Source organism: Oncorhynchus masou, chromosome 22 (assembly GCF_036934945.1).
Source record: "Oncorhynchus masou masou isolate Uvic2021 chromosome 22, UVic_Omas_1.1, whole genome shotgun sequence".
NCBI classification, from domain to species: Eukaryota; Metazoa; Chordata; class Actinopteri; order Salmoniformes; family Salmonidae; genus Oncorhynchus; species Oncorhynchus masou.
Window position 1 is genome coordinate 13,943,718 of NC_088233.1, and position 72,089 is coordinate 14,015,806.

At 42.8% G+C, this 72,089-nt stretch overlaps 1 protein-coding gene across 1 annotated transcript; it reads right to left on the minus strand.

Annotated features, from left to right (window-relative positions):
* Positions 1 to 41,817: 41,817 nt before the first annotated feature.
* Positions 41,818 to 46,367, minus strand: dusp6 (dual specificity phosphatase 6). Its single transcript, XM_064929342.1, has 3 exons — positions 45,357 to 46,367; positions 44,712 to 45,146; positions 41,818 to 43,602 (listed from the first exon to the last, which is right to left on the minus strand). Exons 1-3 carry the CDS (start codon positions 45,754 to 45,756, stop codon positions 43,289 to 43,291), a joined length of 1,149 nt encoding a protein of 382 aa, XP_064785414.1. The 5' UTR covers positions 45,757 to 46,367; the 3' UTR covers positions 41,818 to 43,288.
* Between the last annotated feature and the right edge of the window lie 25,722 nt (positions 46,368 to 72,089).

A 72,089-nucleotide genomic window follows, 5' to 3' on the forward strand; every position in this document is an offset into this window, starting at 1 on the left:
TCATACATATATGACATCTGTCAAGGTAAATAAAATGTTGGCATAGACAGATGGACATTAGAGCAAGGCTTTATGATGAAGATCTATAACACAGTGTCAGGTCCTCCTGCCAGGTCCTGATCCCCCAGGAATCTCCTCTGTTTGCACTCACTTTACCGAACAGAATAGGAAGCTGTTCACACAGCCTATGCCTAGCTGTCATATCAGTCAAACCAATGATGTCAGGTTAGACTCAATGGTACATGAATGAGTACATACAATATCTTCCTATTCAATCCCGCTAATCTTCAGCAGGATTGGTTGAATGATCGTTATGCAGGGTGGGTTATGAAGGGGGGGGGTCAGGAAGATGGTCATTTATGAAGGGTAGGTTATGTAGATGATAGTTATGAAGGGTGGGTTATGAAGATGATAGTTATGAAGGGTGGGTTATGTAGATGATAGTTATGAAGGGTGGGTTATGAAGGGTGGGTTATGTAGATGATAATTATGAAGGGTGGGTCATGAAGATTATAGTTATGAAGGGTGGGTTATGAAGGGTGGGTTATGAGGGTGGGTTATGAAGATGGTAGTTATGAAGGGTGGGTTATGTAGATGATGCTTATGAAGGGTGGGTTATGTAGATGATGCTTATGAAGGGTGGGTTATGAAGATTGTAGTTATGAAGGGTGGGTTATGTAGATGATGCTTATGAAGGGTGGGTTATGAAGATTGTAGTTATGAAGGGTGGGTTATGTAGATGATGCTTATGAAGGGTGGGTTATGAAGATTGTAGTTATGAAGGGTGGGTTATGTAGATGATGCTTATGAAGGGTGGGTTATGTAGATGATGCTTATGAAGGGTGGGTTATGAAGATTGTAGTTATGAAGGGTGGGTTATGTAGATGATAATTATGAAGGGTGGGTTATGTAGATGATACTTATGAAGGGTGGGTTATGAAGGGTGGGTTATGTAGATGATGCTTATGAAGGGTGGGTTATGTAGATGATGCTTATGAAGGGTGGGTTATGAAGGGTGGGTTATGTAGATGATAGTTATGAAGGGTGGGTTATGTAGATGATACTTATGAAGGGTGGGTTATGAAGGGTGGGTTATGTAGATGATAATTATGAAGGGTGGGTCATGAAGATTATAGTTATGAAGGGTGGGTTATGAAGGGTGGGTTATGAGGGTGGGTTATGTAGATGATGCTTATGAAGGGTGGGTTATGAAGATTGTAGTTATGAAGGGTGGGTTATGTAGATGATGCTTATGAAGGGTGGGTTATGAAGATTGTAGTTATGAAGGGTGGGTTATGTAGATGATGCTTATGAAGGGTGGGTTATGTAGATGATACTTATTAAGGGTGGGTTATGAAGGGTGGGTTATGTAGATGATAATTATGAAGGGTGGGTCATGAAGATTATAGTTATGAAGGGTGGGTTATGTAGATGATACTTATTAAGGGTGGGTTATGAAGGGTGGGTTATGTAGATGATAATTATGAAGGGTGGGTCATGAAGATGATAGTTATGAAGGGTGGGTTATGAAGGGTGGGTTATGTAGATGATAATTATGAAGGGTGGGTCATGAAGATGATAGTTATGAAGGGTGGGTTATGAAGGGTGGGTTATGTAGATGATGGTTATGAAGGGTGGGTTATGAAGGGTGGGTTATGTAGATGATGGTTATGAAGGGTGGGTTATGAAGGGTGGGTTATGTAGAAAATGGTTATGAAGGGTGGGTTCTGCAGATGATAGTTATGAAGGGTGGGTTATAAAGGGTGGGTTATGTAGATGATAATTCTGAAGGGTGGGTCATGAAGATGATAGTTATGAATGGTGGGTTATGAAGGGTGGGTTATGAGGGTGGGTTATGAAGATGGTAGTTATGAAGGGTAGGTTATGTAGATGATGCTTATGAAGGGTGGGTTATGAAGATTGTAGTTATGAAGGGTGGGTTATGAAGATGATACTTATTAAGGGTGGGTTATGAAGGGTGGGTTATGTAGATGATAATTATGAAGGGTGGGTCATGAAGATGATAGTTATGAAGGGTGGGTTATGAAGGGTGGGTTATGTAGATGATGGTTATGAAGGGTGGGTTATGAAGGGTGGGTTATGTAGATGATGGTTATGAATTGTGTTTTATGAAGGGTGGGTTATGTAGATGATGGTTATGAAGAGTGGGTTATGAAGGGTGGGTTATGTAGATGATGGTTATGAAGGGTGGGTTATGAAGGGTGGGTTATGTAGATAATGGTTATGAAGGGTGGGTTCTGCAGATGATAGTTATGAAGCGTGGGTCATGCAGATGACAGTTACGAAGGGTGGGTTATGAAGGGTGGGTTATGCAGATGACAGTTATGAAGGGTGGGTTATGCAGATGATAGTTATGAAGGGTGGGTTATGAAGGGTTGGTCATGAAGATGATCGTTATGAAGGTTGGGTTATGTAAATGACAGTTATGAAGGGTGGGTTATGAAGGGTTGGTCATGAAGATGATCGTTATGAAGGTTGGGTTATGTAAATGACAGTTATGAAGGGTGGGTTATGAAGGGTCGGTCATGAAGATGATAGTTATGAAGGGTGGGTTATGCAGATCATAGTCATGAAGGGTGGGTTATGCAGATCATAGTCATGAAGGGTGGGTTATGCAGATCATAGTCATGAAGGGTGGGTTATGAAGGGTGGGTTATGCAGATTATAGTCATGAAGGGTGGGTTATGAAGGGGGGTTATGCAGATCATAGTCATGAAGGGTGGGTTATGAAGGGGGGTTATGCAGATCATAGTCATGAAGGGTGGGTTATGAAGGGTGGGTTATGAAGATGCTGGTGACCCAGATAATACAGGGGGTGTCCTGTTCAGTGGGGTGTACATGTTTCAAAACAGGGAACATGTTGTCGTGTCTTTACTATCATTAAATTGAAGACTTTTTATCAAAGATTCGCTGTAATTAGTATTACGTGATCAAACTGATTAATCATGTAATCGTAATTAAGTAGGAAGTCGGGGCACCAAGGAAAATATTCAGATTACACAGTTATAATTTCCCAATATAACCTTTCAGATATTTCATATCTGATCAATAGTCTTCTGATTAATGAATTATTTATTTTACCTCACGTTAGTCTCATTCCAAACGTCATAAATTGTTGGTTATCTGCACGAACCCGGTCTTCACTATGAGTCATCCATACATCACTTGTCTTAAATTATTTATTTATTACTAACTAAGTAATTCACAGAAATGCATAAACAAAACAACAAAGTAGATATGGTTACAAGAAATGATAGGAGAATGTGCCCTAGTGGGATAAACCGGCATGGCGGCTTGTTAGACAAAAGAGAAGTGGGGGTCGACTAAGAAGTCACTACAGAGTTAATAATTATAACAAATGAAATGCTAATCCTTTACACATGAACGCTCACTCATTCGGGAACAATTGCAATCAATATATATATTTACGTTCAGTGTGTCGTCTTGATCGTTGTTGAAAAGTTTGTTTATTTTGTAGAATTGTCCGTCTCTCTCTCTCTGTCGTGGTTATAGATGGATAGTTCAGAGTGACATTCATTCACGTTGTTGTTGAATGGATGTTTCGGCGGTTGTCTTCTTCGCGTTCAATGATACCGAATTCCTAGCTGCAGACTAGTAATTGATATCAAAGACTTGTTCTTATTCTGTCGGTATCGATAGTCTAATAAGAGTTTAACCACGTGGTATGGTTAAAAGATTCAGCAATGGTCTGCAACCTTTGTCCTCCAGTGATTGAGAGAAACATGGTCTCCTGAGGATTTCTCAAAGTTGGGTTTTATTTGGAATTGCAGAAAAGGGGCTGTCCCAGGATGCCTGACCCCAACTGACCCTTTCACTATAACTTTTCTGAGCTGACAACAAGAGGCATCTTAAGTTTAAGCTTTTGAGTGGCTGAGGAAATCCTGCACAATGTTAGAGGGAAACGCCCATGACTAAACTGATATTGGAATCTGAAGTAGTAGCAAAACAACTACAGACGATTAACACCGCACGCATGCACACACACACACACACACACACACACACACACACACACACACACACACACACACACACACAGAGAGAGAGAGAGAGTGAACTTAACTCCGCTAAGTCTTACAACTGAGAACACAGCAGGCAACAGACACACACACAGTATGTTAGCTCATCTCGAAGTCTTACTGCTGACTGCTGAAGCAGCAGAACAACAAGAGATACAGCAGCATCACGTCAGCTCCCGTTCTTTGTGCTCTCTGTTCCCCAAATAAGCACTCCGGAGGAGACACACTCACAGTGAACACACACACACACACACACACACACACACACCTGGACACACACACACACACACACACACACATACACACTACTCAATAAAACATCAAGCTCATTAAGTAACCAGCCCAGCACAGCATGTAGCCACAGCACCTCCGCTCTGAAACAAAGCACCGAATCATTAAAGATCCATGAGAGCTTTTGACGGTAGTTAGAGAATGACTGGCAGACCTTTCCTTCTGTTGGCAACCAGGGTTAATATTGCATGTCGCTGTGGGTGCCTGAAGATGACATGATCCAGGGGAGTCCTTGGGAAGAAGCCCTTGGACATGCTGCTAATGTGTCCATGTACCATACTGGGAGAGTTCTGTCTGTGCTACAATGGTCTTCTACCACTGGTCTATCATTAGTTTAACAACAACAACTAGTTTTACATGAGTCCCCTATTACTCACAATAATATCCAATCTCTGTTTGGCCTACAATCTTCCGTCTATCAAAGTATTGTGACAGTGACACATATATACAGTAACACTCAAAAGTTTGGACACACCTACTCATTAAAGGGTTTTTCTTTATTTTTTACTATTTTCTAAATTGCATAATAATAGTGAAGACATCAAATCTATGAAATAACACATATGGAATCATGTAGTAACCAAAAACGTGTTTAACAAATCAAAATATATTTTATATTTAAAATTCTTCAAAGTAGCCACCATTTGCCTTGATGACAGCTTTGTACACTCTTGGCATTCTCTCAATCAGCTTCAGGAATGCTTTTCCAACAGTCTTGAAGGAGTTCCCACATTTGCTGAGAACATATTGGCTGATTTTCTTTCACTCTGCAGTCCAACTCATCCCAAACCATCTCAATTGGGTTGAGGTTTGGTAATTGTGGAGGCCAGGTCATCTGATGCAGCACTCTAGCACTCTCCTTATTGGTCAAATAGCCCTTACACAGACTGGAGGTGTGTTTTGGGTCATTGTCCTGTTGAAAAACAAATGATAGTCCACAAACCAGATAGGATGGCGTATCGCTGCAGAATGCTGTGGTAGCCATGCTGGTTAAGTGTGCCTTGAATTCTAAAGAAATCACAGACAGTGTCACCAGAAAACACCCCCACACCATAACACCTCCTCCTCCTCCGTGTTTCACGATGGGAACCACACATGCAGAGATCATCTGTTCACCTATTTTGCGTCTCACAAAGACACCAAAAATGGAACCAAAAATCTCAAATTTGGACTCATCAGACCAAAGGACAGATTTACACCAGTCTAATGTCCATTGCTCGTGTTTCTTGGCCCAAGCAAGTATTTTCTTCTTATTGGTGTCCTTTAGTAGTGGTTTCTTTGCAGCAATTTGACCATGAAGGCCTGATTCATGCAGTCTCTTCTGAACAGTTGATGTTGAGATGTGTCTGTTACTTGAACTCTGGGAAGCATTAATTTGGGCTGCAATCTGAGGTGCAGTTAACTCTAATGAACTTGTCCTCTACAGTAGAGGTAACTCTGGGACTTCCTTTCCTGTGGCAGTCCTTATGAGAGCCCGTTTCATAATAGTGCTTTTTTGCAACTGCACTCAAAGTTCTAAACATTTTCTGGATTGACTGACTTTCATGTCTTAAAGTAATGATGGGCTGTTGTTTCTCTTTGCTTATTTGAGCTGTTTTTGCCATAATATGTACTTTACCAAATAGGGTTATCTTCTGTATATCACCCTTTCCTTGTCACGACACAACTGATTGTCTCAAACGTATTAAGAAGGAAAGAAATTCCACAAATTAACGTTTAGATTTTGATTTGTTTAACACTTTTTTGGTTACTACATGATTCAATATGTGTTATTTCATAGTTTTGATGACTTCACTATTATTCTACAATGTAAAAAAAATACAAAAAATAATGAAAAACTGTGAAATGAGTAGGTATGTCCAAACTTTTGACTGGTACTGTATCGTCTTTGGCTCTGTACTCCAGCACTTTGAATTTTAAATGGAGCAATTCAAAATAATAACAATTGAACCTGTTTTTAACTAGGTGTGTCAGTTAAGAACAAATCATTATTTACAATGACGGCCTACCCCAGCCACAATTGTGCACCACCCTATGGGACTCCCAATTACTGCCAGATGTGATACAGCCTGTATTTGAACCAGAGACTGTAGTGATGCTTCTTGTGCTGAGTTGCAGTGCCTTAAGCCACTGCACCACTCGGGAGCCCATGACTATGAGATTAAAGTGCATTTGTCAGCTTTAATTTGAGGGTATTTTCATCCATAACGGGTGAACCGTTTAGTAATTACAGCGCTTTTTGTATTTTTCTTGTACCCCCCAATTTTACGAGACAAATGTCTATTAAAGTAGTCTTTTGCTGTTTGTTTTGTTTGTGTTTCAGAGTATTTTGTGCCCAATAGAAATTAATGGTAAATAATGTATAGTGTCATTTTGGAGTCACTTCTATTGTAAATAATAATATAATATGTTTGTGAACATTTCTACATTAATGTGGATGCTAGCATGATTAAGGATCATTTTGAATGAATTTGTGAATAATGATGAGTGAGAAAGTTACAGACATACCAATATTGTAATGCTGAGAGGTTAGCATTTCTTGGGGGTATAATATGTGTGCTTCTGTAACTTCCTCAATCATCATTATTCACGATTCTTTCCGAATTATCTGTGATCATGCTAGCATCCACATTAATGTAGAAGTGTTGAGAAACATATTCTATATTTATTTATTATAAAAGTGACTGGGATGTACTATAGATTGGCACTATAGACAGAGAGTGGCAAAACTAGGCCAACCTTCTCTGGAGGGGTGTTTGTTGTGGGGTGTTTATTGTGTTTGAGTTAAATGAATGGGGGACAAATGTTTCCTGACAGACAATACCATGATGCTGCCACATGGTGTCATGAATTAGGTGAGAGTTCCTCCGTCCCTTTGGGTGTCGTCCCTCTCTGTCAGGCTATCATCCTCAGTCTGACCCCTGGTCCAACAACATGACCTCCTCACTGTCATGTTCTCCTACTACAGATATCAATGGAAGTATCAAGAGACAAGGCAGGTGAGCATTCTCAACCAAACCCATTAAGGCAGGCTAGTTTGTGTGACTCCACATCTGTCATTGCTTCAATTTTAGTGATTTTAGTGGATATGGTGTCTGGCTAATGAATACCATTTAGTTTATGTAAAACGAATTGGGGTGAATAAAGCTGAACACGCACACATGCTCTCTCTCTCTCTCTCTCTCTCTCTCACACACACACACACACACACACACACACACACACACACACACACACACACACACACACACACACACACACACACACACACACACACACACACACACCCACACACACACACACACACACTGTCTCTCTCTCTCTCTCTTTCCATCTTAAAGAGGTCATGCCTATTTTCAAAGCATCAATATTTAACTCCCTCTCCTTCCTCCTGACTGTGTATGTTCCAGTACTGTACGATGTAGCTTTCGGAGGTGATGTTAGCATACTGTAGCAGTGGGTTGTTCAACTTTATTCTTCATTCTTCATGGGGGAAATAAGGAATACGTTAGCTGTAATGCTCACTCATGCTCAACACAAAACAAATGAGCTCATATGAACTCCAGGAAGTAGCGTTTGATGACACAGCAGTGATAGATTGCATGGTTTTCTTGCTCGTAAAAAGGATTACAGATTAATTCTCCATCCAGGTATATAGAGTGACAAGATATACTGTAAATCCTATGTATGGTGTATTGTCATCACAGAGTCATATCCTTTAGCTTACAGCCCTCATCAAAGTCCACATGGCGAGTGATAATATTACCACATAGAGTGGCCACCATTTTGTTTTCTCCTGCCTCATGAAAGGTTAAAAGGGCATTCAGTATAACCTGCAATACCCCCTGGGGATGAGGCAATGGGGTAATCTACTCCTTATCAGATGTGTGAAAGTGGAGGATTTGACCCTACCCATGGCAACCTTTTGAACTTCCTGTGGGAGAGGGTTGGAAGTACCATAAACACACACACACACACGCACACACATGCACACAAACACACACACATTCCAGTGTTTGTCAGGATGCTCTGGAATCTTTACAACCTGGCAGGTCTGGTCTGTTGGGAGTTTCACAAGTGGTCCTCTTCAAATAGGATGCTGTTCTGCCCTAAAGCGCCAAATAGGTTGCTGACCTCTTGCCCAGGGTTCAAGTAAATAAAGCTTAACGACAGGCACGCAGGACAACAGAGCAACTGCAACCAAAGGAAAGGAATGACCATTGATGATTGTGGCCTTTGACCCCTATTTCAAAGTGCATTTAGTTCAAATTAATTAAGTCTTTCATCATGTTATTTTGGTTTAATCAAATTTGTAGTGACTGAAATGAACCGAAAGAGAATTTAGTGTGGTCACATCAGGTGTATTTAAATAAAGATTAAATCAGGACTAATATCAGAAGACACTAACAAAACAAAAACAAAAAACATGTATTGATTGTATGATGAGGATAAAAACGTGCAGATAATTTTCCTCTTTCATTAACCTTCAAATACAGAGGTGAATGCGCTGAGTCACGGAACAATGCCATGTAAGGGCAAATGGCATAAATGGCCAGATGGGTTGTGACCAAAACACACCAGAGGGGTATAGCCTACTACAAAGCAGGATCAAGGAGTTGGCTAGCTAACTTGCCTAAACATTTAACTCTTTTAGAAAGCTTGGAACGGGCATGGTCTAAATGACTCAACAACTAAAACCACATATGTAAGTTTAGATTTCTTAATGAACCGAAAAAGGAAAATTCATTTCTGGTTGTTTATCAAAGTTAGCTGGCTAAATCATTGAACCTGCTTTTTAGTATATCCCTCTGATGTATCTTCTAGGCTGGAGGTCAACTAGACAGATTCATCTGTTTCCCCACACTTAACCTTTTGTCAAAAAACTTCTGACATTTCAATGAGAAGATTTTAAAAGGTAAGAAGAGACAAGACACGCACACACACGCGCACACACAAATTATGAGTGATACGGTCCGTTATTGCCTTCCGTTTGGGAGTACATGAATGAATGGCGGCGTTTGTTTAGTGGTCATGTGAACTGTAGTGGTTATATTTGTTTTCCTTTTAGCATCCCATGACATCCTTTGAGGGCAGCGATGGGAGGGAGAGGGGGGGAGAGAAGGAGGGCGGGAGGGAGGGATGGATGGAGGAGGCCGAAGGGGGAGAGAAGGAGGGATGGATGGAGGAGGTCGAAGCGGGAGAGAGGGAGGGAGGTAGAAGGGGGAGAGAGGGAAGGAGGTAGAAGGTTGAGAGGGAGGGAGGTAGAAGAGGGGAGAGAGGAAGGGAAGTAGATGGGGGAGAGAAGGAGGGAGGTAGAAGAGGAGAGTGAACGGAAAACTGAAGTGCTACAGGGCAGGCCTGATGACAGCAGGGAGGGAGGTACTGGACATCTGGTTGAGTGCAAATTGCTGCTAGCTTAACCTAGAGAGTATGGGACTAGTTGAGTTGACTGGAGTACAGATATCCTGTTGGAGATCCATATAGACACTCGAACAACATGGACAGGAAATAACTATTCACAACGGACACAAACGAGTCCTCTTCTGACACAAATAAGAAATTGCACACTGCTATCCTTACACAAACATTAACATGCAGACACACACATGATGACAAACGACCACCAGGCCCTACACACACTCGCCCAATCAGAATGCCAAATGCCCTAACGTGCACTCACACATCGCCAAATACACTGATACACACACACATCCCCAAACACACTGATACACACAAATTAATAAAGTTGACAGACAACAAATGAAAATATTTGCACTACCAAAACTACTCTCCCAGCTTCTCTCTATTTTCTCTTTCTCTCTTTCTCTCACTATCTGTCTCTCTCTCTCTATCGCTCTCTCTCTCTCTCTCTCTCTCTGACTTCCTGTGTTTTTGTTCATAGCAGATGACTCAGTGTCATAGGACTGAGGTCATGCTGTTCGTTACCTGTAAAGAAGCCATATGTGCAATGTGCCAGCAGCAGCCGGGGGGGAGTAATGAAAGTACAAAGGTATGTAACAATGGATTAGTAAAATGACATTAGTAGTGTAACTGTAGTGTTATTTAAAGTGTTGTCTAAATATTTTTTTTATTTTTTTATTTAACCTTTATTTAACCAGGTAGGCAAGTTGAGAACAAGTTCTCATTTACAATTGCGACCTGGCCAAGATAAAGCAAAGCAGTTCGACACAAACAACGACACAGTTACACATGGAGTAAAACAAACATACAGTCAATAATATAGTATAAACAAGTCTATATACGATGTGAGCAAATGAGGTGAGATAAGGGAGGTAAAGGCAAAAAAAGGCCATGGTGGCAAAGTAAATACAAAATAGCAAGTAAAACACTGGAATAGTAGATTTGCAGTGGAAGAATGTGCAAAGTATAAATAAAAATAATGGGGTGCAAAGGAGCAAAATTAATTAACAAACAAGAACATTTCCCAGGACATAGACATGTCTTATATGGGCAGAAAGCTTAAATTATTGTTAATCGAACCACACTGTCTAGTTTACAATAGCTTCTATAGTGAAAAAATACCATGCTATTGTTTGAGGAGTGTGCACAACAACAAAAAACCTTTCATGGCAACTGGTTTGATACATTCACCTCCGAAGGTAAATAATGTACTTACATTCAGTAATCTTGCTCTGATTTGTCATCCTGAGGGTCCCAGAGAAAAAATGTAGCATAGTTTTGTTTGATAAAATCAATTTTCATATTAAAATGTAGGAACTGGGTTCTACAGTTTGAACCCCTGCTGTGCCTGAAAAAAAGGGTCCGAGCCTTAAATAGGATAAAGTGTTATCTAAATATTGATGATTCCTTATGAATCAAACTATTGTGTGTCACTTTTAGGCAAATGCAAGAGGTCAATGATCAGATTCAGATTTGGAGCACCTTGACTAAAAGAGACTTTTCAGTTTAACATACCCAACCGTTGTTATTGATACCTAAACTACGTTGCTAAGTTATTTAACCCGTATACATACAGTACCGTGTGTTCCATCCTGTGTGGTTGCGGATGAGTGGTTAGGCTCCCTTGGCCCAGCCCTGGCATTCTCTAGTTACCCAGTCTGCGGGGGTAGTTGATAGGGTAACTGGGCCTTGTCTGGCATATCTCTTACTTTGTGCTGAGGCAGGCAGAGACAGGCAGGAAGTTCCAGTCGACATTAATTAACCTGCCCTTTAATGATGCAGGAGACATGAATGAACCTGCCCTTTAATGATGCAGGAGAGACAAATGGTTCTCTCTCTCTCAATTCGATTCAATTTAATTCAAAGAGGCTTTATTGGCATGGGAAACATGTAAACATTGCCAAAGCAAGTGAAAAAAACAATCACAAATGAACAGTTAGCATTAAACACAAATGTTTCAGAAGAGAAAGAAATGTTAAATTATTAACTATGTACAAAAACAAACACCAAAACAAGTGTATCGGTCCGCACCTGTACAAGTCGTCGGTCAATACATTCTAAATAAAAGATCTTATATAAAATTGCCTATAATAAAATAGCTCACAGACTAATTGAACTAATTGCACCTTACACAACTTGTCTCGCTAAGCAAGCTGGTGTGTGTGTGTGTGTGTGTGTGTGTGTGTGTGTGTGTGTGTGTGTGTGTGTGTGTGTGTGTGTGTGTGTGTGTGTGTGTGTGTGTGTGTGTGTGTGTGTGTGTGTGTGTGTGTGTGTGTGTGTGTGTGTGTGTCTGTGCAAAAAAGCAGAAGTACAAATGGTAAATGGCAAGGGAAATGAAATGAACAAAGGCTTAGGTTTTATTTACTTAGGTGTTCGTTCTCCACTGGTCACCATTTTCGATAGCAAGGCTGTACTCACTGAGTCTGTACAGTGTCAAAATGAAATGTTCCCCCCACCATGTTTGTCTCTCTCTCTCTCTCTCTCTCTCTCTCTCTCTCTCTCTCTCTCTCTCTCTCTCTCTCTCTCTCTCAGCACCTGTCTGTTTAGACTTGTCTGTTGTGCGTGTGAGTGTGTGGATAAATGCCTTTCCTTTTTTCCCTGTAGGGTCTCTTTTTCATGAACCCAAATGCATCCCTGCCACACCAGGCCATTCGAGTTAGTCTTGTAGAACGTATAAGCGCTGAAAAGCCCTCATTACACAGCAGACAACACCTCTGACAGCACCACCCACATTCCAGTTAAGCCATAAAATGAAAATGAAAAAGAAAAAACAAGTTGATTGGGACCACTCTTTGAAGTTCTCTTCCTCCGCAGCTCTCAACCATTATCCACCCTCACACACACACATCTGGCGCAGCCAGGCCCCACCACTTCATTACCCCCACTCCACGCCACGAACATCATATCTGAGGACAGAAAGTGTGTGTGTGTGTGTCTGTTATGGGAGGGGAAAGGGAATGGGGAGGCACACCAACACAGCCTCCCTCGCCTGGATTGGCTGCTGGCTTTTATTGACCTCTCGGCAGGCCTGCGAGACAGCACTGAAAAACACACACACAAACAAATACACCACACACACTAGCCAAACCAACTAGCCAAACCAACTAGCCAAACCAACTAGCCCTACCTCTCCTTCCTCTTTGGTTTTTATACAAGGGGCTGTAAAGAGAAACAGCTCGTTGTTGCCCCGGCTGTACCACTTCTTTACTACCCATCTCTCCCTCCTTCCACCCTCCCTCCCTCTCCCTCTCCCTCCCACCCACCCACCCACCCTCCCTCCCTCCCTCCCTCCCTCCCTCCCTCCTTCCTTCCTTCCTTCCTTCCTTCCTTCCTTCCTTCCCTTCCTTCCTTCCTTCCCTCCCTCCCTCCCTCCCTCCCTCTCCCTCTCCCTCACCCACCCTCCCTCCCTCCCTCCTTCCCTCCCTCCCTCCCTCCCTCTCTCTCTCTCTCTCTCTCTCTCTCTCTCTCTCTCTCTTCTCCTCTCCCTCCCTCTCTCTCTCCCTCTTCCTCTCTCCCTCCCTCCCTTCCTCTTCCCCGCTCTTCCTCTCTCCCTCCCTCCCTTCCTCTCTCCCTCCCTTCCTCTCTCCTTCCCTTGCTCTCTCCCTCCCTCTCCCTCCCTCTCACTCTCTTCCTCTCTGAATGTCTATAAAAAATCACATTTGTTTTATTCCTCCTGTGGTTTATTGACGCTCCAGACTTCAGGTCGTGATGAGGTCAGGTGGCCCCTTTAAGACATGATGGAGGGAAGTATGGAGGGAGAGACAGAGCAGGGACAGGGAAGGGAAAGGAGGGAAGGAAAGAAGGGAGGGAAGGAAGGAAGGAAGGAAGGAAGGAAGGAAGGAAGGAAGGAAGGAAGGAAGGAAGGAAGGAAGGAAGGAAGGAAGGAAGGAAGGAAGGAAGGAAGGAAGGAAGGAAGGAAGGAAGGAAGGAAGGAAGGAAGGAAGGAAGGAAGGAAAAGAAGAAGGTCTATGTGCGCTCTGACAGGACTTCTGAGCTGCATCTGGTGGGAGGAGCTATAGGAGGATAGGCTCATTGTAATGACTAGAATGGAATAAATGGAACTGAGCCAAAAATGTGGTTTCCATATGTTTGATGTATTTGATACGGTTCAATTTATTACATTCATCTTATAGCTCCTCCCAAAAGCCTCCTCTGATCGTGACTGGCTGTATCGCCGCCTGGTATGGCAAGTACAGCAATCCAGGACATTTATACCAGGCGGTGTCTGTGGAAGGGCCGAAAAATTTCATTGATTTCATGCTCTTTTTTTAGATTCTATTCTATTACTTCTTTACTTAATACCTAAGCATCCTTCACTCATGCTGCCAAACATACCCTTGTAAAACTGACCATCCTACCAACCCTCTACTTTGGCGATGTCATTTACAAAATAGCCTCCAATACCCTACTCAACAAATTGGATGCAGTCTATCACAGTGCAATCCGTTTTGTCACCAAAGCCACATATACTACCCACCATTGCGACCTGTACGCTCTTGTTGGCTGGCCCTCGCTTCATACTCGTCGCCAAACCCACTGGCTCCATGTCATCTACAAGACCCTGCTAGGTAAAGTCCCCCCTTATCTCAGCTCGCTGGTCACCATAGCATCTCCTACCTGTAGCACACGCTCCAGCAGGTATATCTCTCTAGTCACCCCCAAAACCAATTCTTTCTTTGGCCGCCTCTCCTTCCAGTTCTCTGCTGCCAATGACTGGAACGAACTACAAAAATCTCTGAAACTGGAAACACTTATCTCCCTCACTAGCTTTAAGCACCAACTGTCAGAGCAGCTCACAGATTACTGCACCTGTACATAGCCCACCTATATTTTAACCCAAACAACTACCTCTTTCCTTACTGTATTTAATTTATTTATTTATTTTGCTCCTTTGCACCCCATTATTTTTATTTATACTTTGCACATTCTTCCATTGCAAATCTACCATTCCAGTGTTTTACTTGCTATATTGTATTTACTTTGCCACCATGGCCTTTTTTTGCCTTTACCTCCCTTATCTCACCTCATTTGCTCACATCATATATAGACTTGTTTATACTGTGTTATTGACTGTATGTTTGTTTTACTCCATGTGTAACTGTGTCGTTGTTTGTGTCGAACTGCTGTACTTTATCTTGGCCAGGTCGCAATTGTAAATGAGAACTTGTTCTCAACTTGCCTACCTGGTTAAATAAAGGTGAAATAAAATAAATAAAATAAAACCTTTGATATTGAATAATTGTTGAGGAAGAGCTTGCAAGTAAGCAATTCACTGTACTGTTAACGCCGGTTGTATCCTGTGCACGTGACAAATCAACATTGATTTGATGTACTCTCTTTGAAATTACTTTGTCACACAAACATATAGAAATGAGTAAGGTGGATTAGGAAGGATTTCACGCACACATCAACTGACTAGCCATTAATTCACATTCAACTTGATTTGACAAGACGTTTTTGGGAAATTATTGCCTTGATTTTTGTTTTTTTACTTATTGTTCTTGTTGGCTTATAAATAAACAAACAAAAATGTATAATTGAAAAATGTGAGCCTCATGCAAAAGACAATTTTCTGTCGGATGTGGTAATCTATTACTGTATGGGTGTCATGTGTGGGTGTCATACAGACCAGCAGAACCCTGACTTCCTAAAGTGGTAATCTATTACCGTATGGGTGTCATGTGTGGGTGTCATACAGACCAGCAGAACCCTGACTTCCTGAAGTGGTAATCTATTACTGCATGGGTGTCATGTATGGGTGTCATACAGACCAGCAGAACCCTGACTTCCTGAAGTGGTAATCTATTACTGTATGGGTGTCATACAGAGCAGAGCCTTGTCCCTCAACTGACCCTTAGGCCCTATTGCTACTACAAGATATGAAGGAGAGTCTGAGGAACAGAGTAGCGAAATAAATTTCTACCTTTCGTTGTGGCCGGCAACGTGACATTCTTGAACCGCAGCTCAAAGTGACCGTAAATATCACAGTAACCCCTAGCCAGTAAGCACAAGCTATTCAACAATGACAAAAATATTTATTCTAAACCATATTGCACAAGGCTATTGAATAATGCAACCAAACCATATTACACTCTTGAATAATGCAACAATTCACAAGCATGTGTGGACAGTTAAAGGAATTATTTTCTCGTCTGTAGTCTACACTTATTATATTTTAGCTTCAAGACAAAAGCACAGCGTTGCTAAAAGCATGTCTTCATCAAGTAATGTTATCCTATCAAACATGTACGATTAACCCGCTCATTTAACCCTCTCATACCAATATATCAAGTACAGTAGGCCTATCTTACAACATTACAGCAAACCAGGCTTCATTTTTATCAACATCATGCAAATCATTACATGTGGTAAAAGAAAATTGCAACTGGAAAGTCACTATAAGTGAATTGACTGCGATGAGCTGTTTTTATATGGAAGCCCATACCCACCACCAAATGTATTTAAATAAAATGCCTCATGATTTGTCAACCTGTACAATTAGTCTGTGCTTCAGTAGACTACTGAAAACAACCACAGCTGCAGGTAGCCTAGAGAAACCTATGCCCTCCGATCCCATCTGGGCCAGGGGAAATGTAACGTCAGGTTTTTATAGCTTCAGCTATGTGGTTATAGCCTAAAATAGGCCCATTTATTTGTGTTCTGAGGAAATGTGAATTTGATCAAATTTGGTTTATATTCAAACTTCGGGTGGTTAGACTACCTCAGACTTTTTAATCACAAATGATTGACTTGAATTAATCAATCAACAAAAGAGATATGACATGCTGTATGAGTATCTTTTGAATTACAGATGTATAGGACTATACGATACAGCGCTACACACTGAGAGCTCAGGCCTGTTCCTTTTATTGGTATATCGCAAATTGTTGTCTCTTTCCTGTGTAAAGGGTTTTCATGTTTTCATCCTCCCTGGGGCCAGGAGGTTTCCAGGAGTTATCTTTTTAAACCATATGACCTGATTAGAAAAATAATGGGGTCCCATCGTAGCCCACATCATAGCCCACAACATAGCCCACATCATAGCCCACAACATAGCCCACAACATAGCCCACATCATAGCTCACATCATAGCTCACATCATAGCCCACATCATAGCCCACATCATAGCCCACATCATAGCTCACATCATAGCCCACATTATAGCACACATTATAGCCTATATCATAGCCCACATCAGAGCCCACATCATAGCTCACATCATAGCCCACATCATTGCCCATATCATAGCCTATATCATAGCTCACATCATAGCTCACATCATAGCTCACATCATAGCCCACATCATAGCCCACATCAAAGCCCACATTATAGCCCACATCATAGCCCACAACATAGCCCACATCATAGCACACATCATAGCCTATATCATAGCCCACATCATAGCTCACATCATAGCTCACATCATAGCCCACATCATAGCCCACATTATAGCTCACATCATAGCTCACATCATAGCCCACATCATAGCTCACATCATAGCCCACATCATAGCAAACATTATAACCTATATCATAGCCCACATTATAGCCTATATCATAGCCCACATCATAGCCCACATCATAGCCCACAACATAGCCCACAACATAGCCCACATCATAGCTCACATCATAGCTCACATCATAGCCCACATCATAGCCCACATCATAGCTCACATCATAGCTCATATCATAGCCCACATCATAGCCCACATCATAGTCCACATCATAGCTCACATCATAGCCCACATTATAGCACACATTATAGCCTATATCATAGCCCACATCAGAGCCCACATCATAGCTCACATCATAGCCCACATTATTGCCCATATCATAGCCTATATCATAGCTCACATCATAGCTCACATCATAGCTCATATCATAGCTCACATCATAGCCCACATCATAGCTCACATCATAGCTCACATCATAGCCCACATCATAGCCCACATCATAGCCCACATCAAAGCCCACATTATAGCCCAAATCATAGCCCACATTATAGCCTTCATCATAGCTCACATCATATCCGACATCATAGCCCACATCATAGCTCACATCATAGCCCACATCATAGCCCACATCATAGCTCACATCATAGCTCACATCATAGCCCACAGCATAGCCCACATCATAGCCCACATCATATCCCACATCATAGCCCACATCATAGCCCACATCATAGCCCATATCATAGCCCATATCATAGCCCACATTATAGCCCATATCATAGCCCATATCATAGCCCACATCATAGCCCATATCATAGCCCATATCATAGCCCATTATAGCCCATATCATAGCATCATAGCTCACATCATAGCCCACATTATAGCCTATATCATAGCCCACATCATAGCCCACATCATATCCCACATCATAACTCACATCATAGCCTACATCATAGCTCACATCATAGCCCACATCATAGCCCACATTATAGCCTATATCATAGCCCACATCATAGCCCACAATCATAGCCCAGTCATTAGAGCATTAACATAGCCCACATCATAGCTCACATCATAGCTCACATCATAGCCCACATCATAGCCCACATCATAGCCCCTGAACATCATAGCCCACATCATAGCCAGTCATTATAGCACACATTATAGCCTATATCATAGCCCACATCAGAGCCCACATCATAGCTCACATCAAAGCCCAAATTATTGCCCATATCATAGCCTATATCATAGTTTATATCATAGCCCACATCATAACTCAAATCATAGCCCACATCATAGCCCACATCGTAGCCAATATCATAGCCTATATCATAGTCCACATAATAGCCCACATCATAACCTATATCATAGCTCATATCATAGCCCACATCATAGCCCCCATCATAGCCTATATCATAGCCCACATCATAGCCCATATCATAGCCCACATTATAGCCTATATCATAGCTCATATCATGTCCGACATCATAGCCCACATCATATCTCACATCATAGCCCATATCATAGCTCACATCATAGCCCACATCATAGCCCATATCATAGCCTATATCATAGTTTATATCATATCCCACATCATAGCCTATATCATAGCCCATATCATAGCCCACATCATAGCCCACATCATAACTCACATCATAGCCCACATCATAACTCACATCATAGCCCACATCATAGCCCACATCATAGCCTATATCATAGTCCACACAATAGCCCACATTATAGCCTATATCATAGCCCACATCATAGCCCACATTATAGCCTATATCATAGCTCATATCATGTCCGACATCATAGCTTACATCATAGCCCACATCATAGCCCATATCATAGCCTATATCATAGCCCACATCATAACTCACATCATAGCCCACATCATAACTCACATCTTAGCCTACATCATAGCTCACATCATAGCCCACATCATAGCCTATATCATAGCCCACATTATAGCCTATATCATAGCCCACATTATAGCCCACATCATAGCCCACATCATAACCTATATCATAGCTCATATCATAGCCCACATTATAGCCTATATCATAGCTCATATCATAGCCCACATCATAGCCCACATCATAACCTATATCATAGCTCATATCATAGCCCACATCATAGGCCATATGTCTTTTTTTTTTTTTACAGCTGATTAATTAATTTGTCATATGCTACAACTAGAGTCCGGAGTTGGTTTGTTTAGCTTACTACCAGATCAGAAAAACAATTTCTCCCCCATCACTCTGGGACTTCTGCTACCTCTGAAATCTCCACACAATATTAGAAAACATATCATATTTGAATGATCTCCTTTTGACGTTTTTGGTGGTGGGGATGGGGATGGACTTCCATAGTTTTATGTGGTTCGGGGCAGCTGGCAGCTATTGAGTCAATTTCAGAATGTAACAGGCTGTTACTGCAATTTCAGGTAAAAACTCTATAAAACGAGCCTCAAATATTACAAAAATGTCTATACATTTCAGCTATTTCAAAAACATTGCTCTACTATTACCACATATACTGTAAGAGTGTTGGCTCAACGAGACAATTCTGTTTACACTGCCCTGCTTCAAGGGGGGTAACTGTTGGGCGAGTCTCGTGCTCAACCAGAGGAGGTAGCGGTGGAGATGTAACAAGTACGCACGTTTACATTTGAGTCATCTGTGTAGCCGAAGTGTGACGAGGCTCTTACAAGAGGAATTGTTGGTTGGCTGCTGCCCTTAACAAACAAACTGTGTGTATGTCTCTGTCATATGGAGGGTGTACTCTCTACTCCACGTCAGAATGGAGTGTCTCCGCATGCATGCCTGTGTGTCAGTCAGGGTGAGAGCCAGGGAGAGGGGGGTGGGGTGGGGTGGGGAGGGTGTACTCTCTACTCCACTCTTCAACACCTATAACCTCTGCCCTAGGAGTGAACTCCAGATGGTGAGATAGGAGTCTTGGCAGCTGGCATACCTTTCAGCAGAACATCAACAACCTGTCGGTCCACCTACGCTCTGAACATTCCTTCTCCTAACCCTCAACCTCCTCTTCACCACTTCTTCATCTTCTCTTCCTCTCTTCCCCCTCCTCCACCTTTCCCCCTCTGTACTCACACAAAACCTGTTTAAGCAGAGAAAGCACAAGTCACACAAACATACTAGCACATTGACATACTATACATTAGCTGACTTCTGACCCCAACGACTGGAGGTGTGATTGTGTGTCCTCTTTCTAACATGTTGTTCTCTTAGAATTATTTTCTCGGCCACCTGGCCACCTTAGCATCCTCATTTGATCTTTATAATTGCGCTCGTCAACTTTATTATCCAGAGACTGAACATTAACGAGTAATATACTCGGAAGCGGTGGTGGCTGGTGTGTTTATGGACATATTCAATCTCTCCCTATCTCAGTCTGCTGTCCCCACATGCTTCAAGATGTCCATCAATGTTCCTGTACCCAAGAAAGCAAAGATAACTGAACTAAATGACTATCGCCCCATAGCTCTCACTTCTGTCATTATGAAGTGCTTTGAGAGACTAGTCAAGGATTATATCACCTCTACCTTACCTGTCACACTAGACCCACTTCAATTTGCTTACTGCCCCAATAGGTCCAGAGACAATGCAATCGGCATTGTGCTGCACCATGTCCTATCCAATCTGGACAAGAGGAATACCTATGTAAGAATGCTGTTCATTGACTATAGCTCAGCATTCAACACCATAGTACCCTTCAAGCTCATCATTAAGCTCGAGGCCCTGGGTCTGAACCCGGCCCTGTGCAACTGGGTCCTGGACTACCTGACGGGCCGCCCCCAGGTGGTGAAGGTAGGAAACAACACCTCCACATTGCTGATCCTCAACCACTGGGGCCCCACAAGGGTGCGTGCTCAGCCCCCTCCTGTAATCCCTGTTCACCCATGACTGCGTGGCCATGCACGCCTCCAACTCAATCATCAGGTTTGCAGACAACACAACAGTAGTAGGCTTGATTACCAACAATGACGAGACAGCTTATAGGGAGGAGGTGAGGGCTCTCGTAATGTGGTGCCAGGAAAATAACCTTGGCACCTAAAACCCTCACAAACTTTTACAGATGCACAATTGAGAGCATCATGTCGGGCTGTATCACCGCCTGGTACTTTAACTGCACCGCCCGTAACCGCAAGGCTCTCCAGAAGGAGGTGCGGTCTGACCAACACAACTCCGGTGGCAAACTACTTTCCCTCCAGGACAGCTACAGCATCCGATATCACAGGAGGGCCAAAAAGATCATCAAGGACAGCAACCACCCGAGCCACTGCCTGATCACGGGTGGTGACCACTCTGTTCCACCAGCAGCAGGGTGAATGGGGACGAGAGCAGAAACACCCTTTACATCCTGCAGGAAGTCCCTAACCCCTGACCCCTGACCCCCACGTCCTTTTATATGACCCCTTCACAGCCACCCAGCTTTCCACACCTTTTCCCACACACACAGAAGCAGACGAGTATGCTCGCTCGCGCACACACACACACAAACACTCCACCATCCTTATATACTGTAATGGCCGTAACCCAGGCCTAGTGGCCTATCAGATCGGAACTAAGGGTAACCCCATACTTTCCCCATGAGCAGCCAACACGATAGTCCCAGAGGGCCACTACAAAACATTTTATACCGACTATAATGTTATCCACTTAGCCCTCCATTCACCCACTTTCCGGGGCTTATTAAACGCACATCACCCCATAACGTCCCTATCCTTGTCCTGCTCTCAAGCCCTCTATCTATTATCTACATCCACCTAACATACACAGTTACATATGACAAACAAGACAAATAGGTAGGAGAAAGCAACAGCCCTCCTAGGGAATAGGATTTTGTTGGTGGGAAAGTGAGAGAAGGGGGATTACTGCCCCCTTTGTCTACCACTAATCCCACCACCACCTCAACACCACCATCACCTCACCATCACCATCACCATCGCCTCACCGCTCACCACCAACACCAACACATTTCAATGACGGGTCCACCCCCTCCTATACCCCTCAGATATACTCAATGTGCTCCCTCCCTCCTTCCCTTCCCTTCTCAGACAGCGTGAAATCTGCCCCCTAAAAAGAGGTGGGGGCACTCGTCCGTTACTACCCCCCACTCCTCTCTTCCTCCTTTCATCCATTCTCTCTATTCTCCATGGGTCCGACCTGTTCCTGGGCCCCATAAACCCTTTGTGCAGATCGATAGCCTGCGGCTGGAGGCTAGCCAGACCTGGGTTAGTGAGAGTGAACCAACCACCAAACCCCCTTAGATGAAAAAATGAACCCAGGTTGCTCCGTTCCTGTTACCCAACATGCCCATGTTCATAGAACCCAAGTTCCCATCCCGAACTGACTTACTCTAGATGGCCCTTAGTATTAGTCATTGAATGTTTTTACTCAAGCAGATACTGTATGTTCTGTTTAAAGTAAGCCATCTACACAAACACATCAGTATGTTCTTGTGCCTTGTGACATGGCTGTGTCCGGGACTGGATGGTTGTGGGGGGGGGGGGGGGGCTTGTCCTTGTCCACGGGTACAACTACATTGACCTGCTGACCACTCTCACAAACTGTCCCTTGCTATTTTGGAAGGAATTGATCTTCTCCCACTTCCTTTCGTCATACCTTTCTCCATTGGCACAATCCAACCTCCAGGGCCAGTTAAAATGCAGCTGTCTCGCACAGTCCAGTGTTACCCGCCGTGAGGGGAAGAGGGGGCGGGAGGGGGGGGGGGGTTATGGAGCTGCAGGCGAGAGGAGAGAAACAAGGAAAGTATAAGGCAATATAATTTTTTAGGGGGGAAAGGGCGTCGTTGGATCCCTAAAACAGGTGTTTTCTATACCTCTATCCCTCCCCCTCTCTCTCTATCCCTCACTCTCTCTATCCCTCACTCCCTCTATCCCTCACTCCCTGTCTCTCTATCCCTCCCTCCTTCCCTTTCTCTCTGTCTCTCTATCCCTCCCTCCCTATCTCTGTCTCTCTGTCTCTCCCTACCTCTCTCTCTGTCTTTCTATCCCTACCTCCCTCTCTCTCTGTCTTTCTATCCCTCCCTCCCCTCTCTCTCTGTCTTTCTATCCCTCCCTCCCTCTCTCTCTGTCTTTCTATCGCTCCCTCCCTCTCTCTCTGTCTTTCAATCCCTCAACTCCCTCTCTCTCTGTCTTTCTATCCCTCCCTACTTCTCTCTTTGTCTTTCTATCCCTCCCTCCCCTCTCTCTCTGTCTCTCCCTACCTCTCTCTCTGTCTCTCTATCCCTCCCTCCCCTCTCTCTCTCTGTCTCTCCCTCCCTCTCTCTCTGTCTCTCCATCCCTCCCTCCCTCTCTCTCTGTCTCTCTATCCCTCCCTACCTCTCTTTCTATCCCTCCCTCCCTCTCTCTCTGTCTCTCTATCCCTCCCTCTCTCTGTCTCTCTATCCCTCCCCCTCCCTCTCTCTCTGTCTCTCTTTCCCTCCCTACCTCTCTTTCTATCCCTCCCTCTCTCTCTCTGTCTGTCTCTCTATCCCTCCCTCCCTCCCTCTCTCTCTGTCTCTCTATCCCTCCCTACCTCTCTTTTTATCCCTTCCTCCCTCTCTCTCTGTCTCTCTATCCCTCCCTCCCCCTCTTTCTATCCCTCCCTCCCTCTCTCTCTGTCCCTCCCTCCCTCCCTATCTATCTATCTATCTATCTATCTATCTATCTATCTTTCTATCTATCTATCTATCTATCTATCTATCTATCTATCTATCTATCTCTCTCTCTCTCTCTCTCTCTCTCTCTCTCTCTCTCTCTCTCTCTCTCTCACTATCCCTCCCTCCCTCCCCCTCTCGCTCTGTCTCTCCCTCCCTCTCCCTCTCCCTCTCCCTCCCTTCTCTCTCTCACTCTCTCTATCCCTTCCTCCTTACCCCTCTCACTCGCTGTCTCTCTATCCCTCCCTCCCTGCATCTCTTTCTCCTTCTCTCTATCCTTCTCTCCTTCCCTCTCTCTCTCTGTCTCTCTTTCCCTCCCTCCCTTTCTGTCTCTCTATCTTTCCCTCCCTCCCTCCCTCCCTCCCTCCCTCCCTCCCTCCCTCCCTCCCTCCCTCCCTCCCTATCTGTGTTAAATTGGTAAAACCCTATGGATGGATTTGATCAAATGCATATGAAAAAGACATTAAAAACCCAAATAGAACTTATAAAAAGGTAATTTAAAGAAAATGTACAAGCTCTTGGTGATAGTTGTAGTAGATCCAAGACATCACAACAGGGGCGTTATAAAAAGGATAACTATGGAATTGGTTTCAAATATATATCTTTTTCCTAAAGGCCATTGTCACAGTGGTGCAGTGAAGGTTATATTAATGCATGGCAGGAGTGAGAGAACAGCCCCCCACAGCAAGATAGAGCCCCACAGACCCCGCAGTGACCTCAAACGAGCACAACCAAAAAGTGGAGAGCAAAATAAATAAATAAGAGGGAGGGAGAAATTACATTTGTACTATGTCTTGTAAGCAATTCAATTTTCAGGCTCAGCTTGAGGTCTGGTTGGTTCTCTCTCATTGTTTTCCTTTCTTGGAGGAAGCAGGTTTGAATGTGAAAGCTGAGGAGGCCAGCCCACCATAAAGCAACAGCAGGCTAATGTGGCAAATGTTAGGCTAATGCTAGCTCCACTAAGGCCAGCCCACCATAAAGCAAGAGCAGGCTAACATGGCTAGTGCTAGGCTAATGCTAGCTCCACTGAGGCAAGCCCACCATTCTATTTTTTATTTAACCTTTATTTATCTTGGCAAGTCAGTTAAGAACATCTTCTTATTTTACAATGACAGCCTCCCATAAAGCAGCAACAGCAAGCTAATGTAGTTAACGTTGCTAGGCCTTTTGCTTCTTTACCTCTCCCACCGCGAAAACAATGGAAACTCAACTCTATCCATCGCCACCATATCCAGCTAACTCCTCAGAGTCCATTTGGGGTGGGTTGAACAAAGGCTCAAGGCAATTTAACACCAATGTATTGTGAGAGGGTGGGGATGGAAGGGGTGGTGGGCAGGGGTCATGACTGTACAGGTGGTGGTCAATTTAGCAGGGGCCGTCTGCATTCCAGGGTGAGAGAGGACATGGGGGGGGGGGGACAGAGTGTGTCACTGGTCAAAATCAGCAGAAAGAGGGATGAAAGGTATGGTGAGAGGTAAGAGGGAGGTAAGGGTAGATGAAGGAGTGAGGGTGTTTACACAGGCATAACTTTCAGTCTCCAGGGCCAAAGGAGGGGAAGTTGGGGAGAGGGCGTAAAGAGGGCGTAAAAAGGATTGGGAAATAATATGGTCTAGGTCGGGTTTCATGGTGACCAGAACAGCAATACCCAGGGAGATTGTTTTGTGCAGCAATCCTAGAGCCTACAGCAGTGAGTTTGTTCGTCCCTTAGTTTGAGAGGTTCTCTTTGGAAACACTGACTGTAGCAAGATTTTGGACTCCACTAACTTAACTGAAAAACAGTTTGATAATAGCAGGTGGCATTTTAGTAGTTGAACAGAAAAACATCAGATATAAAAGTTAAATTCAATCAAGTATTATCCATCCAGCACATAAAAAATAAGTCAATAAAATCTTTGCTTAGAGCAACAGATGGATCAGCCCACATATGTCCTTTTACCGGATGTGATTTGATAGCGTCATCTGGAGAATATGCACTCACATGTAACTCTATTTCAATATCCCCCTGACTCGATCTATAGTGAAATGAAAGGTTTCTTCACACAATACAGGCTGGGACATGTACCCTGGCATCAATAATCCCTGTCAAAAAGAGATCCCTATGAATAAACCAATGCTTCTTTTTCATGTCACTGTAACCAACATGTTATCCGAGAGAGGCCTCTTTCTGTCTGTCAGCGTTTAGCCGTAGGATGCGGCGTTTAGCCGTAGGATAGCAGTTTAACATGTCTGGATTCAGGCGGAAGAGAGAGAGAGAGAGAGAGAGGCGAGTGCTTGACACAATGGCGATATTGATTTCAGGACGCTTCCTGTTCTTAGCTTTCACCTCTGTGTCAATCCCATACAGAGAACCCAGAGGCCCACAGAGGAGTTGAGTCTGAAATTGCATCCTATTCCATGTCCACCTTCCTAATATTGAGTTGCAACCCCCCCCTCCCTTTGCCCTCAGAACAGCCTCAAATTATTGAGGCATGCTCTAGCGTTTCACAATGATGCTGGCCCATGTTGACTCCAATGCTTCCCAAAGTTGTGTCAAGTTAGCTGGATGCCCTTTGGGTGGTGGATCGTTTTTGATACGCACAGGAAACTGTTGAGCATGAAAAACCCAGCAGCATTGCAGTTTTTGACACAAATTGGTACACCTGGCTCCTACTACCATACACATTTCAAAGGCACTTAAATCTGTTGGCTTGCCCATTCACCCTCTGAATGGCATACACACACAATTCATGTCTCAATTGTCACAAGGCTTAAAAATCCTTATTTAACATGTCTCCACTGATTGAAGTGGATTTAACAAGTGACATCAATAAGGGATCAAAGCCTTCACCTGGATTCACCTGTATGTCATGGGAAGAGCAGGTGTTCTTAATGTTTTGTCTACTCATTGGGCTCTGGTCAATGCACTGTATAGGAAATTGGATGCCATTTTCCATTAGGGATGGACACAGGAATTCAAAGCCTCACTTTTACATGTCAGACCATGCCTCTTTTACTTCACATTGCAAATATGTTGTTCAGAGTTTACCTGTTTTTCCCCAAGTTGTTCCCCTTCTGTAGGAGGAACAGCATCTCGCCATCCTAACCCTAACCCTAACCCTAAGTAAATATTGGATGGGTGAAATGCTGCTTTTGGAGCATAAGCCATCCATTTGAGAAGTACCCTCCATCCTCCATCCATCGCTTGGTGGACTAGAAAGTATCAAGGCTTTGGTTAAACCAAACTTTGCTTTCACAGCCTTTTCTCTACTGATCTAAAACGTTGCTTTCATAAACAAAACAAAACACGAAGTGTCAGAGCAGGAGGGGAATGAGAGTGAGAAAGAGAGAGAAAGAGAGAGAGAATTAAATCATGTACCACCATGCTCATGCGTACCAGCCTGTAAGAAAAAACTGACATTTGAGAGGATTAAAAAAATACAAAATAAAAGAGTGGGAGTGAGAGAGAGAGAGAGAGAGAGAGAGAGAGAGAGAGAGAGAGAGAGAGAGAGAGAGAGAGAGAAAGGGTAAAAGTATGAGAGAGGTGAGAGGGCATCTGTTCTCAGGCCCAGCTCTACAGAGAAAGTGAGAAAACATTACATTACAGACACTGAAATATTTAAAAGACTCCATCAGCCCCCAGTCCTTATCAACCTCCTCTGCTCCAGCATCCAGAGTGGCCCCACTATTCATTAATGGGACTTCATATAACTGAGGCTGCCTTTCCTCAGCTCAGGGAATTGTACTGTGTAAGGCAGCCTTATTCATGTGAGTACATGTGAGGATATGTGGGGGTGGAAGGAGGGCTGAGGATGTTACTGTGTTGTAACTTGAGTGCAGATATTCATCAGAAAAACATAGGTAAGTATCAAATCCCTGGTGTGCACACATTAAGAATTCTGATTTGATGTTTGTTTCTTTACTGTTGGCATAGTAACTACACAGTGTGGTGAGTCAAAATATTGCAGCAAAATATATTTTCCTGAGGCTGCGCTCCAAATGCGAAGTAGACAGCCCTCAGCCCTAAACCATCAGCCCTTGAATTACGTTTTACATTGTCACATCTGAGTGTACCTTAAATGTCCCTTGTCAAAGCGAGGGATAGTTAGCCTAATTTTGCCTAAAAACAAACAACGTAAAGCTATTGATGTACCTAGCAAGGAAACATAGCTAGCTCTCCTGTCAGATAGCTAGCTACAGTTACCTATATCTGGCTAGCTAGTTTTATAGTTTGGTAATTTATTCCAATACATTTCATAATTACAAAAAAATATGTTTATGAAGCCAGCTAGCTACGTTTTTTAGGCTCCTCACTATAAGTCTGAGCGTCATTACTATTTTCCAATGGTAAAATCAAGGTCATCTATACATATTGTTTAGCTAACTAGAAAGCTAGTGTTGTAATTTTGTCTCAAATGCCAAAAATGCAGCCTTGTTGATTGAATTTGACACTTCGCAGCCACCAGAGTTTGAAACGTGACTACAATTGGAATTGAATTGTTCACTCGTTCCCTCTAAATAAATCAAGGGCTGAGGTGGCAACGTTTGTGAATTGGACCACCACTTAAGATGGCAGTCAAACTGCATCCAGTTTCGACTGGGATTCCCCCGACGGAAAGTGGCTAGCGTGAGGGCTAAGGGTATAAATAATATTGCGTTTGGACTGCAGCCTGAGTCTGACTGCCTTAACCACTTACTTCCTGTTCCTGTTCATCACCATGCCAACGGCCTGGAGTGGGCGGAGTGAAATGACAGATAGACACACAGAAAGAAAGACTGACAGAGACAGACAGATTTGGACACTGAGATTGGCACCAGCATGGATTTCTATCAAAATAGCATATGAAGAGATACAGAAAGAGAAAGATGGAGGAAAGGATAGAAAGATTGAGGGTGGGAAAGATAAATGGATTGCTGAAGACAGAGAAAATATGGGAAGACAAAAATAAATGGCACTGTAGATGGAAACAGAGAGTCATTGGAAGAAACAAGATGAGACAGAGACACACACAGCGAGAGACACAGAGAGAGAGAGAGAGAGAGAGAGAGGCAGACAGAGAGAGACAGACAACGAGAGAACGAGAGAGAAGTGAAAAAAAGGAGTGAATAGGAGCGTTAGTTACATTAGTGAGTAAGAGGCTGGTCTAACAGCAGATCTGTTGAAGGGTGTGTGGGCGCTACTTCACTGTGATGTGTTATTTATAACCCGCTTTTAAAATGGAGATGATAATGGCTATTTAAACTCCTGTTCAGCCAAGCTCTCCGCATGGGACTGATAGAGACACAGGAGGTGATTCACAATCACATCACAGTTGGAACTCACGTTTTGTCAACCACCGCTACCTCTCTTCCCCTCTCCCTGCCTCTTTCTCCACCTCACTCCACCTCACTCCAAATCTGTTTCTCTCCATGTAAAAAGAAAAGGATTGTCCTTGGCAGCTCAGGGATGCTTCATAGTGACTCAGGTAGAGATGTTAATCCAAGGTGTTTGCAGGCTGTTTCTTTGAGCCAAAAATAAGTTTTGTTTTGTTAATCATGGTAGATTACTAACCTTTACATTGTAGTCATTTAGCAGACGCTCTTATCCAGAGCGACTTACAGTTTGTGCATTCCAGTGGTGACCCGTCATTCAGGGCAGGTGGGGCAGAGCCGTGTTACATATCAGTTTGCAAACAATGTAAAAAAATACATTAATATGAGTTAATAAAGCCGCATACAAACACAGTCTTTTTTTTTGCTTTCTTGAGTAAGGCAGCTACAAAATGCAAGTGTTTCAGTCTCGCTCAGTGCTTTCTGTGGAGATGGGGCAAGCCAGCAGAAAATACAGATTGTTGTGCCTGATTGGCTCAGTTTTCTGTCACTCATGGGACAGTACGTCACCCCTAATTTTAAGGTTAGAGACTGACATGTTTTGCCCCTTGGGTTCTGCCATAGAGTTGACAAGGTACAAATCTGTCGTTCTGCCCCTGAACAGGCAGTTAACCCACTGTTCCTAAGCCGTCATTGAAAATAAGAATTTGTTCTTAACTGACTTGCCTAGTTAAATAAAGGTAAAATAAATAAATATATTAGAAGTGTCCATCCAAGAAGGCTCAAGGTCGTTGTCCACAGATAGAATGACAAGTTATCACATTATATCTACAGTAGCTTTGATTGGACTGATCATGTCAACATCTTACTTTCAAAGTCTTAGCTAGCAGTCGTTATCATAAATCAAGTCGACATTCTACTGGCAAATGCTTTTTAATCCTTGTTATATGAAGAGAAATAATGAAGAGAAATGATAGATAAAATGTATCAGTGCTCATTGGCCTTTGGACATAAAGATTACGCAACAAGTTGGAAATCGCAAATTCAACAATGAGTCTTTTGGAAGGAATCAGTGCCTAACTGACTCAGTGCAAAGCAATCCGTAACAGTAGCCTGCTATTCAATTGAGAGGCTTTTTCCGAGTTCCGACCATAAATCCAGAGAATCTCAAACTTTGTTGACAAAGTGATGACAAAACCGCCGCACCACCTTCATGTTTAAGTGAGCACATCACAAGCCAAGGTGAGTCCAAAAATGTACTGCATGCTGCTGCATAAATGATGTAATAAGCAAGGGATATACGTATACTGTAACTGAGAAAGTAATACTAAGTGTATGTTGTGTAATAAGCTGTTTAGTAGCCCATGTGCCTCACCCTAATAATTGAGTCTATTTCCACCAATGCGGTATTGTAAACACATTGTTCGTGGCTTGTTTGCCTATAACCTGTTTTAGAGAAATGTAATCATTTAATATTGTAAGAGCTTTCATTGTCTGTTTATATGTAAGAAAGGCCCATGTTCTGAATTCTGTCGCTGTACATTTCAAAAGTGCTGAACAAATAGTTATACTGACTATGTGGCGGCAGGTAGCCTAGTGGTTCGAGCGATGGGCCAGTAACCGAAAGGTTGCTGGATTGAATCACCGATCTGAGAAGGTAAACATCTGTCATTTTGCCTCTGAGCACTTAACCCACTGTTCCCGGGCGCCGAAGACATGGATGTCGATTTTGGCAGCCCCCCGCACCTCTCTTATTCTGATTTCAGTTGAATGCATTCAATTGTACAACTGACTAGGTATCCCCCTTTCCCTTATGTCCGTCGTCTCTCGCTCATTAATGTCTTCATCGAAAGTACGGATTGCCTCTTATCCACTTCTCGTCCCTTTATGCCATGGTTTATACATCTCAATTTTCAGGAGAAAAGACATTTGTTTAAGCAAGTCAATCATATCAGCTATGTTTTTTTTAAAGGCATTAAATGAGGCTGAATTAACTGTAGCAGTGGTAAGGTGTTGGTACTCTGTTGTTGGGACTCTGCTGTTGGTACTCTGCTGTTGGGATTGCTTTATGTAGGCCCTTACAGTTTGTGGGCACCGTTTGTCACCGATATAGTGCAGTTAATGTATTGTTTAGTGTTGTGTTGTGGCTTTGCTGGTATGCATCCCAAATTTTTTGGGTTTGAGCCACCAATATTTACATGCTAATATCACAACTGGTGCATTCATCTTAAGCTAGCTAAGTGGTACGACCCCATATCACAGGCATAGAAGGTACATTTTTCCTCAATATCATAGCTATCAGTACTGTCAGAGCTAAAAGAGAGACCTAAGGTGGCAGAACGGAGTGCTCGGGTTGGGTTGTAGGGTTTGAGCATAGCCTGAAGGTAGGGAGGGTCAGTTCCTCTTGCTGTTCCGTAGTTAACTATCCATGGTCTTGTAGTGGATGCAAGCTTTGACTGGAAGCCAGCTGAGTGTGCAGAAGAGCAGGGTGACATGAGAGAACTTGTGAAGGTTGATAACCAGGTGGACTGCAGCATTCTGGATAAGTTGCATGAGTTTGATGGCACAAGCGGTCAGCCCAGCCAGAAGCGAGTTGCAGTAGTCCAGACGCGAGAAGAAGAAGTCCCTGGATTTGGACCTGTGCCGCTTCCTGTGTGAGTTAGGGTCCTACTCCTCAATGTTGTAGAGCATGAACCTGCAGGACTGGGTCAATGTTTTGATGTTTGCAGAGAACATCAGGGTATTGTCCAGGGTGATGCCAAGGTTCTTTGCACTCTGGGAGGGCAACACTGTGGAGTTCACAACCATGATGGGGAGGTCTTTGATCGGGCAGGCCTTCCCTGAGAGGAAGAGTAGTTCCATCTTGTTGAGGTTGAGCTTGAGGTGATGGGCCAACATCTAAGTTGAGATATCTCCCAGGCACACAGAAATGCTTGTCGCCACTTGGGTGTCAGTAGAGGGGAGGGAGAAAAGTAGTTGATTGTCATCCACATAGTAATGATAGGAGAGACCATGTGAGGATATAACAGAGCCGAGTGACTTGGTGTATAGGGAGAAGAGGAGAGGGCCTATAACCGAGCCCTGGGGGACACCGGTAGTGAGAGTAGATGGTGCATACACATATCCTCTTCACATCACCTGGTAGGAGCCATCTGCCAGGTAGAATGCAATCCATGAGTGTGCAGAGCCTGAAACGCCCAGCTCTGAGAGGATGGAAAGGAGGATCTGATGGTTCACGGTGTCGAAGGCAGCAGATAGATCTAGGAGGATGAGAACAGAGGGGAGAGAGTCAGCTTTGGCAGTGCGGAGAGCCTCCGTGACACAGAGAAGAGCAGTCTCGGTTGAGTGACCCATCTTGAAGCCTGACTGGTTAGAATCATGAAGATCGTTCTGTGAGAGATTGAAAGGGGACAGTGCGAGTCATAGGATGCGGAAAGGGAGGAGAGTAAGGGTGAAGAGGCAGAATCAGGAGACAGGAGGGAGAAAGATTTAGCAGAACAGAAAGACAGTAGGATAGAAGAGGAGAAAGTAGTGGGAGAGAGAGAGTGAACATTGCAACATTGGACAATTATCTGGGTAGGGGCTGAGTGGTTAGGGTTGGAGGAAAGGGAGACAGAAAAATACACAAAGTAGTGATCAGAGACCTGGAGGGGTGTTGCAGTGAGATTAGTAGGCGAGCAGCCTCTAGAAAAGATGAGGTCAAGCGTATTGCCTGCCTTGTGAGTTGGAAGGGATTGGGAAAGGGTAAAGTCAAAAGAGACAAGGATGGGAAAGAGAGAGTTCGAAAGAAATTCATCGAAGGCAGATGTCGGGAGGATGAAGTCGCTAAGTACAAAGAGCGGTGAGCCATCGTCAGGAAATTAGCTTATCAAGGTGTCAAGCACATTGAGGAACTCTCCAAGAGCACCTGGTCAGCGATAGATGACAATAATTTGTTGTTAACTGACTTGCCTAGTTAAATAAAGGTATGAGAATAATACATTTGAATTCAATCACTTTTTTGCCAGCACCCCTTTCGAATTGAACAAAACCTTCTATACATATTTGCCCATTGTAGGAGTGCTCAGAAAGGGACTTTTTGGAACTGATTACAAAAGTATTCAAGAGGTAAAGATGTTAAAAGTGAACCCCTTTTTGCATACCCCACCATACCAAGAGACATTCATCCGATAGCGGGCACAACACAAGAGCCTCAGAGGTTGTGAAATAGGGTGTGAGCTACAAATGACACGAATATGAAGAAAACATTTTTTTAGATAATTGATGGTAAAAAAAATGATAATTAATATTTTTTTGATTTTATTTCACGAAATAATCAAATTGTTTGACAACACTGTTTGTAAGCATTTAAATGATATCAAACTAAACCATTCATATTTTCCAGTGATGAAGACATGGATGTCTCATGTTATGGTGGGGTGTGCAAAATGGGTTAACTTTGAGCACATTTATCTCCTGAATGTATTAGCACTCAGGTCCTGTTTTGTTGAAATCAAAAGGGATGCTATCAAAAATGGATTTAATTCAAATGGAATTACCAGTAAGTGAAAATAGACTAAAATTGTGAATCAACAATATTTCGCTAAAGCTGTCAAGCACTGACAATTACAGTCAACAGGGCTCTTCTGACACAAAATGTCTGCTGTGATGTGATAAGTGAGTGGGCTGTAATATAGAAAGCAGAGTACTCCACAAGTCCGAACCAGTGACCATGGAGAGCAACAACCAACAAACTACTGAGTTCTTGTTCTTTCTGACCTCATTCCCACATAGAACTCTAGAGACATTGCATCCCAGCACTCCACAGTTTCAGTAGGTGGGGTCAGGGGTCAGTCAACAAAACAAGTGATGGTTTTAACAGTGTCACTCAGAAGCTGTACCTTAATGAAATACACACACACTCATTGCTTTGACAGTGTTCCTATCATTGATACAACTCTTACATTGAGCTTCTTTAGGTAATAAAGAGAGAGAGAAACAGACAGACATTTCCCATGTTGCCTCAAGAAACGGGCAACCAGTATATTTACCTGTTTCTATAGTTTCCCTTTTTCATACTTCAACTATTGGCACATTGTTACAACACTGTACATAGCCGATAATACAATTTGAACTGTCTATATTATTTTAAAATGTGCACTGTTTACTGTTAATTTACCTTGTTTATTTCCCTTTTGTTTCTTGTCTATTTCACTTGCTTTGGCAATGTAAACATATGTTTCCCACACCAATAAAGCTTTTGAATTGAATTGAATTGAGAGAGAGAATGATAGAGTGAGAGACAGACATACAGAGAGAGAGAGAGAGACAATGAAATAATGACATACTAGACAGAGAGATAGAGAGAGAGGGGGGAGAGCTAGAGAGGCATACACAGACAGAGAGCAAGCCAGGCACAGAGTACATGAGGTAAAGAGATTATTAGTTCTGGTGGCGGTAGTGAGTTCTAGCTGGCGGAAGCTCTCTCTCTCCATGTGGGTGATTCTGGAAAGAGGAGGGGAGGAGATGCAGAGAGGAAAGGCACTGATAGCTTTGTATGATAGCAGCCCTCTCAGTACCCATAAAACAGTTTGTTCACTCCACAGCCACAACCCTCTATGTCTGGTTAGGTCATGATGAAAGAGCTGAGAGGTGGAAAACAAGTCCCGATAGACCAGGTTCTACTGGCATATTGATTATCTTAGCAGTCCTCCTCCTATCTGTCATCACCTCTCTGTCTGAAGGTTTGATTTCGTCTGGTTGTTGCTGGTTGACTAAATTAATACGAAAATGTATGCCACATGATTGTAAGTTACTTTGGAAAAAAGTGTCTGCTAAACGGCATATATAATGAATGAATGAATGAATGAATGAATGAATGAATGAATGCACGCCCACTTGCGGTGCAGAATAAAGGGAAAAATAAAAACCTGTGTGAGCCTTTTAATTAGCAGTCTGGCTGTTGCTCAATTAGGAAACATTTACAGCTGTGCCAAGACACACAAAACCACCCCTCACATACCCACATATGCACACACACACACACACTCGCACTTAAATTACTGCCATGTTCGCAGATGTGCTAGTGTGTGCCACCCCGCCACCCCCTCCCTCACCCATTTCATATCACCACCACCTCATTATACGATAACAAGCCCTGGAGTGGGGCCAGGACACTATTAGAAGAGGGGGTGAGGGGTGTGTGTGTGTGTGTGTGTGTGTGTGTGTGTGTGTGTGTGTGTGTGTGTGTGTGTGTGTGTGTGTGTGTGTGTGTGTGTGTGTGTGTGTGTGTGTGTGTGTGTGTGTGTGTGTGTGTGTGTGTGTGTGTGTGTAGAATCCTGAGACAGGAAGTTGACAGCCGACCCATCTGTTGCGCACACAAGGGGAGCGAGGGGCAGAGAGAGAGAGAATGAGAGAGAGAGGAAGGGGGCAGTGGACAGGAGAGCATGGTAAGGGCAGTGTGTGTGTGCATGTGTCCGTGCATGTGTTAGTATATATGTGGAGGCAACCGATGAGAAACATGATCTACACTAGAACAGTAAATTGCTGGAGTGGCAGAGCGGGGGCGAGGGGCAAAGGGTGTGTGGGGAGATGTCAGTGTACTATCACTGGAGGGTGACAGGGACAGGAACCGTTAGGGCAGGATTAGCACTGGGGGCCAAGTTTAGCCACAACCTGCTGGCTTTATTTTCACTGCTCAAAGAGCCTTTAAAACGGGGACCGAGGCCAGTGTGAAGTGGGGCAGCTATGGCTGGAAGCATCCATGTCTGGATCCGGAATGTTGAGGTGTCAAAGAACCTGGCTGTCAGATATTCTATTTCTTCTAATCTCATCCCACAAAGGAACTGGACTGCCATGACCAGATCCAGAAGTAGAGGCCACGTACAGTATGTGTCTGTCCACAGTCCCTTGCTTATGGGTGGTTGACCTTCAAATAGATTCAGGTTTTATAAGTTCTATGTACGGGATATGCATGGTGTACACTGTCCAACGAAATGCTTACTTGCAGGTTCCTTCTCGACAATGCTGCAACAATAAGAAATAATTAAATATTAGAATATGAACATAAAGTAAATGTCTCAATAGAAGAGAATAATACATGTTAGCATAAATATAATACATGAAGGCACAATTTATAGTCCAATATTAACACGTGATTGGGGGAAAGGGCAATGGGGGGCAAGTTCAGAAACTGAGCGGTGTAATAAGAGTCTGGCAGCAGAAGTTGTGATGTGTGTGTAGCATGAATGTACACTGAGTGTACAAAACATTAAGAACACCTTCGTAATATTGAGTTGCACCCCCCTCCCCCTTTTGCCCTCAGAACAGATTCAATTCATCGGGGCATGGACTCTACAAGGAGTCGAAAGGGTTCCACAGAGATACTGGCCCATGTTGACTACAACGCTTCTCACAGTTGTGTCAACTTGGATGGATGTTCGTTGGGTGGTGGACTATTCTTGATACACACGGGAAACTGTTGAACGTAAGAAAAACAAGACAGCAGCCTTGCAGTTCTCGACACAAACCAGTGCGCCTGGCACCTACTACCATACCCCGTTCAAAGGCACTTTAATCTTTTGTCTTGCCCACCCCCTCTGAATAGCACACATACAGTTGAAGCCGGAAGTTTACATACACCTTAGACAACTACATTTAAACTCAGTTTTTCCACAATTCCTGACATTTAATCCTAGTAAAAATTCCCTGTCTTAGGTTAGTTACGATCACCACTTTATTTTGAAGAATGTGAAATGTCAGAATAATAGCAGAGAGAATGATTTACTTCAGCTTTTATTTCTTTCATCACATTCCCAGTGGGTCAGAAGTTTACATTCACTCAATTAGTATTTGGCAGCATTGCCTTTAAATTATTTAACTTGGTTCAAACGTTTCGGGTAGCCTTCCACAAGCTTCCCTCAATTAGTTGGGTCAATTTTGGCCCATTTCTCTTGAGAGAGCTGGTGTAACTTAGTCAGGTTTGTAGGCCTCCTTGCTCACAAATGCTTCTTCAGTTCTGCCCACAAATGTTCAATGGGATTGAGGTCAGGGCTTTGTGATGGCCACTCCAATACCTTGACTTTGTTGTCCTTAAGCCATTTTGCCACAACTTCGGAAGTATGCTTGTGGACATTGTCCATTTGGAAGACCCATTTGCGACCAAGCTTTAACTTCCTGACTGATGTCTTGAGATGTTGCTTCAATATATCCACAAAATTTTCCAGCCTCATGATGCCATTTTTTTGTGAAGTGCACCAGTCCATCCTGCAGCAAAGCACCCCCACAACATGATGCTGCCACCCCCGTGCTTCACGGTTGGGATGGTGTTCTTCGGCTTGCAAGCCTCCCCCATTTTCCTCCAAACATAACGATGGTCATTATGGCCAAACAGTTCTATTTTTGTTTCATCAAAAGAGAAGACATTTCTCCAAAAAGTACAATCTTTGTCCCCAAATGGTATGATGAATACTTTCTTAAGGCACTGTCCTTAACTACCAACCACCCTCATCCTGTAACCTCACCCCCTCCAGAGCCCTGCATGGCTTGTCATGTCACAACAGAGGTGCCGTCTGTGAGAGCAAGGGTGAAGGGTCAGGTTACCAGTCCCCATCCCCATACGCATACCCTTCTATATATAGAGAGGTAGTTTCCTGTGCCCTGTAATGCGGGGCATTAAAACAGTAAAGGCCAGAGGACAGGAAGAGCCAGCATGAGGCCCAGAGAGCCTGGCGTACTACACATTCCCCCTAGCTGTCAATCATCAGACCAACCCATCATGACATCAGAGTGATACTAACTATAGTATAGTCACTCTAGTATTGTGTCACCACTGTATTCTCTCTGGTACGCTGTTGGATCCACTATTATTGAGAAATTATTTGAATGTGCTTAGTTTGTGATGGTGTGGAGTAAAAACATTTGTGTAAAGCTCTTTAATATTCTTAAACCATTATGTTTTTGTAGTTTCACATTTTAGTGATCTTGGAAATGCTTTGTTTGAAGATTCAGATCATAGCACATGGAAATCCTAGGTTCACCAACTTAAAATAATTGGCTAATCTACAGAGTTATATAGTTGAGCTGACGAAACTCAACGGTTTACCATGGAGTAGAACGCCGACTAGCATGGACGGACTGGAGCTCTGACTGATTTCAACAACAAAAAAGAACATTGTTCTGTGTAATTGCGAGATATTCTTTGGGTGATGATACAAGTAGTTTTTTATAAAAACATAATTTTATGTGATGTCAGAGCCCACACTAGTTGCCGCTCAACTCCATCATAAATCGTGGAGTTGGTTTTAATTAGCTACCTATAGCTATGCATAGAGAGTCCTGCTTCCTCTCCACATCATAGCATTAACACACTCCAGTATCCTATATCTGCTAAATCAAATCAAATTTATTTGTCACATACACATGGTTAGCAGGTGTTAATGCAAGTGTAGCGAAATGCTTGTGCTTCTAGTTCCGACCATGCAGTAATAACCAACGAGTAATCTGACCTAACAATTTCACAGCAACTACAGCAACTACAAGTGTAAAGGAATTCATACGAATATGTACATAAAAATATATAAATGAGTGATGGCCGAACAGCATCGGCAAGATGCAGTGGATGGTATAGAGTACAGTATATACATATGAGATGAGTAATGTAGGGTATGAGAACATTATATAAAGTGGCATTGTTTAAAGTGGCTAGTGATACATTTAATTACATCAAGATGGCAAGATGTAGTAGATGGTATAGCGTACAGTATATACATATGAGATGAGTAATGTAGGGTAAGTAAACATTATATAATATAAAGTGACTAGTGATAAGTTGATTACATAAATTTTTCCATTATTAAAGTGGCTGGAGTTGAGTCAGTATCTTGGCAGCAGCCACTCAATGTTAGTGACGGCTGTTTAACAGTCTGATGGCCTTGAGATAGAAACTGTTTTTCAGGGTGAACAGGCAGTGACTCGGGTGGTTGTTGTCCCTAAAGATCTTTTTGGCCTTCCTGTGACATCGGGTGGTGTGGGTGTCCTGGAGGGCAGGTAGTTTGCCCCCGGTGATGCGTTGTGCAGACCTCACTACCCTCTGGAGAGCCTTACGGTTGAGGGCGGAGCAGTTGCCGTACCAGGCGGTGATACAGCCCGCCAGGATACTCTCGATTGTGCATCTGTAGAAGTTTGTGAGTGCTTTTGGTGACAAGCCGAATTTTTTCAGCCTCCTGAGGTTGAAGAGGCGCTGCTGCGCCTTCTTCACGATGCTGTCTGTGTGAGTGGACCAATTCAGTTTGTCTGTGATGTGTATGCCGAGGAACTTAAAACTTGCTACTCTCTCCACTACTGTCCTGTCAATATAGATAGGGGGCTGCTCCCTCAAGTCCATGATCATCTCCTTCGTTTTGTTGACATTGAATGTGAAGTTTTTTTCCTGACACCACACCTCGAGGGCCCTCACCTTCTCCTTGTTGGCCGTCTCGTCGTTGTTGGTAATCAAGTCTACCACTGTAGTGTTGTCTGCAAACTTGATGATTGAGTTGGAGGCGTGCATGGCCACGCAGTCGTGGGTGAACAGGGAGTACAGGAGGGGGCTGAGTACGCACCCTTGTAGGGACCCAGTTTTAAGGATCAGCGGGATGGAGATGTTGTTACCTACCCTCACCACCTGGGGGTGGCCAGTCAGGAAGTCCAGGACCCAGTTGCACAGGGCGAGGTCAAGACCCAGGGTCTCGAGCTTAATGGCGAGTTTGGAGGGTACTATGGTGTTAAATGCTGAGCTGTAATCGATGAACACCATTCTTACATAGGTATTCCTCTTGTCCAGATGGGTTAGGGCAGTGTGCAGTGTGATGGCGATTGCGTCGTCTGTGGATCTATTGGGGCGGTAAGCAAATTGGAGTGGATCTAGGGTGGCAGGTAGGGTGGAGGTGATATGGTCCTTGACTAGTCTCTCAAAGCACTTCATGATGACGGAAGTGAGTGCTACATTTAGATCGGAAGTGAGTGCTACATTTAGTCATTTAGCTCAGTTACCTTAGCTTTCTTGGGAACAAGAACAATGGTGGCCCTCTTGAAGCATGTGGGGACAGCAGACTGGGATAAGGATTGATTGAATATGTCTGTAAACATACCAGCCAGCTGGTCTGCGCATGCCCTGAGGACGGGGCCGGGGATGCCTTCTGGGCCTGTAGCCCTGCAAGGGTTAACGCGTTTAAATGTTTTACTCAGGTTGGCTGGGGCTGGTTTTTCTTTAGTAGTCCGTGATTGACTGCCACATACCTCTCGTGTCTGAGCCGTTGAATTGCGACTCCACTTTGTCTCTGTACTGACACTTAGCTTGTTTGATTGCCTTGCGGAAGGAATAGCTACACTGTTTGTATTCGGTCATGTTTCCGGTCACCTTGCCCTGATTAAAAGCAGTGGTTCGCAAGTTCAGTTTTGCGCAAATGCTGCCATCAATCCACGGTATCTGGTTGGGGAATGTTTTAATAGATGCTGTGGGTACAACATCACAGATGCACTTGCTAATAAACTAGCACACCGAATCAGCTTATTTGTCAATGTTGTTGCTCGCCGCAATGCGGAACATATCCCAGTCCACGTGATCGAAGCAATCTTGAAGCGTGGAATCCGATTGCTCGGACCAGCGTTGAACAGACCTGAGCGAAGGAGCTTCCTGTTTTAGTTTCTGTCTATAGGCTGGAAGCAACAAAACAGAGTCGTGGTCAGCTTTTCTGAAGGGAGGGCGGGGGAGGGCCTTAAATGCGTTGTGGAAGTTAGAATAACAGTGGTCTAGGGTTTTGCCAGCCCTGGTAGCACAATCGATATGCTGATAGAATTTGTGATGCCTTGTTTTCAGATTAACCTGGGTGTGTGTATGTGTGTGGCTATGCGTGCGTGTGTGATACAGTCACTCCACCGACATGTCATGATTTCAAGATGTGAACTGCAGTTGGCGTTGCGTGAGAAAATTATCACCTGCTTAGCTGTGAGGATCGTCTCTATGCTCTCCAGGTCTTGACAGGTACGCACCACACCACGCCACCCAGTGCCAGGTAACATTATGTTTAGGGACTTTGTTCCCTTTGATGGGCTGCTTTGCTCAAAGGCCATTGCCTTCAGGAAGTGCCTCAGGGAATGTATGTGTGTGTGTACCCAAAAGCCCTAACCTGGGAATACCTGGAAAAACCAGTTGTTCAGTGAGTCAGTCAATCATTCAGTCAGTCAGTGTGACCGGAATCACTGTGTGTACTTCTATGTACATGTTCAGTCACATTTTGGACGTTAACCAAAAGAGCATAATATGGCAGACAGAGACATGTCATACAACTCTGGGGGTGTGACAATGTGTTAATTGCTATTTGTATTGGACAACTGCTGCATTTGAGGGACTAGATGTCCCAACCTTTGTGGTTAAAGGACAGCCATATGTTTGTGAATGGCTCCTTCTTAGTCATCTGGCTGATAATTGTCATGAAAACACACACACACACAGTATGTCAGATGGTTAAAGTGGAACTGGTCTAACCGAGGAGTTGGAAGTATACTTATGTAAATATGTCACTGTGACCTGACCACTGTTTGAACACTGTGTGAAAAACTACTACAAACTGTCGAGAAATTAAGAAAGACATTGTTAGAAGGAAGTAGAGAAAATAGTAATTTATTAATAACTTATCATTTCTTTACATTCGTAAGACAGGAGTGTGGACTTGAGGAGTGGTGAGGGTTGAAACCAAGAGGGCTTCTCCCGCCGACAGTTTTTCTCTCAGGAATGAGAGAAAGCCAAATCCACCCATAATTTTGATTATTTTCTAAAACAACAAAAAACTGCATTTCACAGAATTTCCCTGAAGAGGCAAGGCCTCCTTTTTTGTCAACATCTCCCAGACTTTGTAAGCCTTGAACACAGATAAGCATTCACTTGCATTAACCCTAATTGTTCCTCACTAAACACCAACAGAAAGTAGCCATCTTAAATTGGCTTCGTTAAAGGTATTTCCACCAAACTTAACAAATTACAACTCACATTTCTTAACATAGGCATGCACTGACAGTTTCAGTGATTTGTTGTAGAATTATTTTTGCTATGGTTCAATTCGGGTAGAATTGCGATAGAAGGTGAAAGCATAGCACGGAGAAAGCCCTTTGAGGGTTAATGCACAATAACACATCTATGTACAGAACTAAGGCATACAACCAAGGTGACTGATTTGTGTGAGGGTGGAGGCAAAAAATCGCCTGCCGACTGAAATTACATTTAAAGCAAATATGATATATATTACACATATACACAATTTTACGATTCTTGGAAAACCTCCTACATTTTTTGGCATAATAAACTTAGATACTGATCAATATACAATTGGTTGGCTTACATAAAATAAGATTAAAAAAGGAATAATCAGTACCCACTTGTTGCAAAGGGTATATACTAGACAAGAACAAGACTTTACTGTATTGTCTTTTATATAAAGATATATACACTTGTATAAATGATTCAAATGACTCCACACATGTAAAATCGAGTTCAATACACTGTGCCGTCTAACCGGGGATGTTTCAACCCCAAACAGGCAAGTCTTCACAGAAGACAAGTAATATGCACCCCCAAAAATGATGAAGGTGCAAGTGCTAGCCCAAAAAACAAAAAAGTATTTAGAATCATATATATGTTCAGATTGAACAATCATGTCTCTTTGGCACACCAGCCTTTCGTCGTGAAGCTAAACGTACACATGAGCTTCAGATCACTTAACGTCTCTTTCAAAGCATTGACATAATTGTTTTTAGGCAAAAACCTCATCGAGTCCAATAGCAATATATGGTTCTAGAAAGTTAATGTGCTTTGTCTTTCTTTCGCTTCCCCCTCTATTCTCTCTCTTTCTTTATTTGTCCCCATTTTTGCAGCAGCTGCTTGTGAGCCCTCGGGCAGATCGACCACATGCCCCCTTCAGAGTCCATGCTTGGCAGCTGTCACCTCACGCCAACTGTGTCAACAACGGCATGATGTCACCGTGTCACAACAGGTGATGGAAATAAAGTAGAGAAACATTTCAGCATTTCAGGAGGTTTCATTACACCTCTGAGCCAGTAAGGGGGTGATGGTGGCGCTGCCTCACGTGGACTCCAGAGGGTCCAGCTGGAAGACGTTGTGGTTGGTGGGGGTGGTGAAGTACAGAGGTTGTGTGGGGGTCACCACCCGGTTATCACAGGGGCTCTTCAGGCCCAGGGTGCGCTCAAAGTCCAGGAGTTGGCCCATGAAGTTGAAGTTGGGCGAGATGTTGGACTTCTTCATCTTGACGATGTCGTAGGCGTCGTTCATGGACAGGTTGAGCTTCTGCATGAGGTAGGCTACGGTTACCGTCACGGAGCGGCTGATGCCGGCCAGACAGTGGACCAGGACGCCACATTTTTGACCGCGAGCCTCATCTGAGAAGGACAGGAACAAAGAGGAAGAACAAGTTACATACTTTTGTCAGATATTCATCATTTGTATTTAGAGAAAACACAGCGACACAACACAGATAGATATTCTGAACATGATAAATGCCTACTGTGAAGAGACTAGTGTAAGGGAAACAACAGTCACATTCAAGTAGTAGACTTAATGTTAATGCTGTAGTCCTAAATGCTAATCGGTCGTAGTCAACATTGACTGGACCATTTCCACGTTTAAGCAGCAGAAGTCTGAAATGATCGTAACAGTCTCCCACACACGTCAATTGACAAACGGCTGCGGTCTGGTACTCTGCGCATAAACAGAGCCGACATTCTTTAATTTGGTCAGGAGTACCACGACTTGGAAATGTACTATTAACGCTCTATCAAGTCATTCTTCAGCCGGCCTGGTTACTTGACAATGGTGCCATTTGGGCGTGTAAACGTAGGAGTCATGAGGGCACCCTGTCAGGGCTTACAGGATGTCAACAGAGCCTGTAAATGGCTCTCTTTGTGAAAGGAAAACATCGCTGCACTGTCCTAGATTACTTTCAATGGCCGTTTCCTTCCTGTTGTGTTCAAATTACCCCCTCCCCCTCTCTCCAATTTCCACACAGGCCTTTGTATTACAATTATACAAGGCTGGGGGTAAGCTAGGCCCCGGCTGCAGACAAAAAAGCAGACAGGAAGTATTCCATTGAAGTTTAATCATTGTAATTGGGAGCAGTTTATAGTACGGACCATACAGCTAGAATAGTATTTCTCTGCTTGGCACAACAGCATGAATCTTGTTCCCTCTGTAAATCCCTCCTTCACGGACTTAATAAGAAAGTACCCAAGGACACCTATTATCCAAAGTGCACAACAATAACTAAATAACTTCCTGGTGATATGAAGCCTGTGGCTTTCTTTCACTTGCTAGGCCAATCACTGCTATATAGGCGTAAATATACAACTACATTTATTACCCTCAATTCATTCTGTAGTGATGTAAAATAAGTCTGCTTTATATATATATTAAATCTGCACCTTAAAATTGTTGTGTGTAAAATATAATTTGAGAGCTATCAGTGTGCTTGAATAGAAGGTATTGTGCTTACCTATGAAGCCAATGGCCTCTGGGAAGAACTGTGACAGATTCTGGCTCCAGTGATCTGAGATGGGGATCTGCTTGTACTTGAATTCCCCTGCGTTCTCGAACATGTTGGGCAGGTTGGGAGTCACGTTCAGAATGTACTTGATGCCAAACTCTTCCAGAATATCCAGGTTGGTGGAATCCTTGGCGCAGCCCAGGTAGAGGTGCGGGAGGATCTCCACTGGGAAGGAGGGCTGGGGATTGGAGAGGGGACTGCCGTCTGAGTCTGTGGCGCTGCTCGGGTCTCGGTCGATGTCGGACTCGATATCCGAGGAGTCTGAGCTTATCCGCAGCCCCCCGAGGCCGAGCACCTGGGCCGTAGGAGAACTGCTGTTGAAAGAGCCGACCAGATTGGTCTCGCACTGGGCAGGGAACTCGGCTTGGAATTTGCTGAAACCACCTGTAAGATGAATTAAATAATAGTGTTAGACAAATCCATTCATTAAAAACAGGCCTCGGCTACTCTATGTTGTGACCTAACACACCTGCATTATCCTATGCGTTTTTGCGCAAAATGCACCCAAAATATCACATATTCATTATTATTCACCAAATTTGGCCTACATTTTAGTGTGAAATGTGTGCTTCTGGAAAGAATAATAAAACTCACCCTCAAGGTAAAAAGCCTTGTAGCCCTCGTCTTTCATCCTCTTCAGGAGCAAGCCCAGCACCGAGCCCCCGTTGACATTTTCGTTCCATTCCCTGCTGTATTCGTCATATAGCACAATGGTATCCGTCTTGCACCTCCGCGCAAATCTCTCCCGGTCCTCGCCGTTTGAGAGCAGGGACTTGATGGAAAGATTGCCCTTCTTCAGCCGCCGGAGCATCAGGCTCGGGATGGCCACGTTAATCGCCGTTTCGACGTGCGAGGACTCGTATAGCTCCTGCGCTCTGCAGTCCATTACCAACAGGCAGTCTTTGCGCGTCTTGAGATGCTCCTGCAGCCACTCCACGGTCTTGCTGATAGCCATTACCGATTCGAACTGAACGGGCTTGAGCTTGTCAAGCATTTAGCAACAAAAAACAATTGTCACTTCACTGCAGGAAAATTATGTGCTTGGTCCCTTTTAGGCTACCGCAAAAAAACATCCACAACAGAACGTTATGAGGACTGGATCATTGAAGAAACGGCAACGCAGACTGATCGAGATCAAATATATTCTGGAATAATTTAAGAAATTCAAAATGATATATTGTTTTTCTCACGACCTTGGCTGTTTTGTAGGCCTAGTTTGAAACGAAATCAACAAAACAAGATTGTTTCTTAAATATCCGACTGTAGATTGCCTATAGGCCTACACTAGCAGTAACACTCATTCATGCAGCTGCGTGAAGAATGTCCCATGTATTTATCAATGACTCACTGGCCAGCACAGACGTTGTCTTCGTATTATATAACTGCCGCTTTCGCATAGAACATATTATTCTTCTGTAAAAATCTAAATAAGAGGGATTGATTGCAGTTCAGTTACAGATGCAAAGCACTTGCATTTCCAATAATGTATTCTGTTGTCGTCTATTCCCAACGTTCTCGTTGTGAATAAGCGTATTTTGTTCTTGTCGACACTGGTTCGTCGATGTGCTCTCTGCAGCGCCAAACTAGTGAATGGTTACAAACCCGAGGCGTTTCAATGGATACATTATATCGGCCAGCCAATCAGAGGGTGCCGAGCAGTCGTCGCCCTGGAAACGGGGCCGGGTGGAACGGACTGTGGTGATGAATTGTTAATAACTTTGTCATTCACAAAAAAAAGCAAAGAATTTCCGCTCCGGATAAAGTGAGTTCAAACAAACAGAAGTGGCACTGCAGGGGAAGGAAGGAGAGGGCTATTACTTTAGTGCGTAGAGGGGGATCCTACCTTGTGCTCAGATTTCTTAATGCCAAAGTTGCGCTATGACAAGTTTATTGCACGGTGAGGCAGAGTTTTAGAGACAATTTATTTGGGGACAGGAGGCACGATTGAATTTTGGAACCCCAGTGAATGTATTTATTTTTCATTGCTGTAATTTTTGTCAATTAAATAAACTATTTTTATGATTCCATAAAATGTTAAAGGATGTAATTATTTAATTAATATATTGCAATTAATTTGGTCTTCTAATTGAACATGCTTTATAAAGTAGATTCCAATGTAGGCATATTGGGCGCGAAAGGCTGTTCATAATGCATGCTTAATTCCAGTATCCGTCCCAAAAGTGCACCTGCAGTAGGTAGGCCTATAATGCTAGCCTAGGCTACACACAGGATGCGTTTACACAGGCAGCCCAATTCTGATATTTTTCCCACATAATTGGTCTTTTGACCAATCACATCATATATTTTCACATAAGCTCTTTTTCAGAGCTGATCTGATTAGTCAACAGACCAATTAGTAAAACAAATCAGAATTGGGCTGCCCGTGTAAATTCAGCCACAAAGGATTAATAAATATGTTGGTTTTCTGAAACAGAAGTGCGTGGGTTGGATGCTATAGCACCTCTCGTCTGGGTCTATTTTTATCCGTTCGTTACACTACTCCTTCGGCTCCAGAGCTTTGTGTGGGTGCAATTTCCATTTTATCATGAAAATCTATATTTTTCTCTCGATCTCTTTCTCTGATAAAACAAACATACAATTAAAAGACTACATCAAAACCACACAATTGCACTACAGTCAACCGGATCTACAGCATTATAACATACACATGTGGTTTTGACTCAGTCATAACGAAACCAACATTTACTGTGTCATCAAAAGCAACTGTTCGATTCGTTGGACACGCTAATGGCCGTGCTAAATCTAAATGATGTCCCATTAATAAACACTAGAAGGCCAATCAGCGGTGGAATCGGCCAATCAGCTGTGGAATCGGGCATTCCAACGGACTTTCCTACATATGGTTACCTCAATGAATACATATTTCTTTGAAACTTAATACGGAATTTTAACTTCCCCGCTTCCACTTCCAAGTTTGTGTAGGCCTAAATACAATGCCAATAACATTGCACAAATGAATGTGAACACTCCAATGAACCATAGCTGCTGATTATTTGATCATCTAAAATCCTCCCAATCCAAAAATCCAAAAATGGAACAACAAAACAGACACCATATGCAGGGAGGGGATTCTAATATCTAAGAATGTTTCTATATTAACTACACAACACATTTTTTTGTAAGTGAACAATAGAGGGAGAGTTCCCTAAATTCAAACATAAATAAAAACATTTTGAGTTGTGAAAAAGCCTTCATAACAATGTCATTACATAACATGCCAGGTTATGGTGACAATAGTGATAATCTTTTGCCTTAGCTGTCTGTGTCTGATATACAGAATTTAATAAAATAATCCTATTTTTTGAGTAAATAGTGCACAGGGCTATCCACACACACACACACACACACACACACACACACACACACACACACACACACACACACACACACACACACACACACACACACACACACACACACACACACACACACACACACACACACACACACACACACACACACACACACACACACACACACACACACACACAGGATCCTCTCAGGCATGTACATTTTCTGAGCAGTTAACATATGAAATGTGAAGCAGCAGACCTTTGCCCTTCCCCCTGTCACATTCAAATAGTCCCCTAGTAGACAGTGCTCTGGCTGAATGGAGCCAAGCTATTTCCTTTCAGGTTCAAATACATTCTCTCTTTCAGGAACAAATGCCCCCTGCCCCCTTTCCTCCATCCACCCTCTCTCCCTTCCCTCTTTCTCTATAGCCTCTATATCCCAAATGGCTTTCTCCCTCCCTCCCTCCCTCCCTCCCTCCCTCCCTCCCTCCCTCCCCCTCCCTCCCTCCCTCCCTCCCTTTCTCTATAGCCTCTATATCCCAAATGGCTTTCTCCCTCCCTCCCTCCCTCCCTCCCTCCCTCCCTCCCTCCCTCCCTCCCTCCCTCCCTCCCTCCCTCCCTCCCTCCCTCCCTCCCTCCCTCCCTCCCTCCCTCCCTCCCTCCCTCCCTCCCGTTAATCAACTTGCCCTCCTTGTTTCTCAGCCACTGGGTGCTTGTTGACTGACCAGGAAATCCTTTGTTCGTTCACAAAAGCTCCCTGTATCTAGGAGTTGTGGGGTCTGGACTGGAGCTGTGCCGTTGTACAGATGGGGTTGGGGAGAGAGGGTCTGTGTCTGTGTGTGTGTCTGTGTGTGTGATAATGTGTGTGTGTCTGTGTGTGCGATAATGTGTGTTGGCTGAACAGTGCAGCAGCTTATCTTTAACTATGAGCTGTTCCTGATATTTAACTTCTTGTAAGTTCCTTTGGTGGGCCACTAATGGAGAGAAAGTTCCAGACACCCCAGAAAAGACAACACAGAGACCTGTCAGACTACTTTCACTCGTTGATAACAACAGAGACCTGTCAGACTACTGTCACTGGCTGATAACAACAGAGACCTGTCAGACTACTGTCACTGGCTGATAACAACAGAGACCTGTCACACTACTGTCACTGGTTGATAACAGAGACCTGTCAGACTACTGTCACTGGCTGATAACAACAGAGACCTGTCAGACTACTGTCACTGGTTGATAACAACAGAGACCTGTCAGACTACTGTCACTGGTTGATAACAGAGACCTGTCAGACTACTGTCACTGGTTGATAACAACAGAGACCTGTCAGACTACTGTCACTGGCTGATAACAACAGAGACCTGTCAGACTACTGTCACTGGTTGATAATAACAGAGACCTGTCAGACTACTGTCACTGGCTGATAACAGAGACCTGTCAGACTACTGTCACTGGCTGATAACAACAGAGACCTGTCAGACTACTGTCACTGGTTGATAACAGAGACCTGTCAGACTACTGTCACTGGTTGATAACAGAGACCTGTCAGACAACTGTCACTGGTTGATAACAGAGACCTGTCAGACTCACTGGTTGATAACAACAGAGACCTGTCAGACTGCTGTCACTGGTTGATAACAACCGAGACCTGTCAGACTACTGTCACTGGTTGATAACAACAGAGACCTGTCAGACTACTGTCACTGGTTGATAATAACAGAGACCTGTCAGACTACTGTCACTGGTTGATAACAACAGAGACCTGTCAGACTACTGTCACTGGTTGATAACAACAGAGACCTGTCAGACTACTGTCACTGGTTGATAACAGAGACCTGTCAGACTACTGTCACTGGTTGATAACAACAGAGACCTGTCAGACTACTGTCACTGGTTGATAATAACAGAGACCTGTCAGACTACTGTCACTGGTTGATAACAACAGAGACCTGTCAGACTACTGTCACTGGCTGATAACAACAGAGACCTGTCAGACTACTGTCACTGGTTGATAACAACAGAGACCTGTCAGACTACTGTCACTGGTTGATAACAACAGAGACCTGTCAGACTACTGTCACTGGCTGATAACAACAGAGACCTGTCAGACTACTGTCACTGGTTGATAATAACAGAGACCTGTCAGACTACTGTCACTGGTTGATAGCAACAGAGACCTGTCAGACTACTGTCACTGGTTGATAACAACAGAGACCTGTCAGACTACTGTCACTGGTTGATAACAACAGAGACCTGTCAGACTACTGTCACTGATTGATAACAACTGCAGTCTATCTCCTGTTTTAACAACAATGATGCAATCTGCAGTAGCCTACCCAAATAGACAGACACACATGGGCGTGCAAACACATACACACACAAATATGTACGTTACTCTCATATAAACAGTAAAATCCTCAAAAAGTTCTACACCTGCACCATCGAGAGCAGGTTGCATCACCTCCTGGTATGGAAACTGCTCGGCCTCCGACCACAAGGACACTACAGAGGGCAGTGCGTACGGCCCAGTACATCACTGGGGCCAAGCTCCCTGCCATCCAGGACCTCTATACCAGGCGGTGTCAGAAAAAGGCCATAAACATTGCCAAAGACTCCAGCCACCCTAGTCATAGACTGTTTTCTCTGCTCCAGCACGGCAAGCGGTACCGGAGTGCCAAGTAAAAGTCCAAAAGGCTTCTTACCAGCTTCTACCCCCAAGCAATAAGGTTGCTGAACAGCTAATCAAATGGCTACCCAGACTATTTTACGCTGCTGCTATTCGCTGTTTATTATCTATGCATAGTCACTTTACCCCTATCTACATGTATATATTATCTCAATTACCTCGACGAACCTGTGCCCACGCACATCGACTCTGTACCGGTACCACTTGTATATAGCCTTGTTGTTCTTTTTTTATTGTTGCTCTTTTATTTTCTACTTTAGTTTATTTAGTAAATATTTTTCTTCACTCTTATTTTTCTTAAAACTACATTGTTGGTTAAGGGCTTGTAGGCATTTCACAGTAAGGTCTACCTACACCCTGTTGTGACAAATACAAATTTGATTGGATTTTGATTTGATAATATGCAGTTACTTCAGTGACAACTCATACATTTCAGATAACAGTATCTATGACCCAAGTAAGGTGAATAGGGCACCATTTTCCATGTGTCCAAATGAGCAGCAGGTTATATTCCAGTTGGAGCCTGAGATGCTGGTGATGGGACTGAGATCAAGGCTCTGATTGATAGTGGAGACCGGCCCTGTTGCGGGCTCTTTCCACATCTATTCAAATGGAAATACAGGGGCCTTCATATTGACAACAGGAACAACATGGGGTCTGGAGAACCACAGGGCAGCACACACACCAGACACACTTCCTGTAATGGGATGGAATGAGGATCTGTCCCCCTGACAATCTCACACACACGCACACACCACTCTGCTTTCCTGCGGCTCTAAGGCAGAGGTGGGGTGACCAATGTGGTTTCGTGAGAGGCCACACACACACACACCCTAGTCTAGGCACTCCGGAGACAATGGCGTCTCTACTCTTATCAGTTGGCCCCATCACCCTGTCTCTGCACTGCGTCGGGCCGTCTGTTGTCGCGCCGGTGTGTGTGTGTATATGTGTAAAACAGGAGCATAGCTCTCATAAAGACCCAGTAGGTCAAGGGTCATGCACGATGGGGGTGGGCCAGTACGAGTGTGTGTATGCGTTGGTTGTGTGTGTATGTGCAGTGAAAGAGAGCAAGATTTCCTCTTTGCTGGGTGTCCACATCCTCTTCCTTTGATCCACTTCTGTCAGTCTCACTGTCCTCCCCGGAATCTAACCTTCATCTCCTTAATCCAGCGTTGAGAAACATCCTCTGTGTGTTCAACACATTTCGACATAACTTTACATTGCATAGGCATTATTTCAGGGTAACTGGAGGGGAATCATGTAAATATGGGTTAATAACGGAGTATGTAACTTTCAATGTAACAAGTATGTACAGTTGAAGACGGAAGTTTACATACACTCAGGTTGGAGTCATTAAAACTTGTTGTTCAACCACTCCACAAATTTCTTGTTAACAAACTATAGTTTTGGCAAGTCGGTTAGGACATCTACTTTATGCATGACAAGTAATTTTTCCAACAATTGTTTACAGACATATTATTTCACTTATCACAATTCCAGATTTAAACCCATGTAATATACTGTGTAGTGTGGTTCCCATTTCTCTTTTGGGGCCATTTTGTTACACAATAATCCCAGAATGGAATGGTAGAATGGAAAATATATATGTGAAAACTAGCAGCCTAAGCAGGTGGCCATGCCAATGTTATGGTCATGATGCTGGAACTATTGACACTACGATAAACAAAGAACCACTGCAAAAATACGTGTCAAGGTGTGTATGTGTGCATATTTTAATCAAATCAAAATGTGCCGAATACAACAGTTGTAGACCTTACAGTGAAATGCTTACTTACAAGCCCTTAACCAACAATGCAGTTAAGAAAAATAAGTGTTAAGAAAGTATTTACAAAAATAAATGTAAAAAATAAATAAAACACAAAAATGAAACAAAATAGAAAAATAACAAATATTTAAACAGCAACAATAAAATAATAGTAGCGAGGTTATATACAAGGGGTACCGGTAGAGAGAGAATGTGCGGGGTCACACGTTAGTCAAGGTAATTGGGGTAATATGTACATTACCGCTCCGGTACCACTTGGCGCTCCGGTAACACTTGCCGAACCGTAGCAGAGAGAACAGTCTATGACGAAGGTGGCTAGAGTATTTGGCAATTTATAGGGCTTCCTCTGACACTGCCTGGTATAGAGGTCCTGGATGGCAGGAAGCCTGGCTCCAGTGGTGTACTGGGATGTACGCACTACCCTCTGTAGTGCCTTGCAGTCGGAGGTCGAGCAGTTGCCATACCAGGTGGTGATGCAACCAGTCAGGATGCTCTAGATGGTGCAGCTGTAGAACTTTTTGAGGATCTGAGGACCCATGCCAAAACTTTTGTCTCCTGAGGGGGAATAGGCATTGTCTTGCCCTCTTCACAACTGACTTGGTGTGTTTGGACCATGAAAGTTTGTTGGTGATGTGGACACCAAGGAACTTGAAGCTCTCAACCTGCTCCACTACAGCCCCGTCGATGAGAATGGGGGTGTGCTCAGCCAGCCTTTTACTGTAGTCCACAATCATCTCCTTTGTCTTGATCACATGAAGGAGAGATTGTTATCCTGGCACCACACTGCCAGGTCTCTGACCTCCTCTCTATAGGCTCTCATCGTTGTCGGTGATCAGGGCTACTACTGTTGTGTCATTGGCAAACTTAAAGATGGTGTTGGAGTCGTGCTTGGCCATACAGTCATGGGTGAATAGGGAGTACAGGAGGGCACTTAGCACGCACTCCTGAGGGGTCCCCGTGTTGAGGATTGGTGTGGCAGATGTGTTGTTACCTACCCTTACCACCTGGAGTTGGAAGTGAAGTGCAGGATCCAGTTGCAGAGGGAGGTGTTTCGTCCCAAGGTCCTTAGCTTAGTGATGAGCTTTGAGGGCACTATGGTGATTAATACAGCAGTTAAAAGATATGTTTTGGACCATCAGGGCACTGCAGAGGGAAACACTGCTACTCAGCGCTCTCTCATTCTCGCTGGCTTAATAAAAACAGGAAGTGGTGTTGTGTTGAAAGGCCTCCCCTGAGAGAAGCTGTAAACAAACAGGCCCGCTGGAACCCTCTACAGCACAGCACCATGCAGAGAAAACAGGAAGTGAGATCTGCCACAGTGGGGAGCGCACCATAGGACTGACGTCTAGGAGTAGTGTGTGTGTCAGCATGTATGACGGTGGAATTTAGGAACAAGTAGTTCCCGAAGCCCCATCAACCTTCTTCTTTGGGCCCATTACAGGAAGTTAAAGGATAAGTAGCATAAAAGCAGAGGTGGAAAAAGTATTAAATTGTCATATGAGTAAAAGTTGAGATACCTTAATATAAAATGACTCAAGTAAAAGTAACCCAGTAAAATACTACTTGAGTAAACGTTTAAAAGTATCAGATTTGAAATGTACTTAAGTACAGTGGTGGAAAAAGTACTCATTTTCATACTTGAGTAAAAGTACAAAGCAAAAGTAAATCCTACACATCAAATTCCTTATATTTAGCAAACCAGACAGCAACTATTTCCTTTTATATAACTTTTTTTTGACAGCCATGGGCACACTCCAACACTCAGACATAATTTACGAAGGAAGCATTTAAGGAAGCATTTATGTTTAGTGAGTCCACCCGTTCAGAGGCTGTAGGGATGACCAGGGACGTTATCTTGATAAGTGTGTGAATTGGACCATTTTCCTTTACTGCTAAGCATTCAAATTGTAACTAGTACTTTGCGCGTCAGGAAAAATGTATGGAGTAAAAAGTACATAATTTTCTTTAGGAATGTAGTGACGTAAAAGTAAAAGTAGTCAAATATATAAATAGTAAAGTACAGATACTCCAAAAAAATATTTAAGTAGTACTTTAAAGTATTTTTACCTAAGTACTTTACACCACTGCATAAATGAAAACACATGATTTGCATTCATATGCGCATCAAACTCCCAATGCAAATTTACACCCCTCTTTTCAATTTTTTTGTGTTATTACATAAAAACGAATCAGAATGCCGAACTCATGCCGGAAAACGTTTTTGTGGGGTGTGAAGTAAAATGGAAGACCCAGCATGCCAGCCTATACCCTATAACGTAAACTCCAACAGAAATAACTTCAAATGTGTCATTTCAAATTAAACCAAAACGTTTGAACTAAGGATGCATGATATATCGGTGAACATATCGGAATCGGGCCAATATTAGCTAAAAATGTGATGTCTAATTTAACGGCGATGTTAAAAAACAATGTCAAAGCTACCGTGCATACCTATATAACGTAGGTATATGACATAAAGAGGCCACGTAAATTTTGCGCTACACATGTGTAGCGTGGTTCGTTCTGCATTGTGTGATTTAATTAGGACACTGCCACAACTGGAGGTCTGCATGTTGGATTTTTATTTGCCCTGCACACGAAGAGACAACACACAATATGTTAGCCCTTGGCACAGTCACAGCTCAGGCACCTCGCTAGCTGAAGGTCAGGCAAAAGAGAGAACCAAAAAGAAATAACAGGTGCTGCGTGCACACATTCAGTGCACAACAGCACACCATACAAAACAAGTAAAATGATAGACAACATAATTCGGGCAAAATAAAAGACATACCTGCACAAGAAGCAACAACACACAATATTTTAATCCATGGTGCAGTCACAGCTCTCAGGCACCTGCACGAGCACATGGAAACTCACTCAAACACTGTCCCAGGTACTCACAGGTAACAATGGGTACCCTAGTTAGTGAGCTCAGTGAAACTTGTTAACATAAATCTTTATATTGTCCACATTGTGACAAAACTTACGGTTGCATAACAGCACATTGTGTAACATTACCACGGTTTTATATTGAAATATTGTGGAGCCAAGGACAACATACCTCGCTAGCTAAAGGTCAGGCAAAAGAGAACAATAAGGGGGTACGGAAATACAGATAACCCGCGATGGACCAAACCAAAATATACAAAACCTTTACAATCAAGTGTATTTACAATTTAGATATAAAAAAGTGTTTGTACATCAACAAATAATATTAGCTATGCAGCTGTAATTAAAAAAATGTAAAAACACACTGAATTATTATTATTATTATTATAAATGATTAACATCCCCTCTTGACTTGGCCTATTCGAACTGGTCCTTGTGTGCAACTTGGTGCAAAATCTAGGGGAACAACATCACACATGCAACACAGCATTCCTAACCTAGCCCACACAGTGTCTGCTGTGTGGATCGAGCAGTCAACAAGTCGAGCAGCCATTTGAAAGAGTAAGAAAACTTCAGCGAGACAAGTCAAAGTCGAAATCCATTGAAGCCAAGATAATGGAATGAATTGCCCTTGACAGTCATGGGTGATGTTTGTTTTCGTGTGCTATTTTTCAGATGTTGCCCTTTCGGAGTTACACAGTAATAGCGTCACTACTATTAGCTTCACGACATACATACATCTTTGCGTGTCAAAAAAGATACAGTAGCACTGTCAAAGCTGTACAAAAAGTGTGTAAACAAGCAAATACCGGCCACGAACAATGTGTTTACAATACCGCGTTGGCAATAAAGCATCATTTGTTCTACCGCAACTTCTGGGGTAGCTAGATTTTGCTTGGTACCTAGCTAGCACCAATACAACCAGCCCGAAAACAATGAACAGTAGAAACCACAGTCATTTTCATTATTTTTAGCAATGATTTAGGAATACTTGTGAGAATGTATTAGATGGGTTGCCACTTGTTGTTTTCCTATTGAATTTGAACTTCAGTTCATGAAAATAAATAGCTAGCCAGCTACTTAAACCTGTTGCCCAAAGCTAACGTTATAAGCAGCCAGCAAGCGTCATCTGGCTAGTGAGGCATGACCGGATCGGGTTATGGGTTGTGAAGCTAGCCACAATAAGGATTACGCACAATAGTGGAATTTGCAGTTTGCCTTCAAAATGAAAGTACGTCATTGACAGAGATGGAAATGAATACAAATAGTAGAATTATGCCATACTCTTATTTTAAAGGCTAAGCGCAAATTCTACTACTGTTTCTAATCCTTATTGTGGCTAGCTTCACGTAGAAGCTAGTGTTAGGGTTATTTTAGATGATGATGCCTAGCTATATAATTAGCTAGCTATCTATAGCTATTGAAACAGATGTAATTTTGCTATGTTTTTGGGGAAGAACATTTTTTGCATCCATGAGCTAGCACTGTAGGTGCGCGAGACAACTTTACCAGCATCATAGCATATGTATCGATGAATCATTGTGACATATTAAACAGAAGTGATAGTGTAATCAATGTGTAATAACTACATTAAAAAAATTATGAACGCGTTATATTATGTGAAGTGCAGTCATATTCATGTCCTGACTGGTCAACAAGATTATTTAACACTCAAATAGTGCTATTTGACGTGTATCTTTTTTGACACGCAAAGACCCAAACGGCGTTCCATAGAAATCCTGAATAAGAATGAAATGACTGAACAAATTAACAACGAAACAGCACAGCAAGTGAAAGCAATAGGTTTTGATGATGTTTTACTGGTAATGGGGACATACGTAAACGCCAACAAAATAACTTTTTGGTCAGTGTGGGATGTGTGTGTAACCTTTATTTAACTAGGCAAGTCAATTAAGAACAACTTCTTATATACAATGGCAGCCTGGACAATGCTGGGCCACTACTGCCCCACCCTATGGGACTCCCAATCACAGCCGAATGTGATACAGCCTGGATTCGAACCAGGGACTGTAGTTACGCCTCTTGCACTGAGATGCAGTGCCGTAGACAGCTGCATCCATATGTGTGTGTGTTAACTATTTAACTGTACTAGAATGCTTAAAAGGCTGCAAAAAAATGTAATAATGGTTATCGGTATCATTTTTTGGGGGCAAAGAAAATACTGGATATTTGTATCGGCCAAAAATTTCATATTGGTGCATCGTTAGTTTGAACTCATGACTACTGGTTTCAATTTAATTTTCAGCCCAATTTACAAGCAAATACTTTATGAATTTATTGTTACAAATCAGCTTGCAAGGTTGCTAGCCAACTAGCCTGCTAACATTAGCGCCACATCTTTACCGATTAACAGCTGAGTTAGCTACCAAAGAAGAGCCAAGGACAGAGGTGCTTCGGAGAGAGAGGATGTTTCACCGTCCAAGGGAGAGTCAGCTAATCCAATAGCGATATAGTGAGGTAAATTCAAAGTAGATAGATTCCAGAGGCAATAATCTAGAGGCATTGGGCACAGGAGACAAGAAGAAGAGTCAACAATAAGACAGCCATCGGAGGAAGGCTCCAGCAGATGGAAAAGATCACAACAGCACAGTCAGCCAGCTACTGTAGCGTACTAGTTTCAAGCAAAGGTTGAAAAACTGGTAGCCAAGAAAAGTAGAAAAGTTCACTAAACAAAGTGGGGGACGAAAAACAAACAAAGAACAGATGAGGTACTAAACAACTAGATCAGGCAGGAATGATTTTTCACTTTAATTTTGAGCTAGCCTGCAGCTGCAGGAGAAGTCAGTGTTGCCTGGAGCAGCCGAGCAAGATCATGCAGCCCCCACATGTGGGGAATCTGATTGGTTGTTTCAATCACACCTCCTCGTGATTGGTGGATTGTTGCTCACTGCCAACACTCGATCTGCATGGCTAGTGGCTAATGTTATTCAGCTCGAGCTAGCTAAAGCAGAGTAGATTCTTCTAATGGCGTTGAGAAATAGTGCATTGTGGGTAGTTTAGAAGATATCTGTAAATACGTTAATAAATAGGTAAAAAAACAAAAACATAAACATGTTTGTAATTATAGACTGCAGTTCCCCTGTGAACCCCTAAAGTCACGACCCCGACTTTAAAAACCACTGCTTTAAAGGATGTGTAGATACTAGAGTTGTTTACCCATGTTATGGCATGATGTGTCCTTTCCACTCTCACACAATACATAGGGAAGCAAATGTGAATTAGACTCATCCAATGTAAACAAACACACCTCACTATTCTCACTGTGTTGTTCACTATTTCCTCCCCAACCAGTAGTGTTGTGCAACGTTCTCATTGTTTGTAATATGGAAAGCACTGTCCAGTGTTCTGAACTATTATCACCCAATAGGGTGTGTCTAGTCTAAGTGTTTCACACACACACAAAGGTGCATTGTAACACCCAATCAGGTGGCATTAAACACACGTCACCACAAGAACCCCAACACATTTACCTCACAATCCAATCCAACCTCTAAGGAAATAGCTCCTTATAAAATGGGCCTCCACTTTTTAAAAACATAACAATTGGGCTTCCTCAACATAACAACATATCCTGATGATGATGAAGTCTCTGCATACGTCGCATTCTGGCGCCGTGTGCTAGAACATACTTGACGACCGCTCTGTCTATTGAAGCAGTTAGCGCATGCCAGGAAACTAATCAAGACGTACATTTTGTACAAGCTCCGACATGACCTCCTCCACTCCTCGGCAGCTGTTTTCATCCCCCACGCCCTGCCTCCCATGCATCCCTCTCTCCGCTCCTCCCCAAATGGGAGAAGTATGGGAGGAATTTAGTAAACACTGAGCGAGACAGGGGCGTGGGCGGCCCTAGAGCATCGTGGTAATGACCCCCGGAACGGAGCTCGTGATTAGATGAGAGCAGGATGAGGGCCATTAGGTGGTTGTTAGATTGTTGTTAGATGGTTGTGGTTGTTAGGTAGCTGTTGTGTGACTTTGCTATACAGGGAAACCTGTAATTACACTGTAGTGTTATTATGAGCGGCAAGGCAAATCGGCAGATCTAAACATCATGCTACCGAGGCCTTCCCCTCGCCTTGCCATATCCTCCCCTACGGCAAGCCTGAACATGTCGGAAAGAAAGAGAGAGAGTATGTGTGTGTTGGGACATGGGGGTTTATTTCAGCAGCATATTTCACATCAAAATCTGCTTGACACAACATGCTTTTGAGGAACAAGACAAAACACTTCACTATGACCACTTCTGCTTGCTTTAGGACAAGTTTTACGAGAACACCCACTCACTCAACTTGTAAAAAACACATATTGCTCAATAGGACTAAAATGCTAACTTCACAAACAGCTAAAAACACCTCCAAGCCGCCTTCCTTTCACATAACATCACATCCCACACAGACAATGCTGTGGTCTAGTTTCTTTATGACTGGCGTCACAAGTTGGCTCACAGGCTGATATATTGTATGTAGCTATTTACTTTGTGGTATAGAAATTAGCAGGTAATAAATTAATCTAAAAAACAAACATCATTAACTTCTTCGAAATAGGGGGCGCTCTTTTAATTTTTGGATTAAAAAAAACGTTCCCATTTTAAACAAGATATTTTGTCACGAAAAGATGCTCGACTATGCATATAATTGACAGCTTTGGAAAGAAAACACTCTGATGTTTCCAAAACTGCAAAGATATTATCTGTGAGTGCCACAGAACTAATGCTACAGGCAAAACCAAGATGAAATTTCATACAGGAAATGCCCCAGATTTTGAATGCGCTGTGTTCCAATGTCTCCTTACATGGCTGTGAATGTGCCAGGAATGAGCCTATACTTTCTGTCGTTTCCCCAAGGTGTCTGCAGCATTGTGATGTATTTGTAGGCATATCATTGGAAGATAGACCATAAGAGACTACATTTACCAGGTGTGCGCTTGGTGTCCTCCGTCAAAATTATTGCGCAAAATTATTGCGTTTCATTTCATTTGCGATTTTCAGGAATAGTTAACGTTGCGTTATGCTAATGAGCTTGAGGCTATAAATAGGATCCCGGATCCGGGATTGCTCGACGCAAGAAGTTAACATAAATCTTCAATAATATTCCAACCGGACATTTACTCTGTCTTTAGAAAGGAAAAGGAGAGCAGCTAACTCTCACGGGCGCGCGTGAAACTGAGCTCATGGCATTCTGCCAGACACCTTAGTCAAACAGCTCTTATTCTCTCCCCCTTCACAGTAGAAGCCTGAATCAAGGTTCTAAAGACTGTTGACATCTAGTGGAAGCCGTAGGAAGTGCAAAATGACCCCAGAGACACTGTACATTGGATAGGAAAAGACTTGAAAACCTACAAATCTCAGATTTCCCCCTCCCTGGTTGGATTTTTTTCTCAGGTTTTTGCCTGCCATATGAGTTCTGTTATACTCACAGACATCATTCAAACAGTTTTAGAAACTTCAGATTGTTTTCCATCCAGATCTACTAATAATATCTTAGCTTCTGCGCCTGAATAGCAGGCAGTTTACTCTGGGCACCTTATTCATTCAAGCTACTCAATACTGCCCCCAGCCATAAGAAGTTAAACAACATGATCATTACACAGGTACACCTTAAGCTGGGGACAATAAAAGGCCACTCTAAAATGTGCAGTTTTGTCACAACAAATGGCACAAATTTTGAAGGAGTGTGCAATTGGCATGCTGACTGCAGGATTGTCCAACAGAGCTGCTACCAGAAGCCGCCTCCAATGGCATTTTAGAGAATTTGGCAGTACATCCAACGAGCCTCACAACCGTAGATCATGTGTAACCACGCCAGCTCAGGACCTCCACAACCGGCTACTTCACCTGCGGGATCATTTGAGGAAGGGGAGGGGGGTGCTGAGGAGTATTTTTGTATTTAATAGAGACCTTTTGTGGGGAAAAACTCATTCTAATTGGCTGTGCCTGGCTCCCAAGTGGGTGGGCTTATGCCCTCCCAGGCCCACGCATAGCTGTGCCCCTGCCCAGTCATGTAAAATCCATAGATAAGGGCCAAATGAATTAATTTCAATTGAATGATTTCCTTCTATGAACTGTAATTTAGTTAACATTTTTGAAGTTGATGCATTTATATTTTTGTTCCATAGTAACACGCCTTTCTCTGGATTGTACAAATGCAACATCATGCAGTCCCCATTCAGGCCTATTGGGAATTAACCTCTTTGAACTCTAGGGGCGCAATTTCATTTTTGGATGAAAAACGTTCCCGTTTTAAACAAGATATTTTGTCACAAAAAGATGCTCGACTATGCATATAATTGCTACTGTTCGAAAGAAAACACTCTGACGTGTCCAGAAATACAAAGATCTTCTCTGTGCGTGCCCTTTAACGTGAGCTTCAGGCAAAACCAAGATGAGATGGCATCCAGGAAATGACAAGGATTGATTTTTGAGGCTCTGTTTGTCATGATCTCCTTATATGGCTGTGAACGCAAGAGGAATGAGTCTGCCCTTTCTGTCGTTTCCCCAAGGTGTCTGCAGCATTGTGACGTATTTGTAGGCAGATCATTGGAAGATTGACCATAAGAGACCACATTTACCACGTGTCCGCCCGGTGTCCTGCGCCGAAATTGGTGCGCAAAAGTCACCTGCCAGTATTTTTCCAAACAATACAGAGAGTAAAGCAAGCTTCCACAAACTGCATGTCAATGAAGAGATATGTGAAAAAACACCTTGAGGACTGATTCCAAACAACGTTTGCCATGTTTCGGTCGATATTATGTAGTTAATCCGGAAAAAGTTTTACGTTGTAGGTGACTGCATTTTCGGTTCGTTTCAGTAGCCAGGCGCAATGTAGAAAACGGAACGATTTCTCCTACACACAGATGCTTTCAGGAAACACTGCGCATTTGGTGTGTAACTGAGAGTCTCCTCATTGAAAACATCCGAAGCTCTTCAAAGTTAATGATTTTATTTATTTGGTTATCTGGCTTTTGTGAAAATGTTGCGTGCTACATGCTACACAAAATGCTATGCTACATACTCTTACACAAATTAGTCAATTTCTATGGTTCAAAAGCATATTTTGAAAATCTGAGATGACAGTGTTGTTAAGAAAAGGCTAAGCTTGAGAGCAAACGCATTATTTTAATTTTATTTGCGATTTTCAGAAATCGTTAACGTTGCGTTATGCTAATGAGCCTGAGGCTTTAGTCACGATCCCGGATCCGGGATGGGGAGTTTCAAGAAGTTAATCAATGGGCTACTTGCACCAAGTACTTCCAAATAAAGACCTTTTCGTTTCTATTCCATAAAGAGTGATTTATTGACCCCCCCCCAAAAAAAAAAATCTTACTGAATTCCCAATACAAGTTATAATCATTCTTTTGTGTGATTGTCACTGACTGGGACTATGGTGTAGCACACTCCACCCACAATAAGCACATGTCAATCACATGTTGTTCCCTGCACGCTGCCATTTAAAGTGTACATCATCTCTGGCATTAAAGGCAATGTAAACCATGGAGTTTACTGCCCAGATGGAAGGTAAGCGGACAATAATATGAATGCAGGCCTGTATACACATTACTAGCCATCGAAACCACTGTCGTGAATTTAGGGTAGACATTGCGTGGTAGACATTGCGTGGTAGACATTTTTAAAACAACCATATGCGTATACAGTATATGGTGAAGAGATTAAGGGGACAACTTTTTGCCCGTTAACCTCTCAGCTTTGTGACAACACAACTCTTACCTCTTAAATCAGGCTTCACATTCACCAATTATGGACCAACTGTCATGGACTCTCTGTCAAGTGCGTTCAAGATGGTGCGCACACACACACAAAGATAGAACATACACGCACGCACACATTTGACCAGGTTGTTACTGCAAAATATCAAATAAAGGTTAAAATAACAACCCCCACCCCTCCACCCCACACACACACACACACACATCAACCTGCCAACCCCAACACAAACCCATTACACCACACACCCTTATTTTCATTCCCACTGGACTATAAAAGCCAAACATAGCTCTTTACTTTGTGGTATAGAAATTAGCAGGTATTAAATTAATCCCAAAAACAAACATCATTAATGAATTATTACGATTTCTTTACTATTTGACCATGCCATTCCTGAAATAGATGCCAGAGAGAACAGTACTGTTAATAGGACTGGGTGAACATCAGGACACTCATATTCAAGTCCAGTTGAGCACTGGATGTCTTTCCATTGAAGTTCCCAGGAGGTTGAACATAGACCTACATGAAGGTCTCAGACCATTTCAGCGAGGAGCGGTGGTTGGGTGCACAGCGGACCCCCTAAACCCAATCCTCCACACACAGCAGACCAGAGACTCCCAGACCACCCAGGCAGAGATATGGGCCATCCCAGACCCCAGCACAGACCACCACCCACAGCCACCATTGTTCTCCTTTCTGATTCCTTGGAACAGGTCCAGGATCAGCAGTTCTAACCTCATTACATCTTCCTAAAACGATTCCTATGAGAATGACCTTTGAACCCACCAGAGTCTATGGGAGGGAAATGAACAGACTATAGTCTAAAAGATGGGGGAATTGTGGTAACATAAAATGAAAGAGTCACTACAGATGCTAACTCAATTTTCTGTTTTCGGTCAGTAGTGAGGTAACAATCGTATAGTGTCTTTTACATTTTTATTTCAGACTTCCTTGTGTGACTCTGCTAGGTGTTATTGGTGAAATGTTGTTCATGACACCTTCGTATGACTTCACTTTGCTATCATGTGACTCAGTGTTTGTCATACATACTGAACAAAAATATGAACGCAACATGTAAAGTCTTGGTCACATTTCTCATGAGCAGAAATAAAAGATCACAGAAAGGATCCATAGGCAAAAAAAGCTTATTTCTCTAAAATGTTGTCAAATTTGCTTATATCCCTGTTAGTAAGCATTTATCCTTTGCCAAGATAATCCATTCACCTGACCATGTGGCATATCAAAAAGCTGATTAAAACTTCTTATGGCTGAGATCCCGTTAACGGGATAAACGTGACAACAGCCAGTGAAAGTGCAGGGCGCCAAATTCAAACAACAGAAATTTCATAATTAAAATTCCTCAAACATACAAGTATTGTACACCATTTTAAAGATACACTTGTTGTTAATCCAACCACAGTGTACGATTTCAAAAAGGCTTTACGACGAATGCATACCATGCGATTATGATAGGTCAGCAACTAGTCACAGAAAAACACAGCCATTTTTCCAGCCAAAGAGAGGAGTCACAAAAAGCAGAAATAGAGTTAAAATTTATCACTAACCTTTGATGATCTTCATCAGATGACACTCATAGGACTTCATGTTACACAATACATGTATGTTTTGTTCGATAAAGTTCATATTTATATCCAAAAATCTCAGTTTGGTCCGTTATGTTCAGTAATATTTTGCTTCTAAAAAATCTGGTGATTTTGCAGAGAGCCACATCAATTTACAGAAATACTCATCATAAATGTTGATGAAAATACAAGTGTTATTCATGGAATTAAAGATATCCTTCTCCTTAAAGCAACCACTGTGTCAGATTTCAAAAAAGCTTTACAGAAAAAGCACACCATGCAATAATCTGAGTACAGCGCTCAGACACAAAAACAAGCCATACAGATACCACCATGTTGTGGAGTCAGTCATAGTCAGAAATAGCGTTATAAATAGTCGCTTACCTTTGATGATTTTCATCAGAATGTACTCCCAGGAATCCCAGATCCACAATAAATATTTGTTTTGTTCGATTAAGTCCATTATTTATGTCAAAATACCTCCTTTTTGTTTGCGCGTTTAGTTCACAAATCCAAATTCACGAGGCACAGGCCAGACGAAAAGTCAAAAAGTTCAATTACAGTTCGTAGAAACATGTCAAACAATGTATAGAATCAATCTTTAGGATGTTTTTAACATAAATCTTCAATAATATTCCAACCGGACAATTACTCTGTCTTTAGAAAGGAAAAGGAGAGCAGCTAACTCTCACGGGCGCGCGCGAAACTGAGCTCATGGCATTCTGCCAGACACCTTAGTCAAACAGCTCTTATTCTCTCCCCCTTCACAGTAGAAGCCTGAAACAAGGTTCTAAAGACTGTTGACATCTAGTGGAAGCCGTAGAAAGTGCAAAATGACCCCAGAGACACTGTACATTGGATAGGCAAAGACTTGAAAACCTACAAACCTCAGATTTCCCCCTTCCTGGTTGGATTTTTTTCTCAGGTTTTTGCCTGCCCTATGAGTTCTGTTATACTCACAGACATCATTCAAACAGTTTTAGAAACTTCAGATTGTTTTCTATCCAAATCTACTAATAATATGCATATCTTAGCTTCTGAGCCTGAGTAGCAGGCAGTTTACTCTGGGCACCTTATTCATTCAAGCTACTCAATACTGCCCCCAGCCATAAGAAGTTAAACAACATGATCATTACATACCTTAAGGGAACATTTCGACATTTTCTGTATGGTTAGTGAGAACGTCCATATTTCAAATGTACCGTCCCTTACTAGACGTCCGAAAACATTTGTAAAATTCGGGGACGGCGTCGGGCCAAGCGGCAGGGCCAGACCTACCGGGAAGTCATCAAATGAACTTTGTCGGACATTCGGTTTTAGATTTATAAAATAATCAAATTTTGGTCATTTTTTCGCTATCCCGGAAAATCCCACAAGAGGGCATAAGCAATCAAATTGCAATTTGACAAAACATCACGAATCACGACGGGGCCTTATCTCGAAAACTGAAAATATTTCGAAGCCGAAACTTGGTGAGCATAGGTTTGGCATAATGGGCAGTTGGCCCCGAACAAGATGGCGTCTAGGCCTCAACGGTTTTTGAGTTATGGCCATTTTTCTGGGATTAAAGGTCCAAAATGAAAATAGAGAAACCATTTTTTAACTTCACGTCAAAGTCAAGGAGCCTCCGGTGTCAATAAAAAAAAAATCTGCCTTTTATCTATCGTCATTTAAGAGAAATCGTACAATGACAGATTGGTGATGTTCAAATATAGGTTTTTTTTTTCAACAGTTACAGATCCAGTTGCAGGGTGTTCATACAAATATTTTTAAAGTGTGCTGCGGAGCTCTGCGAGATTTCTGTGATTTTCTATGATTTTCTGAATTAACACCCATTCACTAAACCCTCCGTAAATAACTCAGTTCTTAATGTAAAGACTTAAAACTCAGGATTCTGTAAAGGCATTCCCCAATCAGGATATGGGTTTATTTATAGCTTCCTGTGCCAACAGGAAGTGCCTTAAATGGTGTCATAGTGGCTGTTTCCAAGGGTTAAAAAGGTCAGATCTTTTCAAAACTTCATATGTGTGATTAGGCAACCCTCCTGAACTGTAAAATCAGTCATTTCTCCCAACAGATGTCAAAGAAAAGCTCTCACACACACACACAGCAAGGATGGAGTGACAAAGCGCGGTGCTTAAAGACACAGAGAGCAGGCAATGGCATAAACATAATCCCAAGGCCGTGCCGAGTTCAACGAGATATCCCGCTTGACCGTAGCTCGCTCGGTCTAAGCGCAGCGACCATTAGAAAAGTAGGCCCAAAATGAAGCCTGCACCACAATGTCATTTGCTTTTGGGTGACAGTGAGAGAACCGTTAGGGTGAGAAACACAATTCGACCTCAGGTACGTTCCCAATGTCCCCCCGATCCGTGCAAGCCTAACCTTGACAATGTGGCATTAACCCTTCACAGTTAAAAGAAGGTGTTTACATCAAACAGTTTGCATTGACTTCTCTCCCCATAGGAATACATTGCCTGCTCCTCTAAATTCAACCTGAGGCCTATGTGGGTTATGAATGCCTTATGAACCTGTCTTTGATGACAGTCCATCAGGACACTATGAGGTCTACCTGTGTCGATTCTAAGCTTCCTGGACCAACCGGAAGTGGTTAAAATCGCCCTAAAAGTGTATATCCATACCCTGCCTGCAATTTGATAGACATAGTGCATTGAACCCTGTGTAAATCAGTCAATTCTTAATGTAAAGACTTAAAACTCAGGATTCTGTAAAAGCATAGCCCAATGAGGATATGTGTTGACTTATAGCTTCCTGTGTCAACCGGAAGTGCCATAATTGGTGTCTCAGGGGCTGTTTCAAAGGGTTAAAAAAATCAGATCTGTCCAAAACTTCATATGTGTGATTAGGCAACCCCCATGAACTGTAAATCAGTCATTTTTCCCATAAAAATTAAAAGGAAAACTAAATCACACAGATACACAACTTGGAAGGAGGGACGTATTCGGGTGCGTAGAGACTGACACTGCCTTCAATAGTTAGCTTTGTTCGAGCTAAAAAAGAACCGTCAGACCTAGAGTTCTGAAACTTTAGAAACCTGTTCTAGACCTCAGGTCGATAGTGCGTGGTGAGTTAGGTGGCTCTAGAAGGTTCTCGGACCGAGAAACAGCCACGTACATTTGCAATGACTTCAATTCATTTTGACCATTACAAAAATGGTGACATTTAGAAAAGTCTCAGAGACACAAGACTAGGTGCATTGAAACCGGCTCGGCCCATAGACATGGACCCCAACGTTTCTGTCCGATAGCTCATTCAAGGACCCCATAGCAAGGCATGGAAAAAAGTGGATTTTCAGCACCAATTAGGGTTTTACTCGGGCACCGAACTCGGGATTCGGGGTCGCCTCACATAGGACTACACATAATGTCCGAACTGGAACCGCAGCTAGAACGTAACTATGTGTTTTACGTTTTTATTATGTTTTAAACTAATTGCGCTGTTAATTATGGGCCTGCTCTGACATATGTGATAGTTGGCTTCTAAATGAGTTGGAAAAAGTGGGTTTGGTGTCAATTGATATCAGTTTGGTGTCAGAATGACATCTAATTGACTGATGGACACTGACTTGCTAGTTGACTTTTGTTAATTTGCAATATGTTTAAGCGGAGAGGGACCATCACCAAAATGGCATTCTGAAATCAACACAAAAAATGGCATCACCATAGTGTCCAGACTGTGTCGAGTTCAACGAGATGCCCCCGCTTGACCGTAGCTCGCTCGGTCTGAGCGCAGCGACCATGAGAAAAGTAGGCCCAAAATGAAGCCTGCACCACAACGTCATTTGATTTTGGGTGACAGCGGCGGAACCGTTAGGTTTAGAAGGACAATTCAAACACAGGACTGTTCCTAAGGTCCTCCCGATCTGTGCAAGCCTAACCTTGACCGTGTGGCATTAACCCTTCACAGTTAAAAGAAGGTGTTTACATCAAACAGTTTGCATTGACTTCTCTCCCCATAGGAATACATTGCCTTCACCTCTAAATTCAACCTGAAGCCTATGTGGGTTATGAATGCCTTATGAACCTGTCTTCTATGACAGTCCATCAGACCACTATGAGGTCTACCTGTGTCTATTCTAAGCTTCCTGGAGCAACCGGAAGTGGTTAAATTCACCCAAAAGGTATTTGGATGTACGTCACCAGCAAAGGTGAAAATGACTCTGCATTCAACCCTGTGTAGATCAGTCAATTCTCAACTTAAAGACTTAAAACTCAGGATTCTGTAAGTGTCTATGTCAATCAAGACATGTGTTTACTTATAGCTTCCTGTGCCAACCGGAAGTCCCTTTAATTGGGTCACACTGTCTGTTTTGAAGGGTTAAAAAAGTCACATCTTTTTAAAACTTCATATGTGTGACTAGGTAACCCTCCTGAACTGTAAATCAGTCATTTCTCCCAGCAGATCTCAAAGAAAAGCTCTCACACACACACACAGCAAGGATGGAGTAAAAACGTGCGGTGCCTAAAGACACAGAGAGCGGGCAATGGCATAAACATAATCCCTAGGCCGTGCCGAGTTCAACGAGATATCCCGCTTGACCGTAGCTCGCTCAGTCTGAGAGCAGCGAGCATTAGAAAAGTAGGCCCAAAATGAAGCCTGCACCACAACGTCATTTGATTTTGGGTGACAGCGGCAGAACCGTTAGGTTTAGAAAGACAATTCAACCACAGGAATGTTCCTAAGGTCCTTCCGATCCGTGCAAGCCTAAGTTTGACCGTGTGGCATTAACCCTTAACAGTAAAACAGGGTTTTTTGATCTCATAGAATACATTGATTTCTCTCCCCATAGGAATACATTGCCTGCTCCCCTAAATTCAACCTGGAGCTTATATGGGTTATGAATGCCTTATGAACCTGTCTTTGGTACCAGTCCATCAGGCCACTATAAGGTCTACCTGTGTCGATTCTAAGCTTCCTGGACCAACCGGAAGTGGTTAAAATCGCCCTAAAAGTGTATATCCATAACCTGCATGCAGTTTGATAGACATAGTGTAAATCAGTCAGTTTTTATGGTAAAGACTTAAAACTCAGGATTCTGTAATAGAATACCCCAATGAGGATGTGTGTTGAGTTATAGCTTCCTGTGCCAACCGGAAGTGCCATAATTGGTGTTTCATGGGCTGTTTCGAGGGGTTAAAAAAATCAGATCTTTCCAAAACTTCATATATGTGATTAGGCAACCCCCATGAACTGTAAATCCGTCATTTTTCCCATAAAATTTCAAAGTAAAACTAAATCACACACACACACAGCTTGGAAGTAGGGACCCATTGGGGTGCGTAGAGACATACACTCCCTGCATTAGTTAACCTTGTTGGAACTTTTAAAGAACCGTCAGACCTAGAGTTCTGAAACTTTAGAATCCTGTTCTAGACCTCAGGTCGATAGTGCGTGGTGAGTTACGTCACTCTAGAAGGTTCTCAGACCGAGAAACAGCCTCGTACATTTGCAATGACTTCAATTCATTTTGACCATTACGAAAATGTCGACGTTTAGAAATGTCCAAGAGTCACAAGACTAGGTGCATTGTGACCGTCTCGCCCCATAGAGACAGAACCCAACGTTTCTGTCCGATAGCTTATTCAAGGACCCCGTAGCAAGTAATTGAAAAAAGTGGATTTTCAGCACCAATTAGGGTTTTACTCGGACACCAAATGACCTATCGAGATGAAACTTGGGATTCGGGGTCGCCTCAGCTAGGCCTACACATAACACAAGAAATGGACCCGCAGCTAGAACGTAACTACGTGTTTTATGTTTTTTTTTTATGGTTTGAACCGAAGGCGTTGTGAATTTTGGGCCAGCTCTGAAGTATGTGATACTTGGCTACTAAACGAGTTGGGAAAAGTGGGTTTGGTGTCAGTTTGTATCAGTTTGGTGTCAGAATGATATCAAATTGACTGATGGACGGTGACATGCTGGTGACTCTTGTCCATTTGCAATATGTTTAAACAGTGAGGTACCATCACCAAAAGTGACATTCTGAAATCAACCCTAACGAGCGATGGAGAGGTACCAGAATCACTGCCCAGCCATCCCGAGTTCATCGGGCCAGTCAATTTGGCATTCCTGCACGATTTTTATAGCATGACAAATTCGTGATGGTGAATGCCCAGTTAACCATATTGCAAATGCACAGTGACTTTGCAAGAGTGAGAAAACATAAACAAATGGACATTCTGAAATCAACCCTAATGAGCGATGGAGAGGTACCAGAATCACTGCCCAGCCATCCCGAGTTCATCGGGCCAGTCAATTTTGCATTCCTGCACGATTTTTATAGCATGACAAATTCGTGATGGTGAATGCCCATTGAACCATATTGCAAATGCACAGTGACTTTGCAAAGGTGAGAAAACATAAACAAATGGACATGATGAAATCAACACCTCTAGTGATGGAAAGGAACAACAATCACTGCCCGGACATCCCGAGGTCATCAGGCCAGTCAATTTTGCATTTCTGCAGGATTTTTGAGCATTTCAAATTTCTTATGACATTTGGCCCCCACAAAACATATGCCTTATGCACAAGTAAAAAAAAAAAAAATCATGATAATAAAATATGACTAAAGTATGTTGATACAGTTCTTATACGTGTGTAATTGACACAAAATTCGAAAGAATTTCGAAAAACGGTCCAGAAAGCACTTTTTTAGGGGTGTGTGAAGTTTTTTATGAAATTTTGCAATTTTTGACTTTTGACTTCCTATGAAATCATATTCCAAATGGAGAAAACATATGCCTAATGCACAAGTAAAAAAAAAAAAAATTATGATAATAAAATATGACTAAAGTATGTTGATACAGTTCTTATACGTGTGTAATTGACACAAAATTCGAAAGAATTTTCGAAAAACGGTCCAGAAAGCACTTTTTTAGGGGTGTGTGAAGTTTTTTGTGAAATTTTGCAATTTTTGACTTTTGACTTCCTATGAAATCATATTGCAAATGGACAAAACATGTGCCTTATGCGCAAGTAATTTAAAAAAAATATGATAATAAAATTGGACAAAAGTATATTCATACAGTTCTTACACATGTGTAATTGACAAAAAAAGCGAAAAAATTTTGACAAAAAAATCATTTTTTCAAAATATGGCTTTTGGATGTTGACTTGGGGTCCATTTCCTATCTGAAAAACCACGGTGGAGAGCACACGCCACCTGTTGGATTTTTGAAGTGTTACAACTGGCAATTGCCATATGGCATTTGCAAAACATTTTGCATGAATCAACGTCGATTTGGGTGGTATTGTCCATCGTGTACATGGTTTGTCCTATGCCAATGTTTTCCCATTCATTTTTGTCC

Coding starts and splice junctions, on each gene's coding strand:
- dusp6 (XM_064929342.1), bottom strand. CDS start 45,756: ATGCTTGACAAGCTCAAGCCCGTTCAGTTCGAATCGGTAATGGCTATC. Junction 45,147..45,356: donor CAAGGCTTTTTACCTTGAGG/GTGAGTTTTATT, acceptor TTCATCTTACAG/GTGGTTTCAGCAAATTCCAA. Junction 43,603..44,711: donor AGAGGCCATTGGCTTCATAG/GTAAGCACAATA, acceptor TGTCCTTCTCAG/ATGAGGCTCGCGGTCAAAAA.